This window comes from Solanum dulcamara, chromosome 7, assembly GCF_947179165.1.
Source record: "Solanum dulcamara chromosome 7, daSolDulc1.2, whole genome shotgun sequence".
Taxonomy (NCBI): domain Eukaryota; kingdom Viridiplantae; phylum Streptophyta; class Magnoliopsida; order Solanales; family Solanaceae; genus Solanum; species Solanum dulcamara.
In genome coordinates, this window is record NC_077243.1 from 18,985,972 (window position 1) to 19,058,060 (window position 72,089).

At 31.8% G+C, this 72,089-nt stretch overlaps 6 protein-coding genes and 1 non-coding gene across 8 annotated transcripts; 3 read left to right on the plus strand and 4 right to left on the minus strand.

Annotated features, from left to right (window-relative positions):
• Nucleotides 1–4,124: 4,124 nt before the first annotated feature.
• LOC129898075 (small nucleolar RNA R71) lies at nucleotides 4,125–4,231 on the minus strand. Its single transcript, XR_008768992.1, has one exon. It is a non-coding gene; the product is annotated as a small nucleolar RNA R71 (small nucleolar RNA).
• A 15,869-nt stretch (nucleotides 4,232–20,100) lies between these two features.
• Nucleotides 20,101–25,578, plus strand: LOC129894579 (uncharacterized). The gene is made up of 7 exons (XM_055970277.1): nucleotides 20,101–20,583; nucleotides 21,377–21,518; nucleotides 22,180–22,271; nucleotides 22,452–22,554; nucleotides 23,458–23,609; nucleotides 25,019–25,290; nucleotides 25,428–25,578. Exons 1-7 carry the CDS (start codon nucleotides 20,293–20,295, stop codon nucleotides 25,576–25,578), a joined length of 1,203 nt encoding a protein of 400 aa, XP_055826252.1. The 5' UTR covers nucleotides 20,101–20,292.
• A 218-nt stretch (nucleotides 25,579–25,796) lies between these two features.
• LOC129893809 (uncharacterized) lies at nucleotides 25,797–31,509 on the minus strand. The gene is made up of 6 exons (XM_055969213.1): nucleotides 31,102–31,509; nucleotides 28,301–28,899; nucleotides 28,015–28,207; nucleotides 27,353–27,417; nucleotides 27,015–27,225; nucleotides 25,797–26,301 (listed from the first exon to the last, which is right to left on the minus strand). The coding sequence occupies exons 1-6, from the start codon at nucleotides 31,216–31,218 to the stop codon at nucleotides 25,939–25,941; spliced, it is 1,548 nt and encodes a 515-aa protein (XP_055825188.1). The 5' UTR covers nucleotides 31,219–31,509; the 3' UTR covers nucleotides 25,797–25,938.
• A 3,494-nt stretch (nucleotides 31,510–35,003) lies between these two features.
• On the minus strand, nucleotides 35,004–38,422 carry LOC129893810 (uncharacterized). The gene is made up of 6 exons (XM_055969214.1): nucleotides 38,270–38,422; nucleotides 36,378–36,916; nucleotides 36,092–36,284; nucleotides 35,949–36,013; nucleotides 35,624–35,834; nucleotides 35,004–35,381 (listed from the first exon to the last, which is right to left on the minus strand). The coding sequence occupies exons 1-6, from the start codon at nucleotides 38,420–38,422 to the stop codon at nucleotides 35,019–35,021; spliced, it is 1,524 nt and encodes a 507-aa protein (XP_055825189.1). The 3' UTR covers nucleotides 35,004–35,018.
• A 12,280-nt stretch (nucleotides 38,423–50,702) lies between these two features.
• On the minus strand, nucleotides 50,703–54,238 carry LOC129895637 (uncharacterized). Its single transcript, XM_055971370.1, has 6 exons — nucleotides 53,939–54,238; nucleotides 53,061–53,572; nucleotides 52,662–52,854; nucleotides 52,051–52,115; nucleotides 51,674–51,884; nucleotides 50,703–51,285 (listed from the first exon to the last, which is right to left on the minus strand). Exons 1-6 carry the CDS (start codon nucleotides 54,104–54,106, stop codon nucleotides 50,923–50,925), a joined length of 1,512 nt encoding a protein of 503 aa, XP_055827345.1. The 5' UTR covers nucleotides 54,107–54,238; the 3' UTR covers nucleotides 50,703–50,922.
• Nucleotides 54,239–62,868: 8,630 nt separating this feature from the next.
• On the plus strand, nucleotides 62,869–64,557 carry LOC129895682 (heavy metal-associated isoprenylated plant protein 31). 2 transcript variants are annotated; one of them, XM_055971424.1, is made up of 3 exons: nucleotides 62,869–63,038; nucleotides 63,119–63,200; nucleotides 63,943–64,557. In XM_055971424.1, exons 2-3 carry the CDS (start codon nucleotides 63,122–63,124, stop codon nucleotides 64,272–64,274), a joined length of 411 nt encoding a protein of 136 aa, XP_055827399.1. In that variant the 5' UTR covers nucleotides 62,869–63,038; nucleotides 63,119–63,121; the 3' UTR covers nucleotides 64,275–64,557. The 2 variants fall into 2 exon arrangements, with proteins under 2 accessions (XP_055827399.1, XP_055827398.1); XM_055971423.1 differs by having other exon boundaries at nucleotides 62,870–63,042; nucleotides 63,943–64,556.
• A 3,293-nt stretch (nucleotides 64,558–67,850) lies between these two features.
• Nucleotides 67,851–68,676, plus strand: LOC129895396 (heavy metal-associated isoprenylated plant protein 39). The gene is made up of 3 exons (XM_055971110.1): nucleotides 67,851–67,955; nucleotides 68,147–68,228; nucleotides 68,319–68,676. The coding sequence occupies exons 1-3, from the start codon at nucleotides 67,947–67,949 to the stop codon at nucleotides 68,561–68,563; spliced, it is 336 nt and encodes a 111-aa protein (XP_055827085.1). The 5' UTR covers nucleotides 67,851–67,946; the 3' UTR covers nucleotides 68,564–68,676.
• Nucleotides 68,677–72,089: the final 3,413 nt, after the last annotated feature.

Sequence of the window (72,089 nt, forward strand, 5' to 3'; positions counted from 1 at the left end):
TTTTCAGATTTTTCTTTATAATTATTTTATTTATTGTTAGGTCCCTCTTTCCCACCTATAAATTCCCACCTATAAATACCCACCTTATTTCCTCATTTTATTTATCAAGCTTTCCTAAGCATTTCTTCTCTCTATATACTTCTTCTCAAATATAGTTTTAGTTTTAGTAGTATAAAAATACTACTCTGGTTATTCTTATACTCCGGGTAGTACACAAAACGCTCCGGCGAGAAGAAAAGGCTAGGGATCCAAGAGTATTCCAATTCGGAGTAAACCTTCGGATTTAAGGTATGTAAGGCTTTCATAGCATTGGATTGAGTTCGTCCATGCGCCCAATATTTAAATTTATTATAATTGAGTTATAGTTGAGTTTTATTCAAATCTTGAATTCTAGATGAATTAATTCTTCTTCTATTGAGTTTGATATATTTATGTATTAATATTATTATTATTGTTATCTCTCATATTATTGGAATTATTGTTCATGGCTACTTTCCCATGAATCCTAATTGATTTGATGTTCATGAATATTTTTACATATGTTTTGAGTAAAGATGTTGGCTTTTTATTATTTTTATTGATAAAAAGAGAGTTATATGAATTAATACTATATATGTATTTTATTGAGTTTTGAAAGAGTAAAAGAGTTGAATTTGAATGAATTTGAGAAAATGATATTTTGAGAAAAATGTTTTGATGAGATGTAAATGATGTTTTTGGAAGTATAATGTTTGATGAACATGAAATGAGATGAGTTTGATGATTTAAATTAAAGTCCAATGAGACTAGATGATGAGTTTAATATGAGCACATATTTTGGGAGTAGTATTGAGCACCGAGTTGGGTAAGAGTTTAATTGACTCAAACCCCAGAACTACGTAGCCAGCGTAGGATGGAGGCTATGCCTCTTAAGTCCCAAAAAGAGGACTTTGATGAATGGATCCAAGATGGTGATGTCCATTACCCTGGCAAGGTATTGGATGGATGTGGCAACGACATCGCTTCGTTGTATCATCGCTAGCTCATAAGTGATGGTTGTCGGTTAGAGAAACTCCCAACTGAGTAAGCATTGCTTATTACTATTATTTTTATTATTATATTTTAAACTTGCATTACATATTCATGTTGAGATGATGTTGAGTTCTGAGCTGAGTTTTCTTGAGAGGAGTTTCTTGATATCTGTCCTTACCTTCCTGCCATTTTACATACTCGTACATTCCACGTACTGACGTCATTCGACCTGCATCGTTTTATGATGCAGATACAGGTGTTAGAGATCCTCAACAGGCGCATCGTTGAAGATCATTTCTTTTCAGCTATTTGGTGAGTCCTTCTTGTATTCGAAGGAACTCCTTATCCTTTTATTATTGTTGAGTGTGATGTTTCTTTTGAGGTAGCCATGGACATGTCATTGGCACCATCTAAGAGTATTAGAGGCTTCATAGACAGAGTCTGATGATGTAATCGGAGTAGTTCTCCTTAGAAACTACTTCTTCTAAGAATTATTTATTTTCCTTTGATTATGACAATCCCACATTAGTATTATTAAGTCTTCCGCTGATGAACAAATGAGTAATGAGACCAAGTGGTTCTCTCGGAAGCCAGAGATGGTTTCTGAGTGCCGGCCACGCCTAGGGTACCCTATCGGGGCGTGACATCGATGTTATAGATTACTTCATTCCAGGATAAAATGAATATACTTGTTAATGAAGTAGCGATACCTCACAATTCTGTAACTTCATCGGACTCAAAAGTCAGCAACAAATCACACGAATACTCGATATTTGTTTGTAAGAAAATATATGCAGAGGAAATAGATTTGATGCACAAAACTGAGGGAAACCTCATTATTTATAGCCAACAGTCTAGGTTGAAGATGTGTGAACTCACCTGTTCAGAATATGTTTGGTGTTTATTGAGAGAAAATGTCTATTTAGAAGGAACATGTCATTTTCGAATATTATCACAAATTTTAAATGATTTCAAAAATTAATAAATCCATATTAATATCAAGTTAAAGAAAATTAATTAATGAGAATTATAAATAAATTTTGTCAAAAATATTGTTACATGATGGACAATCAAATGAGATGATTTTATACAAGTTTTAAATGTTTACTTTTCATATGTGTAGGGCGGCAAATTCAAGTGTTGAACATGATTAGTGAAACATGCAACAAGGATGCTTAAAGAGAAAAACACAGGACAAAGAAATAAAATTTGACAAGTTGTTGGCTCAGCGCGCCGATCGCGCGCTCAAGTGTCCAACGGTGCACCCACGTAGAATGAAAACCCTCCCTACTGGTCCTCCACGCGCCGTTCGTGCGCCCAATCACCCAGTGGCACGTCCGCGCGGCGTGGAAGCGTGAAAACACTTTTAAAAGGGTATTATTGGAATTTTGCGAGAAACCCTATGCTATATGATGTTGAAACTTGTCCAGAGTCCGGATATGGAGAAAGAAGCAGAAAAAAGGCTAGGTTACAAGGAGAGGAAAAAAAACATGCGATTCAGGACTCGAATCCAAAACGGGAGTTGGGATTTTGAGTTTGTTTGTCATATTCTCTTATGCATCTTTGTTCTTAGTTAACTTATTCTCTCCCGTGGAGTCGTTTCTTACAGGGTATTTGACAAACATTGTGTATTGATGAAGATGTTGGGATTTTGATTGTCGTTCGTACACTTGAACTTTCTATGGGAGTTGAATTGAATTGCAACATTACTCATTACATTATTTATTTGAAGGAAGAATATCTTAGTTAATATTGTTGCATAGTTTTGTGGATTGAATCAATATATATCTCTTAAGTAATCGAAAGAGCTTATTGATAATTATTGATTTAATCTAAGAAAAAATAGTCGAAAGACGTTACTTCCTTAAGAATAATCCATAACATGTTCATGCTTACTTAGATCACTAGGTTATAATTAGTTTACTCTTTAACTTGAGATTTCCTCGGAAAGGGAATCTGAATCTTGATGATATTCTAATCAACTATCGAATTCGAGAGAATCGATAGAACTTTAGAGGTGATAAATGAACGTGGTCAAATCTCAACTATCATTATGCACTTCTTTCATCTTGTACCCTATCTTTTATTAATAATATTAAACTTTGTAGTTATTTATTGTTTTTTAATTATTACTTAGTCTACAAACGTGGTTTATAACCACAACCAACTCTCTTTTTTTGATCACATGAATAATAATTAGTAAAATTTAATTGAATTATTATTTATACCAATTCCTGTGGAGACGATCTTTATACTATACTATCTTTGACTAATGAAGCGCTAAACTTATATTGTGTTTGTGCTCGTCAAATTTTGGCGTCATTGCCGGAATTGACAACAAGTAGTTTTCAATAGAATTTTGTGTATTAATTCAAGTTTTTATTTTATTTTTTTAGTTAACATCTTAGGTTCCTATTATTGCAGGAAGTAGGTTTTAACCGCAACTTTGGTGTATGACACAATCTTCCTTAAAAGAAGTCATCGAATACAATCCAAAGTTGGAAAGACCTTTACGCTTGCTAAAAAGAGAACTTGCAGAGAGAGTGTCAGGGTAGTCTCAAAGTCATAATACAATGGCTAATAATGTTGGTAACTTCGCCCTGAATGACCCACTCAACCCTGTTAACCTAAATCAGCCACTTGGGGTCGATGATAATGCTGAACATTTGGGGGATGTTAATCGAGGAAATCACCGCCCTCACGCTGAAGTAGAAGATCAAATGAATCAAAATAATGACAGGGCAGAGAGATTTCTAGGAAACTACGGTAAGCCAAATTACAATGGGATGCAGTCTAGTGCGAGATGTCCTTCTGTTGCGGCAAATAATTTTGAGATCAAGCACAGCGTACTCCAAGCAATACAAAACAATTGTGTGTTCAGAGGAAAGCATAATAAGGATCAAACTAGTCATCTGATGGATTTTGATGAAATTATGAACACTTTTCACTACAACGGGGCATCCGACGATGCAATATATTTGAGGACATTCCCATTTTCTCTGAAAGATGATGCAAAAATATTGTTGAGAAGCTTACCATCAAGATCGATTAGAACTTGGAAAGAGATGACAACAAAGTTTCTGGATAAGTTCTTTTCACAGGCTAAAACAGTAAGGATGCAAAAGGAAATTAGTAATTTCACACAATTAGATGTGGAGACTGTATTTGAAGCATGGGAAAGGTTCAAGGAATTGCTGAAAAAATATCCATATAATGGGATAAAACCCTGGTTGCAACTGACTAACTTCTAGGATGGATTGACACCAACATCGTGAAGAATATTGAATAATGCAGTTAGGGGTTCAATTATGAAAAACACACCAGAAAAGGCTATTAAAATTCTGAATGAGTTGGCAGAGGATGCAAATCAGTGGGTTTTAGACACTTCAGAAAGAAGAAGATTGTCGGGGTACACCAAATTGATTCTTACACTACATTACCGGCCCAGATCGCATCTATTATTAAAGATGTAAAATAATTGACCGTAGCACAAGCTAAGATGACACCACTGACTATATGTGATTTTTGTGAAAATGGACATCCGACTCATGAATGTCAGTTAGGGACAGTTGTAGAAGAAGAAGTGAATGCAATTGGTAATTATAACAGTTGAAACTATCAAGGAGGCAACAACTTCAATTATATGGGTCAGAAGCATCCTGGATTTTTGTGGAGTTCATCAAATGGTAGCCTGAATGCATGGAAGAAAAATAACTCTAGAGGTCAAGGTCAAGCACCTCAAGGGTACCAAAATCAGCAAAGACAACAAGGAAACTAATCAAGTCTAGAAGATCTCATGAAGACATTCATCACGAAGGTTGAAGAGAGGTTAATTCAAGGTACTTCTATTGAAAATTTAGAAAAGTAGGTTGGACAGATTGCTAATCAGATATCCGGGAGACCACTATGAACTCTTCTAAGTGACACAATGAGGAACCCTAAGGAGATGAAGGTTGTAACATTGCGTAGTGGGAAGATGTTAAATGATAGTTGCAAAAGTCCTAAAAATAAAGCAACAAAGAGCCAAGACGAGTCACAAGGAAGTAAGAAAGTAGTAGGAGAGTCCAACAAAATTCAGAAAGAAAAGGAGAAGTCAGAACTTGAGGTTGATTCTAAATACATGCCTGCATTGCCTTTTCCCCAGAAGATGAAATGAGAGGAGCTTGATAAGTCTTTTGGTAAGTTCTTAGAGATACTGAAGCAACTTCATGTTAATATTCCTTTCACTAAGGTTATCACTAAGATGCCTGCGTATGCTAAATTTTTAAAAGAAATTTTGTTCAGCAAAAGAAAATTGGAGAAAACATCGATAATCAAGCTTAATGCTCATTGCAGTGCCATTCTTCAAAATAAACTACCTCAAAAATATGGTGATTCAAGTAGTTTCACTATTCCATGTGCAATAGGAATGGTTAGATTTGAAAAATCTTTGTGCTACTCAGGAGCTTCTATAAATCTTATGCCATTGTCAATTTTTAAAAAAATAGAGGAAGATCTTGGAATTATTAAGCTTATTCCTGTGTCCTTACAGTTAGCAGACCAATCCACCATTATTCCTGAAGGGATAGTTGAAGATGTTTTAGTTAGGGTGGACAAGTTTATGTTTCCAGTGGATTTCATCATTGTGGACATGGAAGAAAACAAGGAGGTTCCATTAATTCTTTGGAAACCATTTCTAGCTACTGGCAGAGCAATACTCGATGTATATGAAGGGAAACTGATGCTTAGATTTGGAGAAGAAAAGGTAGCCTTCAATATGAAGAAGATGGATAAGGTAATAATCAAGACTACCAAGTCAGATAAAAAAATCACAGCATGGTTGTGTGTGCTTAGCCAAGCCTGTACAATGGATCCAAGCGTTGTATCTGACATCGACTAAAGAAAAGTCAGGAAAGTTTTCTTTACCTTTACATTTTCTTTATGCCATGGGGACATGTCATAGCTTAAGTGTGCGGGTGTGGGATTTGTAAATATAATTCTTAAAAAAAGGAGTTGTTTTTAGTTTTTTTCTTTTCCTTTTTTAGGATAACTTCTTTATTTGCTTCTATGGGTTTTTGGTCTGATTCTTTTACCATAGTTGTATTTGTTTTGAATCAGACGATTTTTAGGATGCTAGTAGTAGCATAATTATTGAATAAGTGCTAGAGGCAGAAATTGACCGATTCCTATCTAGAGGGTGTGTTGCTAGCTTATTGTGAATATGCACATTTATTGGCATTTGAAGTTGAGGCATAATCAATCCTTGAACATTATATGGTGAGAATATCTTGATGTGTACTTATGTTTGAAAGAATCTAGAACTTGACATGGCATTTCTTTTGAGGCAAAATTCTAGGACTTTTTGAGGAAGGATATGATTGTGGGCTTTCTTTGATTATCCCTTTTTGGATTAAATTCATCGACCCTTGATTATATGTATCCCTAGTCAGTCATTTTGAACCTTACCATAATCCATTTTATTTGATTAACCAATACATCACTCGAACCTAACCCCCATGTGTTATTCTCTCATGTGAAATTATATGCAGAAATGTAAAGAATTGATTATGAAACTGTTGAAGAAAAAAAAAGAAATTGATTTGTGTTTAGAAAATTGATAAAAATTGTTGAATGTGAGTTAGAAAAAGAAGAAAATTACTATAAGAATATTGAAAAGGTTCTCCGACAAAGGTTACAAATAATGAAAAAAAAGAGAGAAGAAGATAGTCAAGAACAAAAAGTGAAAAAAGAGGGGGATGTGCTTAATTATTTTCAGCTTCTACCAACACCCTTACCACAACATTGACTAGTACAAGTCCTACAAGATCCTAACTTGAGAAAGCCTACATTAGTGGAGAATTATTCGATTGCCAAGCCTATGGTATTCTGGAAAAATATGATGTACTTCTTTGTGAGAGTGAGTGAAATGAGATTTTCTATCTATGATGCATAAGTTTGTTTGTGATAAAACTGTATCTTCTTTGTGGTAAAAGAGTTCATGGATTGATTGTTGCTTAAATATCATTGTCAAGAAGTAGTCATTTAAAAATGAATGTTGCATACACCTATAGAGATGATTGAAGTCGATTGTTGTTTCTAGTGACTTGTGCTTCAAAGTCTAGAAGGGATCAAGTTTGTTCTAATTTGCTCGTGACGAGCAAAGACTCAACTGTGGGGGTATTTGATGAGCAATCAAATGAGATGATTTTATGCAAGTTTTAAATGTTTATTTTGAAACTAATGTTTACTTTTCATATGTTTAGGGCGGCAAATTCAAGTGTTGAACATGATTAGTAAAAAATGCAACAAGGATGCTTAAAGAGTAAAAAAAATGACAAAGAAATAATATTTGATAAGTTGTTGGCTCCATGGGAGGTCACGCGCTCAAGTATCCAGCGGCGCACTGGCACCAAACCAAAACCCTCCTTACAAGCCCTTTGCGCATTGGTCGGTCGCACGCCCCCACGCAGCATGAAAACACTTTTAAAAAGGGTATTATTGAAATTTTATTATAAACCCTATGCTATATGTTGTTGGAACTTGCCCAGAGTCTGGATATGGAGAAAGAAGCAGAAAAAAAAGGCTAGGTTACAAGGAGAGAAGAAGAAACACACGGTACAGGACTCAAATCCAAAATGGAGTTGGGATTTTGAGTTTGTTTGCCATGTCTTCTTATGCATCTTTGTTCTTAGTTAACTTATTCTCTCCCATGGGGTCGTTTATTAGAGGGTATTTGACAAACATTGTGTATTGATGAAGATGTTGGGATTTTAATTGTCGTTTGTATGCTTGAACTTGTTATGGAAGTTGAATTGAATTGCAACACTATTCATTACCTTATTTATTTGTAGGAAGAATATCTTAGTTAATATTGTTGCATAGTTTTGTGGATTGAATCAATGTATATCTCTTAAGTAATCGAAATAGCTTGTTGATAATTATTGATTAAATCTAAGGACAAATAGTCGAAAGACATTACTTCCTTAAGAATACTACATAACATGTTCATGCTTACTTAGATCACTAGGTTATAATTAGTTTATTCTTTAACTTGATATTTACTCGAAAGGGAAATATGAATATTGATGATATTATAATCAACTATCGAATTCGAGAGAATCGATAGAACTTTAGAGGTGATAAATGAATGTGGTCAAATCTCAACTATCATTATGCATTTGTTTCGTCTTGTACCCTATCTTTTATTATTATTTTTAAACTTTGTAGTTATTAATTATTTTTAAATTATTATTTAGTCTACAAACATGGTTTATAACCACAACCAACTCTCTTCTTTTGATCACCTGAATAATAGTTAGCAAAATTTAATTGAATTATTATTTGTACCAATCCATGTGGAGACGATCTTTAAACTATACTATCTTTGACTAACGAAGCGCTAAACTTATATTGTGCTTATGATCATCATTACACCCAGTAAAATTATCAAAATACCCCTAAATTAAAGAGCCCTCACACAACGTAGTATCCTTAACTTTTTCAGCCAATCCAAGGCCAAAATATCGATTAGGGGAAAAATCATATGGGAAAATGATATCGGTTGAATTTTAGACCACCTGGATCAAAAGATAATTTTTTGAAATAAAACTGAAATTTTAGAGGAGTACGTGACCAATCTGCATTGCGGACTTGGTCAAGGATAGTTCAATTTTCACCATCGAAGATTTTCGAAAAAAAATTAAATATGAGGAACCAAGTCTGCGTCATGCACTTGTTCCCCACAAGCCAAATTTATCTACCGAAGTTATTTTTAAAGAGGGGTTTTTAGATCTTTTTTCCACCCTCCTATACTTAACCCATAACTAATATAGGTCATTTTTGACCTTAAAAGAGTTTCTAAATATTCCTAAATCCGCTCTACGCATTCTAACTAGAGACCAAGGGCTAAGGAGTGGAGAAAAGGCTAGGGTTCAAGATGTTAAAGTGATTTCTTGCCAGATTAATTGTCATGTACTCATCCCGGGTATGTAAGGCTCAACTAAATTATGGATATTGTTCTTCTATGTGCCCATGATTGTGAGAGGTTGATTTGTGAATAAATTGAGTACCCATGATTGTGTTGCTTGATAATTTCCTTAAAGTTAACATATTTTACTAATATTGCATAATTGATTATTTTTATGAATGATTTTTGACTATTTAATATTGGATGAATATGATTAAAGATTGATTCTAGAGCCTTAAACTTGTGAATGTATGATTATGATTGGGATGCGAGCATTATGATAGTCTTGATGAAACTTGATAGTCTTTGCATCTTCATTATTGAATTCAATTGAATGGTCTCAAATAAATGTTGTCCTAAATTATTCTCCCAACTACTCAAAAATGAATGATTTGAGAATGATTGAAAGATTGATTATCCGAAAAGATTGATTGGATAGAACCGATGAACTAATAAAAGTTCATATGAGACTTGTTGATTGGTTTGATTGGGATTGATTATCTTATGAGCATTAAGTGTTGGGAGGAGTATCGAGCACCGAATTGAGTAAGAGTAAGTAATAACTTGAATTCAATAACTATATAGCCAGCGTAGGAGAGGATTGAACCGTTAAAGTTGGATGTTTCTCTTTATTTTAATGTCTTCAAGATAGGACTTGATTGCTTGATTGGATCCTTGATTGGATGATTTGTTATTTACCTTGGTAAAGTACTGGACGGTTGTGGCAACAGCAACAGGCTTGTTGTACGGTCACTTTCTCATAAATGATTATTGTCGAAAAAGAGAAACTCTCACATAGGTCTTAATAGTACTCTTATTGGATTGGATTGTTTATAATTGGTCTCTGTCTAAACCTTACTCTTGCTTTAGACTTAGGACACCTTGATTGAATTTCTTATCTTTCTGATTGAGATATCTGAACTAGTATTATTCCACCTTATGTATGTTTCATTTTGCCATATTATATACTCGTACATTCTACTTACTGATGTCCATTTGGACCTGCATCATTTTATAATGCAGAGACAGGACTAGATATCATCAATAAAAGAGTCGTTGAGGATCTATTCGTATTTAGCTTATTGGTGAGTCCTCTTTGCTTTCAGAGGATGCCACTCTTTTATCATCTGCTTTAGAGTTTAGACTTTAATTTTATTTGATTTGGGGTAGCTATGAACCTGTCACTAGCACCACGTAGGCAGATGATAGAGGCTTCATAGACTAGATTATTGACTTGTTGATTTGGTATTATCTTTTGGCTAGTTTCATTCATATTAATTTTGTTGTCTGGATTAGATAGATTGCTGGCTTTTGGCTTTATTCTATAAGCTATTTTTTGATGAGTAAGTTTTCCGCTAATAGAGAGTTAATTGAATGATCATGTGAACCGACCAATTGGTTCGCTTGGAGACTAGCAAGAGTCTCTGAGTACCGGACACACCTAGGGTACCCTCTCGAGATGTGACAAATATCATTAATCAATTATTTGTCAAAGAATCTGAGCAGAGCGATAACGACAAAGGTATGAGGGATGACCCTCGCTCTTTTATAGTAGAAGGAGTGTTTCTTATTAAAAACACAAAAGATTTCCTTTTGATTACTAATGAGGGGGAAATGAACTTTATTTTTCCTCCATCTTATTTCCCTTTCATTTTCCAATTTACATTACACCATCCTCTTTTAAGGCTTACCTTTAAAGAAACCCAACAATATTTGGTTAAATATATTTGCCCTTAACGATTCGATTTATTAGTTATCGATTTTGAAATCTGCTAAATTGTTAATCAAATGAATATAATATCAATCGATTTTGCTATCAATTCAGTGGTTATCAATTAATTATCGATCAATTTATTAGCTAAATTAATAACACATTTATTGAGAAATTTGTATATTTATCCATGTATTGTGATATATTAATTCATATATTGTGATAAATTAGTTAGTTAATTATTATTGATGAATATATCACAAATTATAGTAAATTGTCGTTGAAAAAATGAACAAAAATAATAAATATGCAGGCTGAGGCTAGGGCTGGGCGTGTTTTGATTCAAACCAAGAAAAGCGATCAAACTGATTATTTTTTAATTTCGATTTGGGTTTTTTGGTTTAACCAGCCGATTTCAATTTGAAAATTTAAAATTTCAGTTATTCAGTTCGGTTTTTTATTTTTAACTAATTACATTCGATTAACCGAAAATCATTTTTTTATTACACTACACTCTAAATATAGTTGTATACTTGTAAATACAAGAGAGTCCAATGACCATTGTGGCCCAATTTGAGAATTCGGTGTGACCCAGTTCCAATGCCCACAGTGACAGCTCCACATCCCCAATTTCAAATTACTTTAGAAATCAGAATTGAAGACGTCCTCTAAACAAATTGAAAGACCTAGTTCTCATATTTGTTTTTAACTTGTTCTTGTTTTTATTTGTAATTGAAAATGTTTGTATCATTGTTTTATTGTTTATTGAGGAACATGTTTATTAGTAGTGTATTTTTGGAAATGACAAAAAGTTAGCAACAAATCGAAAATCGAGCTGAAATAAATCGAATTGAAATTATAAAAATGATGGTTTGGATCAACATTTTCACATACCATAAACCGAACCAAAATTTGTAAAATCAAACCGAACCGAACCTACTGAACGCTCAGCCCTAGCTGAGGCTAATCATGTTCGAAGTTTTTATGTATATAAAAGTTGTTCTCCTCTTCGATTAGTTTGTTACCTTCCTCGATCTATTGTCATCTTTGTTTTCTTTTTAAAATCACCAATTCTCACATGAACAAGTTTATTTTGCGTTTATTTTTAAATTAGTAGGTCTACATTATCAAATATGTACCAATTGGCCCAATCCATAATAATTTGGATATAGTTAGGCTAAATTTGATGGGTTAGTCTAATAGGGGACACTTCCCATAAGTTCCTCTTGTTTTAGAGCTCGTTCGACATGAGAGATAAATTTATGATTTGAAGTCATGATATAAAATTATATGAGATAAAGTTGAAATTTTGTTTGGACATACAATTTAAATTTGTCTGTTGTATTATTTGCTCATAAACATAAAAAACTCACAAGTTATGGAAACTATTAAAAATAGCCCCCTTTTTATACAATTTTATCATATAAGTAAAAGTTCATAACAAAAGTATAATACACTATCAAAAACTATTTTAAAAAAAATATAATATTTATTGATCGATCTTTAGTTATATAAAAATATAAAATTAAACATGAGTTATAGTGAACAATTAATAAAATTGAGCATGATTACTATCATTACTAACTATATCATCATGTTCATATTCCGTGAATATTTCATCACTTCTTTGGTATTCTCCAAAAAAATATGTAAATATAAAATGGTGGATTTATTTTTACAAATATAAACTTGTGGGCCAATTTGTATATATAAAAAAATATGAAATCATGATATAAAATTTCCAAATTAAATTTTTTGGAGAATTTGAAACTTTATTTTATGAGATGAAATCACATGTCCAAACGCCTATTTTGATCATCTGGGGACTAAATATGACAAAATTCAATACTTGTAGATCGAGAAAACATCGTAAATGGTTCCTAAACTATTGCAGGAGGTCTAAAATAGTCATTAATTATACATTTATTGAATTTAGTCTTTTAACTATTTAAAATATTATCAAGTTTGGTCTTTAACTATATATTTATCATTTTTAGTCCCTTAACTATACACTTACCTGTTTCAGTCTTTTAAGTATTCAAAAACTTATCAGGTTTTGTCTCTATCTATTTTTTATACTGTAGCTTAGGTTTATATTAATGGAATTCATGCCTGTGTGAAATTAAATCTTTAACCTATTTTTCAATTATTTCTCTTTCCCCGCTATTTTTTCTTTAAATTACCCTTATGAACTCTAACCTCAACGATTCAAAATAAAATAAGTGAGAAAAGGAGATATAATTCCTGATTTTATTTAATGGAAGATAAAATGAATCATATTTTAATTGCTAATGCTTCAATATTATATTTCCTTCTTTAGAGGTTAATCAGTAATAGCGTGAATTATTTTAATTTTATTTTTCATACAAAAGAAAAATAAGGGTCAATTTGGAAAGTCACCTGGTAATTGAAATTTGTGTATTTACAAGGGTAGTACTTACTAGGCTAGTAATTACTTTGACCTGTTTGTTTGTCACAATGTAATTACAAGTGTGTTGAATAACCCCAGCAACATTTCCTACAACTTTCATTAAGACCATATCTTAAGATTCGAAAGATACATAGGTCAAATAAATTAATTTTTGCAAGACATGGTGCTGTGACAAAATAGAGTGTTTGTAAAAAACATTATATCTCATGGTAGGATGCTCCAAATTGATGATTCTTAAATGACATGAAAGTATACTTCTAGATCTACAATTCATATGAGACACCAAATCCTAATTAGGAAGTTATCTTGTTCAAAGTAGCTCCAAAAAAGGATATTCCGTTAAAAGAAAGTTCATCTCACCAACCATGGAAAGATCTATATCCATTTGACATCAATAAGGCCTTTGACATCATCAATGAGATCACAATCCTCCATTGAATTTTCAAGATCATCCTTTATAATTATTTTTATTTATTGTTAGGTCCCTCCTCCACACCTATAAATACCAATCATATTTTTTCATTTTATTCATCAAGCAACTTCTCTCTTTATATACTTTTTTACTCATTCTCAAATATAATTTTAGTTTTTAATAGTGTAAAAATATTATTCCGGTGATTCTTATACTCCGGATACTACACAAAATGCTCCGGTGAGGAGAAAAGGCTAGGGGTTCAAGAGTGGTCATTGAGTTCTTCAATTCGGAGTAAAGCTTACTCCAAATTTCAGGTATGTAAGGCTATTCATAGCATTGAATTAAGTTCGTCCATGCGCCCAATATTTAAATTCATTGTAATTGAGTTATAGTTGAGTTTTACCCAAATCTTGAATTCTAAATGAATTAATTCTTCTTCTATTGAGTTAGATATATTTATGCATTGAGATTATTATTATTATTATCTCTCATATTATTGAAATTAATGTTCGTAGCTACTTTTTTATGAACCCTAATTGATTTGATGTTCATGAATATTTTTACACGTATTTTGAGTAAAGATGTTGGCTTTTAATATTTATTGACAAAATGAGTGATTTTGAATTAATACTATATATGTATTTTATTGAGTTTTAAAAGAGTAAAAAAATTGAGTTTAAATTAATTTGAGTAAATGATGTTTCGAGCAAGATGTTTTGATGAGATATAAATAATGTTTTGAAGTGTAATGATTGATGAAGAGGTAATGATAGTGTTAGAGGCTTCATAGAAAGAGTTTGATGATGTAATTGGAGTAGTTCTCCTTTGAAACTACTTCTTCTAAGAATTATTTCTTTCATTTGATGTTGATGATGGCGAGCCCATATAAGTATTCTTATTTTCACTTAAGTCTTCCGCTGATGAACGAATGAGTGATGAGACCAAGTGGCTCTCTCGGAGGCCAGAGATGGTTTCTGAGTGCTGGCCACGCCTAGGGTACCTTCTCGGAGCGTGACATCAAACTTGTCAAAATTGGAGTTCGTGGCACTTGATATTTCTGGCAAAAATTATTTGTCATAGGCACTTGATGCTGAAATTCACCTTAGCGCTAAGAATCTTGGTGATTCTATAATTAAGGGAAATGAAGCATCAAGTCAGGATAAAGCGAAGGTTATGATTTTTCTTCGTCATCATCTGGATGAAAGCCTAAAAATTGAATATTTGACAGTGAAAGATCCACTTGAATTGTGAAAAGGTATAAAAGGAAGGTATGACCACCTTAGGGCAATGGTATTGCCAAGGGCTCGTTATGAGTGAATGTACTTACGGTTTCAAGATTTTAAAACTGTAATTGAGTATAATTCTATTATATTTAGAATAACTTTTCAATTAAAATTATGTGGGGAAACTATAAATGATGAGGATGTGTTGAAAAAGACACTAACTACTTTTCATGCCTATAATGTGATATTACAGCAGCAATACCTTAAAAAGGTTTTCAAAAATACTCTAAATTAATCTCATGTCTTCTGGTGGCTGAGCAACAGAATGCTCTTTTAATTAAAAATCATAAAGCTCGTCCCACTAGAAGTGCTCCATTATCAAAAGCAAATATGGTAGAAGCACATGGCCAGTCTGAAAAAAAGATAAAATAAAAATTGAGGCCACAATAATATGTGTGGACGTGACAATAGTATATAAGATGATATAATAATCATTGTGGTGGTGGTCAACATAAAAGGTATAAAAAAATATGAGTTCTCAAAGCGATCCTTCAAGAAGTAACTGTCATCGTTGTGGCATGAAAGTCCATTGAACAAATGAATGTCGGACGCTTGAGCAATTTGTGAGACTTTATCAAAATTTCTTCAAAAAAAAGGCAAATAGAGGTGGTGCCTCTACTTCTAATGCTCGGATAGAGTCACACTTGACGCTTGAAAATAATGTTGAGGCAGGGCATTCTCATAATGATAATATTGAAGCAAATTTGGCTTTGAAGGGTGACAATTTTAATGACCTCAATGATATTACTCATTTGGAGGTTGAAGACTTCTTTAGGGATTTTAGTTGATGTTTAATTTTATTGTATGATTTTTATTTTATCTCTTATAATGTATTTTTACTTTATAAAGATAAATAAATTTCCCAGTCTTCAATTGGATTCAAGATGAGTAATAGAGATATGTGTCTTTTGGATAATGCCACAACTCATACGATATTAAAAGAAAAGAAATATTTCTTTCATTTGATTATGAAAAGGCCTATGTCAATACAATATCCGCTAGTACAAAATTGATTGAGGGCTCTGCAAGAGCGACTTTATTACTACCTGGAGGAACGATATTGGTAATTGATAATGCATTGTACTGTAGTAAGTCACAAAGAAACTTGTTAAGTTTCAAGGTTATTCGCCAAAATGGCTATCATATTGGGACTTGGAATGAAGGATAGGTTGAATACCTCTATTATATTACTACAATAAATGCGGAGAAGAAAATTGAGTACGAAAAATTATTATACTATACAAATATTGTTACTGTTGAATCACATATCATAGTAAACAAAAGGTTTACTAATATAATGCGCAGAATTATTGAGAGTTCACATGAACACACTTTGAAAAATCAGAAAATTCGTCAATCTAAGGAATTCTTTTGTGTTGCTTGTTCTCAAGGAAAACTGATTATTAAACCATCAACAATTAAGGTTGGGATTGAATCCCCTATATTTCTGAAACGTATACAAGGTGATATATATGGGTCAATTCACCCTTCATGTGGACCATTTAAATATTATATGATCTTGATAGATGCATCTACAAGATGGTCACGTGTGTGCTTATTATCAACTCGCAGCATGGATTTTGTGAGATTGTTGGCTCAAATTATAAGGTTAAGAACACAATTTTCAGATTATGCAATACATCCAATTTGTCTTGATAATGCTGGTGAATTTACATCTCAATCCTTTAATGATTATTGTATGTTGGTTGGAATAAAAGTTGAGTATTCGGTCGCTCATATTCATACTCAAAATGGTCTAGCAGAATCATTGATTAAACGCCTCCAATTAATAGCCAGACCATTGCTAATGAGGACAAAACTTCCTCTTTCGATATGAGAGCATGCTATTTTGTATACAGCAGCACTTGTGCGCATAAGACCAACAAATTTCATGAATTTTTCTCATTACAATTGGCTTTAGGAAGGGAGCCAAATATATCCCATCTTAGAATTTTTGGATGTGCGGTATATATCCCAATTTCTCCACCGCACCTTATAAAGATGGGTTCCCAAAGAAGGTTGAAAATATATATTGGGTATGAATATTCTTCTATTATAAAATATTTGAAACATATGACTAGAGATTTATTTACGACAAATTTAGGTGATTGTCATTTTGATGAATTAGCATACCTAACATTAGGGGGAGAACTTAAGCAATTGAAAAATGAGGTAGATTGGAATTTATTGTCACTATCTCATTTAGATTCTCGAACAAGTCAATATTAGCAACAAGTTCAAAAGGTGATTTATTTGCAAAATATTGCAAATCAACTGCCGGATGCATTTACTAACCTTTCACGGATTACTAAATCGCATATCTCAGCTGTTAATGCTCAAGTTCGAGTTGATATCCCGATAAGATAAATTGTTTAGGCAAATGAGTCTAGGTCACGCTTAAAATGCGAAAGACCAATTGATTCCAAAGATAACAATCACCGAAAAAGAAAAGAAATAAATGATCATAATTTGGAGGCAATTGCTCAAGAAGAGCCTAGAGACACAACAAATGGTGATACCACCGAGGAGGTCCAAGTACCTGAAAATAATGAGAATGAAGAAATCCCAATAAGTTATGTATCGACAGAAAAAGGTGGAATCAAAATGATATTGTGGTCTATAATAATTTTGCTTATAATGTTTTCATTGAAATAATGCAACAAGATAAGGATTTTGAACCAAAATCTATCGATGAATGAAAACAGAGAAATGTTTGGCCAATATGGAAGGATGCAATTCAAGTAGAGTTGACTTCACTTGAAAAACGTGAAGTTTTTGGATCAATAATCCGAACACCTGAAGGTGTCAAGCCAGTAGGGTACAAATGGATTTTTGTGCGTAAACGAAATGAAAAAGGTGAAGTCGTAAGATATAAAGCACGACTTAGACTAAGTTTTTTTGCAAAAGCCTGACATTGACTATATGGAAACATATTCTCCTGTGGTGGATGTAATTACCTTAGGTATCTAATGAATTTAGCAGTTCATGAAAAACTTGAAGTGCACCTAATGTATGTGGTCACTGCTCATTTACATGACTCATTGGATCACGATATTTTTATGAAAATTCCCGAAGGATTCAAAGTGCCTGAAGCATTCAAGGATTCTCGAGAAAATTGCTCAATAAAGCTTCAGAAATCCTTATAAGGGTTGAAATAATCAGGGCGCATGCAGTATAATCGTCTTAGCGAATATTTGCTACAAGAAGAATTTAGAAATAATCCAATTTGCCCTTGCGTCTTTAAAAAAAGGTTTGGATCTGAATTTGTCATAATAACAGTATATGTTGATGATTTGAATATTATTAGAACTCCGGCAGAACTTTCAAAGGTAGTAAAATGTGTGAAAAAGGAGTTTGAAATGAACGACTTCAGAAAGACAAAATTTTGTCTTGGTCTACAAATTGAACATTTTGCAAATGGAATATTTTTTCATCAGTCAACATATACTGAAAGTATTTTAAAGAGGTTTTATATGGATAAAACACATCCATTGAGTACCCCAATGATTATGAGATCTCTTGATATTAATAAAGATCTGTTTCGACCTCATGAAAATGATGAAGAGCTTATTGGTGCCGAAATACCATATCTTAGTGCAATTGGTGCATTAATGTATCTTGCCAACAATTCTAAATCAGATATAGCTTTCTCTGTAAGCTTGTTAACAAAATTTAGTTCTTCTCCAACACGAACACACTGGAATGGAATTAAGTATATATTCAGATACCTCCGAGGGACCATTAATATGAGATTATTTTACTCAAATAAATCCATGTCACAATTGATTGATTACGCATATGTAGGATATTTGTCTGATCCCCATAAAGGTCGATCGCAGACAGGCTATTTGTTTATATTGGTGGTACAACTATATCATGGCATTCAACAAAGCAAACTATGATTGCCACTTTCTCAAATCATGCAGAGATAATAGCCATTCATGAAGCAAGTCGAGAATGCGTTTGGTTAAGATCAATAACTCAACACATTCAAGAAACATGTGGCTTTTTTTGAAAAGAGACGTTCCAACAATATTGTATGAAGACAATGTTGTATGTATAACTCAATTGAAAGGAGGATACATCAAAGGAGACAGAACAAAACATATTTCATCAAAATTTTTTTTTACTCATGATTTTCAAAAGAAGGGTGAAATAGATATCCAACAAGTTCGTTCAAGTGACAATTTAGCAGATATGTTTACCAAGGCATTGCCGACTTCAACCTTTGAGAAAATGAGATATAAAATTAGAATGTGTCGTCTTCGTGATATTAAGTGATGTTCTCATCAGGGGGAGTAAATACGCGCTCCACTCTTTTTTTCTTAACCAAGATTTTTATCCCAATTGATTTTTTCTGGTAAGATTTTTAATGAGGTAGCAAATAATGTGTATTAGAAATAAAGATATATACTTGTTCTTTCATTAAAACCTTTATTTTACATGAACATCTAAGGGGAGTGTTGCAAAATAATATATGTCCATGTTATTCTCCACCACAATTTATTTATACTATATCTTATCTTCCACCATAATTTGTTTTCACTATATCTTATCCTCCACCATAATTTGTTTTCACTATATCTTATTCTCCATCATAATTTGTTTTCTCTATTATGTGTTTCCACCATATTTTGTTTCTTCTTCTAGGCCTATAAATAGACATTCTTGTAAGCATGGATGAACACATTAAAGAGAAGAAAACAATAAGATTACTTACTTGCTCTCTCTTCCCTCTTCTTAAGTTGGTTTGCCATTTTATTTATAACATAATAACTTTATTTATAATGAATTTTAGCATATTCAAGTCATTAGTTGCAATAATAGGGTTCATTATATCTTCTGTTGAATAATATCACGAATTAGATCTTCTTTGCCCATGAAATTTATTTTGAATCATTGAGGTTAATGTTTTTTTTATAAAAGTAATTTGAAGAAAAAGTAGTGGGAAGAAAAAACTAAAAAAAAATGGGTTAAAGATTTAATATCACGGAAGCATGAATTTCGTTAATATAAAACTAAGTTATTTGTATAAAAATTAAATAGAGATCAAACATGATAAATTTTTAAATATTTAAAGAACCAAACCGTAAGTGCATAATTAAGAGACTAAAAACGGTAAGTATATAATTAAAAAATTAAATTTGATAACTTTTTAAATAGTTAAATAACTAAATTCAATAAATATATAATTAAAAAATTATTTCAGACTTACTTCAATAGTTGAGGGACCAAATGACATTTTCTTCTAGACCATCCAACAATTTTAATCGTATTAGTTTGCCCCGAATCCGAGAACCCATGAAGCTTGGGGCGGTACGAAATCGGGGCGTCATGTCGGATTTGGGTATCCAAAATCTCACAAAACCCTCTTCTTCAACTTGCAGCCTTACCTAAAAGCTTTCTCCTTCACAGTCTTCAAACTTGGAGCTGCTGTTATTTACTTTCAACATTAACCTTTAATTGACAAAGCAGAGGAATAATAGTGTTAGAGAAATGGTGAGCAAAAGGCAGAAATTAGCTCGAAAACGATACAAGGAAGCTAATCCTGAACTATTCCCAAAGGCAGAACCAACTCCGCCCAAAGACCCGAGCAAGAGAAAGAAGAAGAAGAGCACATTCAAGAAGAAAAAAGGAGAATCCAAAGATCCTAACAAGAAACGTTCATTTACGAAGCACCCTTTTAGAGTCGCTGGAATGAAGCCTGGTGAAAGCTGCTTTATATGTAAAGAACAAGACCATATTGCCAGGGATTGCCCTAAGAAAGCGGAATGGGAAAAGAATAAGGTATGCTTTTTCCCTGGGCAATAGTTTTGTTTTCTTCACTGTTGTGTATATTTGTATTGATTCTGCTGGAGTTTATGATAGTTAGAGCCTATTTTGGGATACCATTTTTGTGTTGGAATGGTGCTTGAAATGCTAACAACAATTTCAAAGTAGTCCAGAAAAAAGAAATAACTGAAGTACAAGAAACAAGAGATAGTAACAGAACATAAACTACAACAGACAATACCATGGGGGATGCTCTTTGATTAATTTACGAAAAATGAAAATTTAACTGAATCTTTTGTTTCATTCCGTCTCCTTATTTTGACATTTCATTTAAATGAATAATAATGCTTGATATTTTGGTTCTCGAGTGGTGTAGTCGTTTCAGAGTTTGGCTGCTAAAAGTGTCGGATTTACACCAAATGGATGAAACCTGTGGGCATTTACTTACTTTACTTAGAAAATTAAAATATATATTCCATATCGTTACTCCCAGTTAACTTCTAAATAACCTTTTACAACTTATAATTGTCACCAAACACCACCCTCAGATGTCAGTCCAGCCTCCACCAGCTTTTATTCGCAATTAAACATTGGGAAATGAATTAGCAAATGATTTTCTTGGCAAAATGTTTCCTTTTCTGGTAAAAACATTTGAATCATACCAACCTTGGCTTTTGGACAGAATCTGTTTAGTCTTGACGTATAGTTTCACTGCCCAATGTTATCCAAGATGATGCTTTGCTACATCAGAAGAATATTATTGCCTTGTACTGATTTTTGCTGCTTTGTTTAATGTGCATTTATGAAGATATGTTTGCTTTGTCGTCGACGCGGTCACAGCCTGAAGAATTGCCCCAACAAGAATGATGAAGTGGTGGATAGGAAGTTATGTTACAATTGTGGGGAAACAAGTCATTCTTTGGCTAACTGCCCGTATCCGCTACAAGATGGTATTTTGCCTTTGACCTTATCTAATAGTATCTCTTTTCTTCATACCATGGACAATGTATTTTCTTTTACTCCTTTTTTTTTGGGGGGGGGGGGGATGGGGGAGTGCATACATTTCTTCAGATTTCAAACTTCTTGTCCTTCTCATTGTGATGTCAATACTGGTCCACTATTGTTCATGTACTCTGTGTATCAACATAGTAATATACAGTATGGAAGTGTTAAGCATTGAATAATTAAGGCTAAACTACTAAATAAGTTCCTGAACCAACTGACAGGGTCAAGGTATTGGTGAACTGTTATATTGTTGTCTTGACCAATCGAACTCCATTAATCCATACTTACAAAATAGAAGTTGACCTAAATTGCGTTAATGCCGAGTTAAAAAATTAGTTTCAGCACTTCAGTTTCAAAAAAAAAAATTAATTTCAGAATTTCCATGGTGGAGACAAAAAGAGTATATGCAACCGACAAAATAGAAGTGCTTCAAGAATTAGCATATGCAAAATTGTCGCTATATCTGTGCTATTCAGATTGAGTTGCCCTTGCTTTCCAAGGGTCCATCAAAGTCTATCTAACAATAATATCTCTTCTATTAGAAAGATTTTTCTTGTTTCTTTTCCTTAATTTCAGTAAAATCATGTTGCTTTCTTAATTATGCAGGTGGAACAAAGTTTGCCAGTTGCTTTATTTGTAAAGAACAAGGTCACTTGAGTAAGGACTGCCCTAAAAATACTCATGGCATATACCCAAAGGTACATATATTTGATTGGCTTCAGAATTCATTTTCAATCACTTCACAGCTACCTTCTGATTCTGGTTCGATACCTTCATGTTTACTCTATCAAAATGAGCTCATTTCTTAGAAGGAAACTTAAAAACGTTAATTCCACAGGAGGTTAAAAGTTCAAGTTTGTGATGACATTTTTTTGCAGGGTGGTTGCTGCAAAATTTGTGGTGGTGTTACACATTTGGCAAGAGACTGTCCTAATAAAACTGGCAAAGCTTCTGATTCGGCCATTGGTAGATTTAAAATTTGTACGTACTTTAAATTATTATTCCATTGCCTTGCTCTTTGACACTTCTAATTTTGCCTTCACTTTTGAAAATATATATATATCAAGGTTTTCTACTGCTTGCAACCTTTTGTATGCTATCATTTTTTCGTGTCATGCTATCATTGTACATGTTTAAGTAACTCTCTAACGGCTTAACATATATGCAATCATTATACTTGTTCACATTCTGTAACTTCTTTCTCATTCAGTTTGGCTCATGTCCTGCATACTTAATCATTTTGCCATCAACAGTTGCAGATTTAGGAAGGCTGCATATGAACTTGACCAACTGACCACTTGCTCTCTTCTACTTTTTTTTGTGCATGACCTAATCTTGTTTATTCTCAACGGTATAAAGATAGTCCAATAACTTTGTCGAATTTTTTTTCCTTTCCCTGCTCAGTGGAACAAGTTTTTGGCCATGGCACAACGAAGCCAATTTCTTTTGGTGCAGAAGAGAATTAATCCATCCACAGTTGTCTGTTAATCATATTTGTTTTATATAATTAAAGGCCTCATAAGTCATATCACAGTCACTCTAGTTCCTTTTCAATATAAAGTCTGTACCTTCTCGTGTCCTCTCTCACACACTCCTTCGGTTCCATGTTCATGAATTTTGTTTTAAATGTAGCAAGGGAACAGCCCATTTTGTTGGTGGGGTGGGGGTGGGGGTGGGGATCGTTTAGAAGAGAAATGTTATGTTGGCTGCCATGTGAATAACTTTGGTGGACGGTTGTGTTCTCCTTAATTGATTCCAAACATGCCCCGACATATTTTTTTCACTATATGCTGTTGGCTTGGTGGTAGCAGATGCTGCTTGCTAGTGTTAGTTTGGTTTCAACTGTTCCACTTTTTTTTGTTACCTTTCCCTTGTTTCTGGCAGCTCAATTTGAAGACCGGCCAAGGGGACAAGTTACCAAACTTAGCAGTGGGGATGATCTTGAGGATGACTTCAACTTCATGGCAGAGGATGTTAATGAAGACGGTGATGCTAAATTAAAGAAGAAGAAAGAAACTAAAGTTGTTAATTTTGTAGGATGAGTGAATCTCCAGAAGAAGCGGTGATCCTGGAAAGTGCAATCTATTGAATAGATATTGGTTTCTTGAAACTGCTCCATATTTCTTGTCCAACAACTGCAATTCGCTTTTTCAGTTTTGATTTGCAATATTCTTTTCTCCTCTAGTTAGTGAGGATCTTGGACACAAATACGCCAGAAAATTGTAACACTTCATGACAAATTGTTCTATTTCTGCTGACCTGGTCCTTCTCACAAATAGATGTTGTACTTTGCTGTAAAAATTTTCTAATTAATAGCAGTATAGCTTATATTTGAGTTAGTACTTAGCATTCAACTTTATAATAATGTTACATAGGATAATCGAGCCAAAAAATGACTATTTGGGAAGTTTGTCAAGAAAAGGTCTATCATATTTTGTTTCCAACGCTACTACATTAATTAATATTACTCCACGTCCATTTCATAAAAAGGAGGGAAAAAATAGGAAAGAATAAGAAATCGTTTGGTACGTGAGATAAGAATAATAGTTTTCGAATAAAATTATCTCACGGGATATCCCAACCCATGAAAATATTATTGCTTATCTCATCCCGCCTGGCAATCGTCCCGCCTACCAAACGATTGCCATGGAAGATGACAGTTGACAAAGAATGGTCATGGAGAGGGTGACTTAAATGATTAATAAGCCTCAAAATACTCACAACCCCTTATGTAACTGTTCCTCTTTATACTCCGAATCTGTCTCTTGTAATTATAATAAATAATAAATCAGCTCGTTTGTGTTTCTCTTACAGATTGAAGGATCTCTACCATTTTTTCCTCTATCCCCCACCCCTTTTTCTATCCATTTTGCAGGCAGAGATCCTTATCTATTTCATAATTTTATTCTACGACACCATGGTATACATTCTCTCACTTCTTTTGTGTTTCATTTTTCTTTTCAATCACCATTTTGTCATGTTATACATGATGGATGATCTATTCTCTTCTTTTTTTTTCAAAACAATCATCTTGGAGATTGTGTAATGCTTACTCTCAAACTCTTAACTTAAATATTACTCAAACCATCAGCAGCCCCTTAAAGTTGACATCAAATTTTATTTAGACACCACCTTAAGTAGACTTTGTTCAGATCCAACTTAAGTGCATATCGACAAACATGTGGAATAATAGACCAATCTGTGTGTTACATAGATTTTTTATTAATAAGGGGTGTCATTTTTAATATTTATATCCAATATTTTCATTTTGGTTATTATCTTTACATACATATTTAGAAAATAAATTGGCGAAGCAGTGTCACGTGACACCTCTTGTCACAAAGTGCCTAAGCCCCTGCATGTTGAATATGGAGGCATTCATAATACTTGTTACTGCTGATGTTATTTTAGGATTTATCAATTATTGTTCAGATGACAAATATATATAAATGTGCAGGCAAATGCTGTGTCTGGAACGGCAGTACAAGATGAATGTAAGCTAAAGTTCTTGGAATTAAAAACAAAGAGAAACTACAGATTCATTATCTTCAAGATTGATGGTCAGGAAGTGGTGGTAGAGAAACTTGGCAGCCCTGAAGAAAGCTACGATGATTTCGCCAGCTCTCTCCCTCCTGATGAATGTCGCTATGCTGTCTTTGATTTCGACTTCATAACTAACGAAAATTGCCAGAAAAGCAAGATTTTCTTTATTGCTTGGTACTTTAACTACCCTAACTTGCTCCCCCCCCCCCCCACGTTTTTAACCCTCTTGGTCTCTTGACAATTCTCACAACTATTTTGTCCAGTTTTGCTGCAATGACCTCATTCTAATAATACTATGTGATGAGTTTTAGGTCACCAGAATCATCAAGGGTGAGGATGAAGATGGTATACGCGAGCTCAAAGGACAGATTCAAGAGAGAACTGGATGGAATTCAAGTTGAATTGCAAGCAACAGAACCTAGTGAAATGAGCTTTGATCTTATAAAGTCGCGAGCCTACTGAGTCGTCTCATCTTAAACATCTACAGCCTTAGCTCTATGCACTTTGAATTTCCAGTTTCTTTGTTGTGTTAACATCATCCCCTGATCTTTATATTTCTCATGTAACACTATGTATGTGACTTACTCTGTAGTCTTGTATGCTGCAACCACTAAACAGCATTCTGTACCAAATGCTGACTTTTCTCCTAAATAAAACATCTGATTGTGCTCTTGTGTGTCTCAGATAATGCCATGAATATATTACAAACATATATTATCCCAACACCAAGATTTATCGTTCGCGCTCCATTATAATGTTAAGCTCTATCGAAAAAATAAACCTCACTACGTGTAAGCAATGTGTTAAAAAAAACTAAAATCTTCATTGTTGTTTGCTGATATTCTTCCAGTATTGTTGTTCCCATGATTCTACTTGTTTTATTGAATTTTCTTTTCTATCAAGAATAGAGTGCAGACCTGCTGGACCAAAGGGAGGTGGCATGTTGCAAGGTATCGCGTCCGAGGGGCCTTCAACCATAGATTCTAACATGAACTTCTTTGTCAATCCTTCAGCTGGGCATGCCATTGCCTCTGAACAAAGCTCAACTGCTTTTTCAGGTACAGCGGGCTTGTATTTCAACAGCTTTGCATACTCACTCAAGAGATGAAACATGTAGTCGTACACATAATCCATTTTGAGTTGTTCTTGAATGAAATCGCTTGCTGCCCTACCGATCACCTGTGCCTATTTTATTCACAATAAGAATGTCAAAACACGGAAAACATAGTGGCAGAAAAATTAACACTGATTCATCAAGCGTAAATGTGAGAATTGGTGGTAGAAGTAAATGTAAGTCATTTAGTGGGTGCAGAGTTAACATGCTGCATGAACATTTGATTTCTCAGCTATCCAGAACCGGATTCAAGATTTAGATTTTATGATTTCGATATTTTTATTCTCACCACTGACTCCGTTGCACTTTTGCAATTATGCGTTCAAGCTTAATACTCGTTGAATTTTTAATGATTTCTCACATATATATTTGTGCTCCAGTTGTACCAGTTAGAACTACATTGCATCCGCCTTTGAGCAAGGTAGACCCTTCACATCCTCCCAAGGAAATAGTTTAATGGACACTCAGCTTGAACGATAGGACGGTATGAACTATGATGTATTCGTGACATATAAAAGTTAGGTCAATTTGTTTTTTCAGCTAAGCAATGGCTTGATAAAACTTAAGCCACAAATACTTTCCTCGTTTATTAAGCAAAATCTGGGTATGGAGGATACAAGTAACAGTAAAATGGTCAGATGCATCAACTATTTCTAGTGACTAGTTTATCGGACAATGCCAATAAGAATCATGAACACATGATTTTATACAATCGCAGTTTCAGCCTTTCAGGTGAATTGGCAGTCAAACATGAAAAGAGAGTTGGGGTCAGATTATAGATTACCTTTTGTTCTTGAGTATTGCCCCAGTCAACAGCATGCTTGATTGATCGGCATTTTTCATTGTCTTTTACAGGCCAGTAATGTTGCAGAGGCATCAAACCTCTGGTATAGAAATCATAGTAGTGGGGTTTTACAAGTAATGTAACAGAATCACAGGCCAGAATATATTTTTCACTCACGGACCATGTAGCTCCTTCTACATAAATCTTGTATCTAACATAATTGCCCAGGGAACAAAAGAGAAAAATAGGACAACATTAGGAAGATATAATTAACAAACACGTACATGTCAATGAAAAATCAAGTTATACCGGTAAGAAAAACAGCTTTATTTTCGTACCTGTGGATGCACTGACTGGCTAAGTCTGATTGCTTGTACCCTTGCTTCTGTTCCTGAAGCCAGTCCTACATATATTTATAGATTCATCACTTAAATTTCTTTTACATTCTACATTTCCTACTGTCACTAATCATGCAATTAGCCTCACTAGAGCAGGGAATCTGCACTGAATATGACGGACATGTTCCACATACATTCACCGCACCAATAATATTACTATTAAGAAGTACCAGAAGATACTTTCTGCTAATGCTAAATTGAACCTCTTTTTAAGGTTCTTCTTTATCCCAAATGTGAAAAAGGTGCGGCTTTTTCCCTGAGCTCTAAGAAATCAATTTCCAAATAGGGGCGAGTAAAGAAAACATGCAGAAAATGTAGAGAAGTTTCCACTTCTGATCTACTGACATTTCTCACAACACTTGGGGAATTTAGGACAGTAAGTAAAGAAATTCCTCACCAAGGCTCAACCTCCAAATATGACGGGAGTACTTGACCAAAGTCGAGAGTGCTCATCTCTCACCTATTTCATATTTGACATCATAGCAGAAGCTATTATGAGCCTTCATGTGTAATACTACTCCTGGCATATAGGGTCCTGAGGGAATTGTATTTTCTGACAAGCGAACAACGAGCATGATTACATATATCGCAGAACAAGATACCTGAGCATATACGCGTGCACTCCAGTCCTGCTTTTCTGAAACATTGCACTTGAGCAGATCCATCCTGGTGTCAGCAACAACAGGATTGCCTTTCCAGTATGCATATGGTTCCCGGTCGGTCCATTTTATCATCTCATTCCCTTTCTTTAAGTCCTTCGACAAAGTCTCCCATGGCTTTATATTAATCTCTGGCCTAAACAATATTTTTTTGGAACAAAAAGACAAGATTCACTAAAACTGTTAAGATTATCAAATCAATATGCATGCAAAAAAGTAAGGTTTGTACCATCCCCAGAATGACCAGTCTGGGAAAACAATATCCAAACTCGTATCATTCCCACAGTATCGGAACAGAGGTGGAGGAGCAGGGGCCTTAGGGTGTCGATAGTATTCAGTCTTAATAACTGGCCAGTCAACACAGTCGAACATCAGGTCCAAATCAGGCACTTTACCAGGGTACCTCCGTAACATTTGTAAAATGCCCCATAATGTAAATGTGTCTCTGCTTTGAAATGCCTTATGATAAGTTTCAACATATGCTCTTCCATTCACTATCACCAACCGAAAATTTGCCGTCCTTTTGGCTCGCATCACCATTTCTTTGGTGATTCCTGTTTCTCTCCAAGGCCATAGGTCGTCGTAGATCCAACGGAAGTAATCAGGACACGTAGGCGGAGGAGATGATGTATAGGCTTGACTTTGATCCGTGAAGTTTGATGGGTAGTAAGAAACAGGACAAGTCCTTGTGAGGTTCCCAAGTGTACAATTTAGTTGGATTTCCAGTTTCTTTTGGGGCTGTTTTGAGACTGCTGGGGTTATATCAGTGTGATTGTGGTGCGTTATGGGGTTTAATATTGTCTTTCGTGGAGAATATCCTGTGATGGACTGTCAATTCGAAAGAACAAGATATGAATTGAAGCAAAGGAAATAACAACTAATAATAAAATCGAAAAACATGATAGTATCAGAGTAATAATAACAATACTAATAAGTAAAATTAGACAATTCTCGATTACCTACTAATTTTCTACCCTAATTATTGATCTTCATATCTTATCTCAGATTACATCCTTGATAACGTGTTAGTGTGTGTTATTGTACCGATATTAAAGGAAGCTAAAATAAAATACACACAAATATTATAATATACTTCAAGATTATAAATTAAAAAATCTTACGAGCAACACCAATAATATATTCAACATAAGCCTACTACAAATAAGATCGGGAGAGGATAATGTATAGCAACTTTACCCCTACTATTCAAAAGTTTCGAAAGTACATAGGTTATTTTCGGTAAATCTTTGCTCAATAATAAAATCAGGTATGAAAAGGAAAATGTGAAAAATCATGCTAAAACATAATGGAGAAGAGAATAATGACAACAACATGTATTCCTTTTATGTTTCAATTTATTTGTACTACTTTTCTTTTTATTCTGTTTTAAAAAGAATGTCTGTCTTTTTTAGCAAATTTTCAATTTCAATTTTCTACCTGACATGTTTAAAACCAATTAAAGTTAAAAAACTAGTTTAATTTGATACATTTGACATATGATTAATTTAAAATAACAAAACTCAAATTTTTATTTTATTTTATTTAAATTTCGTGTCAAGTCAAAATTAAACAAATAAATTTAAATGATAGGAATAAGTAAGTATAATAATAATAATTATTTTTTTTAAAAAAAAATATGCTAGACTACTTATTAACTTTCTATCATAATCTTTAACTTCGACAATTTCCTATTTAAAGTCAAATTCTTGATAAACTGCAAATGTATCATTTCCTCGGCAAGCTTAAAATTGTTTGTATCATAACTCTTGAGTCAAATCAAATAAGTATAAAATAAATTGGAACCATTGGAGTAGAAATAAATAATTAGTGGAAATTCACCTAATACTACCATTAAAATAAGTAAAAGGACGGAAAGTAGTGGAGGGCGGGAGAAGATGGAAAAAACTGAAGTAGAACAGGTACATTTATAAACCAACATAGGTTATATCGGTGCAGCAGTGATAAAACTACTTCATACTTAAAAGAAAAATTTTAAACTCAAGACTGAGATATAAAGAAAATTCTATTAGAAGTACAAACTCCAAATGGAACAAAAAAACAGGTGCATTTGTATAACATCGGCAACAGAACCGAGAATTCGTAATGCTAGCACATAATAATGCCACGTAAACTTACACAACAGACACATGGCGTACTTGGTCTCAGGTAAACTGTTTTGTTGTCTGTGTCTCATATGATGTTTTAATTTAATACTTCTTTTTAAAATAAAAGGCTAAACGATGGCGTAAAAGATGGGTAAAATTACAAACCCGCCGCATATTCGCCCAACAGTTTTTATTGCACCTTTGTACGCCCACTTAAGAGGCGTTCCGACATAATGGATTTCTTAAATTAAAAAAATAACATTTAAAAATTAAAATTGTATTTACATATAAATATAAATTGAATTAAATTTCAAATTTTTTATGAGTAATTTGAACGAAATTATATGAAGATAGGTTTTTCAAATTTCAAAAAGTTATAATAATTTGTCTAAATAATTTTTTTTTAAAAAATCCGAAAAAGTGAAAACTAGCCAGAGCAAACAAACAAAAATCTATAGCCAAACAAACAAAATCTAAATATAATAAAAGTTCAAAAGTATCTCGTGTTGGTGTTAAGTGAATCCTCTTGATGAGTGTCCTGAGTGTTGAATTCGGATTTTGGACCCTAAATCACTAAATCAATCTCATCATCTTGTTTAGAATTTTCTTATAGATATTTTAATTGAATCAGCGAGAAAATAAAAAATAATAACGTTTTCATTTGAAAAAATTAAGAAATATCCCACTGGTTTTATTTTCCGCTATGCATTTTCTTTGCCGTGATCAGCTGATTCGATGAACAATGAGTGAAAAAATCATATTTTATAATACAAATTTCTCATTTATTTGTCAGGAGAAAGAACTATCGTTTTTAATAGTTACGAGTAAAAGAAGTAAGAACATCATTCTTATTTTTCCTCCTGGTGAAATAGAGTTAAGTAATTAAGGAGAGCAGATTAAAAAATAAAGAAAAAAACGAACTTACATTAGTGTCGAAGGGAGAGTGGAAGAAGCTCGTGGATAGTATAGCTCCGATGAAGAGGAGAAGGGAGACGAAGATTGTTAGTGAAGATCTCAGTGTAGTAGTTGTCTTGGTCGCCATTAATTATCTTTACCGAAAGACCCAATATGCTTAATAAAACTTGTCAACATAAACATACAGATTTGTTGCATGCACCGCTTATACACCTCAAGCTGCCAATTTTTTCTTCCATATTAAATGTCAATCGTCAATACATAAACTAAACTTTTACTTTTATTTTTAGAAGAGGTACAAACACTTTAGGATATCCCACCTAAAACGGCATTTGAATTCGGTAATTACATACATACCCCTATACCCTTATTGGCTTAGAAATTAAAAGGGAGAACAAGTGGCTAAGGATATTTGGAGAAATTTGATGATGTCATTTATTTTGACTTTTCCTACCCTGACTAGTCGGTAACATTTAAAATAAAGTCCCTTTTTTTGTGTGTGAATTTGAGAGTTTATACATGAGTGTAAGATATGAAGAGAGCAATTAATTAATATAGAATATGAATGAGGGAATTGTGGAGGGGAAGAGGAGGAGATGAATAATTATAGGAAGAAAGTGCAAAGTGGAGACAGAAACAACGACAACATACCTAATAAAATCACAAAGTAAAATTTAAGGAGTATAAAATATACGTAAATTTTATTAATATCTCGTAAAGATATAAGGAGTATTTCCCGCAAAGTGAAAACAGAATGGAAGAACTAATAATGTGAAGTTTGAGGTATGAAGATCTGGTGGGGGCAAGCTGTTTGTGCGATAATTAATAGAGTAGGCTGCAAAAATCAGGTGACCTTTAAAGGAACAAAGTTGGGAATTAATAGAAACAGAGTCGAAGAGTTTTTTCGGAAAAAAAGTTTTGAGATATTTAGACAATTAATATATGGAAGAATAGTGTGGAAGTTGACAGGGGTAGCACGAATATATATCCTGGTGGTGAGAGGGGTTATTTGTGCACTAACAATTTTATTTTTTATTCGATATTCAATATTCATATTAAAATTTGATTAATTTAAATTCATGTTACATATGACTCCATTCGAAGAAAAAGTATTACCTATTAAAAAAAAATCATACTCAAATCCAAAATTTCTTATTAAAAAGATAATAGGTTTATCTACAGCACCACGTTCTTTTATAAATGTGCACTAATTCAGGGGACACTTGCTCTTTTTTTGTTTCTTTAAGCGTGCAGCATGGGTGGGAATAATAGTAGTGTTTGAGGAGCAATTTCTGGAATTGCTTAGTTAGCTGGTAACAAACATAGTCCTCTAGGTGGCAAATTTTCAATGGAAGTTTAAGTTTTTCGAAGTCATTGCAATTTTAAGGCTGTGGGGTCAACTAACATGTGAATTATACTCACAGGGTTAGTGGAGTTTCACGTCATTAAGCAACTATTTTTGATTATTTATTTTTCAAAATTGGTAGCGGGGACAGGATTGAGAATCGAATTTTGATTAATATCATAAATATTAATTAAGTATCAAATTAGATGATGCTATATAAATTAATACGGATGAATATTTTTCAAAGCAATCCTTAAGAGTATTTTAGAGCTCTTAACAAGTTTTCCGGCGACCACTTCCTTTCATTTAGGGTGTGTTTGATACGAAAAGAAAACGTTTTTCTATTTTTTCAGGTTTGGTTGAATTAAATGTTTTGAAAAATATTTTTTAAATTAATTTATTTTTTAAAAATTTAAGAAAAATGATCTTCCTCTAAATATTAAGAAAAATATTTTTTAAAACTCTTCTCCAATCTCAAAATATATTTTTTCTTACTCCACCCGCACCCGATCCTACCCATCCAAAAAAATTAAATTTTTTAAAAGATTTCTTTTTCTAAAATTTTGAATTTTTTTTACCCCTAACCCCGGCACCTATCTCCAAACTAGCCCCCAACCCCGACCCCCATAACATCCCCTCCTCCCCCACCCCCACAAAAAAAAAATTGAGTTTGTTTTTGAAAAATATTTTGAATTTTGAAAATTTCATTTTTTTTTATCCCAAAAAAATTTAAAAATTTATTTTTGAAAAAATATTTCAAATTTTAAAAATTTTATTTTGTTAACCTCTACTCCGATCCCCATACCAGCCCCCACCCCCACAAAAAAAATAAAAGTTTATTTTAAAAAATATTTAAAATTTTAAAATTTTCATTTTTCTTACCTCACCTCTACCCCGATCACCCTATTACCCCCCCCCCCCAACACCAACACCACAAAACAAAAAATTAAAAAAATTGTTTTTAAGAAAAAAATCAAATTTCGATTTGAAAGTTAGGATCGAGAGTTGGATTCCAGTTCGAATGTCAATTTTTGGATTGGGAGTCGGGGTCAGCTCCCAGATCCAAGATTGGGGTCGGATTGCAGATCAATTATGAGGTTGGATCTAGAATCGGTCTTCTGGGCCAAATTTTGATTCGGATGTAGGGGTCAGATCCGGAATCGATTAATGGAATTGACTTTCATGTCAAAAACTATTTTTTCTAAAAAATATTTTGTTACTCTCTAGCCAATAAAAGCTATTTTCTGAAAAATATTTTTCGTTCACCAATTAAATAATAAAAAATATTTTTTTGGAAAAGATTTTTCACTAACCAATCAAACATCAAAAAATAAGTTAGAAACCAACTTGTTTTTGAAGAAAACATTTTTAATGAAAAACTTTTTCCTTCGTTCGAAACACACCCTTAATCAAGTTTCAGGATTTCTGTCGAACATTATCCCGCAATTTACTGAAATGCAATTGTTACGCTACCTCTCGTAAACAGTGTGTAAACGTATTATTTTGAGGATTTGTTCTATTGTATGTCTCAACAATTAAATATTTCCCTTAATCCAAATATTAATAGATTTTTTTGTTTTAAATTTTATGGACTACTAAAAATAAAGTAATTACTTATTTTTTATTTTCTTTCCAACTCCACGACTCTATTTTACATATTTAAAAATAATTTAGATAAATACTCTTTATATAAATTAGAGTGGGAGTCAAAATTTGAAGTTTATGAATTCTAAATTATAGTTTCTTAAATTATTGATAAATAAATTAATACTTTGTAAAAATTATAAAATAATTTTTTAAGATAAATATAAAATTTGAACCAAAGCTATTGAATTTGGTCGAACCAACAAACTGTATTCTACTTCCACCCCAGTCTGTATTATAGCATTTAAATATCTTTATTAAGTGGAATTCAAAAAGTTTAGTAGTCAAATAGTATATAAATTGAAGCATATTATGGTCTAACACGCGTTGCAAAATTCTACTTCAACCAAGTTTATTGGGGCAATGATTAAGTACACTTAAAGTCAAATAAGTGACATAATGTTCCACTAAGATACGCTGTTCTAATTATTTAGATTCACTTTGAAAATTAACTTCCGCCGACGCCTAATAAAGTTGGTAAATAGGAATTAGAAATCAATCAACTCCAAAGTATCAATAAATAAACAAGTTCAGCTAACTTAAAACTTGTGAATTACTCCGTCCGTTTCTTCAAATATTTCCTAATTTGATTTCTCTTTTACTTGTCAAATCAAAAAAAGACAATTTTTTATTTCTATTATACTTTCAATTTATTAACATTGAGTTAATGTCTTTGAAAAATGTAGTAAATAAATATGTTTAAAATTCTATTAATTAATAGGGGTAAAATAGTATACTCACTATACAAATTATTATTTTCTTAATAAATGTGTCAAGTCAAAATTTGACAATTAAAAAAGAACAATTAGGCAATTACTCTATCTACCACATAGCTGATGGTCAAACTTGAGAGGGGAAACCAAAATTTATAGTTTATTGGTTCAAAAAGTTGCAAAATAAACATTCATAAATGTATAATATAATAAAAACTAAAATCTTCATTGTTGTTTGCTTTTGTTCTTCCAGTATTGTTTTTCCCATGATTCAACTTGTTTTATTGAATTTTGTTTTGTATGAAGAATAGAGTAAAGATCTGCAGGAGTAAAGGGAGGTGGCATGTTACAAGGTATCGCGTCTGATGGACCTTTAACCATAGATTCTAACATGAACTTGTTTATCACTCCTTCAGCTGGGCATGCCATTACCTCTGAACAAAGTTCAATTGCTTTTTTAGGTACAATGGGCTTGTATTTCAACAGCTTTGCGTATTCACTTAAGAGATGGAACATGTAGTCATATACATAATCCATTTTGACTTCTTCTTCAAGGAAATCGTTTGCTCCCTTACCAATCGCCTGAGCCTAATTTGTTCACCAAAAAAAAGGTAGTCAAATTAACACAGTAGCAGAAAAATGTAACTTACTTAGCTAAAGCTGGATCCAAAATTTTGCTATTATGAGTTCAAAACTTTGTATTTGCTGAAATTCTAATGATTTCTCACATATACAATTATGCTCCGTCTAGAAAATAGTGAGTTCAGTTGAAACTACATTGCATCTGCCTCTCAGGTGAAAATAGAGTTGAGGGTGAGATCATAGATTACCTCTTGTTCATGAGTATTGCCCCAGTCAACAGCATGCTTGATAGATCGGCATTTGTCATTATTATTTACAGGCCAGTAGTGTTTCAGAGGCATCAAACCTCTGCTATAGAAATCGTAGTAGTATGGTTTTATAAGTAATGTAAGAGAATCACAGGCCAGAATGTATTTTTCACTCACGGACCATGTCTGTCCTTCAACATAAATCTTGTATCTGATATAATTGGACAAAGAAAATTATGACAACATTTAGGATCAGATGATATATATAATTAACAAACGATTAGAAAATCGCTAATCATGAAAAACAACTACTTCATTTTCATACCTGTGTTTGCACTGACTAGCTAAATTTGATTGCTTGAACCCTTGCTTCTGTTCTTTAATCCAGTCCTACATATGTTAAATTTATTTTACATTCTACCTTCCATATTGTATTTGAATTTCCTGACGATGAACATACATGATTACCTGTTTATATATACGTGCATTCCAGTCCTGCTTTTCGGAAACATTGCACTTGAGCATATCCCTCCTTGTTTCAGCAACATAAGGATTGCCTTTCCAGTATGCATATGGTTCCCTGTTGCTCCATTTTATCTTCTCATTCGCTTTCTTTAACTCCTTTGACAATGTCTCCCAAGGCCCTATATTAATTTCTGCCCTAAACTCGTTTATCGAACAAAAAGAAATCAGGTTCAGTTATGATCAATATCAATATTTGCAAGCAAAAAGTAATTAGGACTAATAACTATACCATCCCCAGAATGACCAATCTGGGAAAACAATATCCAAACTCGCGTCATTTCCACAGTATCGAAACAGAGGTGGAGGAGCAGGGGCATTAGGGCGTCGATAGAATTCAGTCTCAATAACTGTACGGTCACCACAATTGAACATCAGGTCCAAATCAGGTACTTTACCAGGGTACCTCCTTAACATTTGTAAAATGCCCCACAATGTAAATGTGTCTCTACTTTGAAATGACTCTCGGTACGTTTCAACATATGCTCTTCCATCCACGATCACCAATCGAAATTCTGCATTACTTGTGCCTCCCATGACCATTTCTTCTGTGATTCCTGTTTCTCTCCAAGGCCATAGATCATCGTAGATCCAGCGAAAGTAATTTGGACATGTAGATGATGAATTGGATTGATTTTGATTTGTGAACTTTAACGGGTAGTAAGAAGCAGGACAAGTGATTGTGAGGTTCCCATGTGTACAATTTAATTGGATTTGTAGTTTCTTTTGGGGCTGTACTGAGACTGCTGGGTTTGTATCAGTTAGAATGGACTGTCAATTCAACAAGAACAAAAATCAATCCAAATGTAGCATATTAATTAATTAGTCCAACTTAACAAAGAATAAAGGAAACCATAGAATTTAACAAAGATGTAAGAATTGAAGGACCCCAAATATAAAATGACCATCATCCATATGCTGTTATTCCATTGCATGTGGAAAAATTAATGGGTTATACGCCTTTTCGGGTTTTATTGTTTGGATCGGAGGGGTCATAATCCAACCACACAACATTAAGAAGATGTTTCATTCGATGATGCTCACCACTTGAACCACCCTCTCTCGTCTAATCGATACCACTAGATCATAAGGTCGTAAACAGGTTGCTTGCCATTACAAACAAAGTTTAATTGGAATTAGAGGTGGCATAGGGAGAGAATTGTACTAAGTAGGCCAATTTGGTGCTCTAGACATTACCAACCCAGTTACTGCAAATTCCTAGTAAAAATATCAATAAGATCAGCTGGTTTGGTTATAACCCTTGAATAACCTTATTTTGTACCAAATGGTCCCAAAATTTCAAAAGCATTATAGTCATAAAAATATTATAATATGTTTAAAACCACAACTTTTAATATTTTTTTTTATCTCTTTTAAATTTTATGTCCGGTCATGAATTTTGAAACGTTTTGATCCACGAGTCAAAATAATTTTTTTATTTGATGTGTTACACATAGGCATAAAAAATAGTTAGGTACTAAAAACATTATAAAATTACAAATAAAGTATTTAAAGCTTAATAAGAATTTGGACTAATGGAATTTTGACCCGCATTTTAGCCCAAGTAACATTTGAACGGGTCAATAACTTCTCCATTTATTAACTCAGCTCATTTTGATCCGTTTAAATTCAATCCAACCCATCATTTGCCACCTCTACAGCATACACTTGGTGTACTTGCAACAAGAAACTTTTTTTTGTATTGTCTCATACACCACGCGTTTCAAAAATAATTGTCATGTTTCACTTTTCTAGAGTTAATTTAACTAATTTTTTAATGTAAAATTAGATCAGATCAACATATTTTACAAAACAATTGAATATTCAAAATCAATTAAAAAAATACCACTATAAGTTACAACTTTTTATCATATCAATTTGATGGTTAGAATTGGTAAGGTTATTGGAAATTAAAGAAGCTATTCAACTAATTCAAAAAGCTACTAGCTCGCTTGCTCCAAATTAAATCGTTTCTAAATATAAACAAGTATTATTCAAACAAATTAAAAGAAATTGTGCCACACCAAACCATGAGATTGCACGGTATCGAAAATACATTTAACCAAGACTCAATTATCATAAATAAACGATCAATTAATAAAGATATCGAAAAATGAAACTTACATTAATGTCGAAGGAAGAATGGAGGAAGAGCGTGGAGAGGATAACTCCGATGAAAAGGAAAACGAAGACGAGGATTATCAGTGAAGATTTAACAGTACTAGTAGTAGTCGTCTTGGTCGCCATTAATGGATAAAAATTGTCTTTATCAAACATAAACATATAAGTTTTTGTTGCACGCTATAAACTAGTTCATCTCAATGTATAAATGGAAAAATATATATAGCTCTTAATTTTTATTTCTCTTCTATATTTCCTGGATTATTGTAATATGTACAATGTATATTTATGTACTAGTAACAAATTGTTCCTCCTAGGCATGGGCCCAATTAAAATAAAAGTATAATACATTAATATATCTTTTAATCTGATCTTATCTGATATTTATGTCTTCTGATTTTGCGTACGCGCAATTAAACTTGTATAAAGTTGAACAAGTTTATACATAGGACACCACGTAAGATACCAAATAGAACACATATTACTACTTGTTCAATTCTATACAAGTTCGAGTGTCTTTTTGTGCAAATTCAAAATTGGAGAACATAAAAGTCATATGAGGCTAAATTAAAGAATATGTTTATATATTATGCCTAAAATATAATAAGCTAAATATTTAGATATTCGAATTATCCTCTTTTTTTTCTTTATTTTTTTTACTCAAATATCTTTTACTCATGTAGTTGAATTTTCACATTTCCAAAAATAACTCCATGTGGGTCTCATAAAATTAGCTTATTCAATTTTGTAATTTTTTTGGACAATATGATGATCAAATTATATTCATATTGTCAATAAAATGAAAACTAACGAAAGGGTGATTTTTTTTTTGAAAATTTACATGTCATATTTTTATGATTCATTTTTTAGACACAATATCTTTAATTTATTTTATAAAATTTATTTGACTCATTTTTAACTTTTTAGTGGATGAAATAAAAAATTTATCCCACCAATTAGAAGTTATTCTCTGAAATTAAATATAGTACTAATTATATCTCTCTCTTGTAATTAAAGGATTGTAATAACTAGTAAAAAGTTTAATGTATTACCAAATATGCATAAAATTTAATTGTATATAGATATATATAGTTATCTAATAAATATGTAATAATAAAACTATATCAACGTAACTTGAATTGTTATAGAAATTTACTTAGTTTATAGTTTGTTTAAACGACTTATACCAAGAGCAATTAAGGAATACTTACATTGATAAATTGAATTACATGCAAACTAATCAGAATGTACGAATAAGATTTATTATCTTCTTAAGTATCATGTATAGGGTCCACTTCTTATTTTGGTTCACTTATAATCAAGAAAAAAAAACCTCAGTTGAGAATTAGTATTAACTTTGATTCACTTTTCTGTTAGCTTTTATTCTGTTGAAAATATGAGCATAGTTTGATAATCATATTGTTCAAAAAAATTCAAAACATAGTTTAGTGAGATATTTCGACAAATTGAATGGCTTGGAAAAATGCGGACTAACGAAAATATATATGGTCCAAATAATAAAATAAAATGGATAAATAATGACATCAAGAATTTTTCGTGGAAACCCTTTTAAATAAGAAAAAAATTCACAGGCCAAGAGGAACAACTAATATCACTATAGTAAGGAATTTTATACTGGATAGTACAGAGTGCAATGCTAAAAAATGACTACCACACACTCAGAAGGAATAATACTCTTTTGATTTACCACCTTACTAATATCGTTCACATTTTATTTTTCTTCACACACAATTTTCTTATAGTCTATGGAATCCTCACAACTCTCTAAATAATTTTTCTCTCTGTAAATTTGTGTGTTTTCCTAATGAGTTGCTAAGCTCTTTATATAGAGAAGATATTGTCCATTTGATGTCTTTGATGACATCAATGGCAAATGATAGTTCAAAGGTAGGTGTTCATAAATGTACACTTTCAACAAAAGGTAAGGCAACTTTTGACAACAATTGCAGACGCAATTGTTGATTAAAAATTCATGGGATGGACCCCACAATTTTTTTCCTCCAGTCCTATACACTAGAAGGAGGTATCTTCATCTTCTCAAAGAGAGCTCATGCCAATAAGTTCTTTGTACAATTTGAACTCGTCTCTTGTTACCACTTTGGTCAGCATATCTGTAGGATTCTCATTTGTAGAAATCTTTTCAACCTGCATAGATTCGTCTTCTATCTTTTCCCTAATCAAGTGATATCTCACGTCTATGTGTTTCGTCCTTGAATGGTACATAGAGTCTTGCTCAAGTCAATTGCACCTTGACCATCACAATAGACGACATACTCCTTCTCATGCAAGTTAAGCTCTTGAAGAAATTATTTGAGCAATATCATCTCCTTGCCAACTTTAGTAGCTGCAATATACTCAGCTTTAGTTGTAGACAGTGCAACACACGTCTGCAACTTCGACTGCCATGATTTAGCTCCCCCTGGAAAAGTAAACAAATATCCAGTAGTGGATTTTCTATTATAAAGATCACCTGCCATATCAATATCAGTATAACCCTTCAAGGTTGGATTTGATCCTCCAAAACACAAGCATTTATCTGAGCTTCCTCTTAGATACCTAGGTATCCACTTTACAACTTTCCAATGCTGTTTTCCTGGATCATCGAGAAATCTGCTGACAATACCAACTGCGTGAGCAATATCAGGTCTTGTACATACCATTGCATACATTAAAATTCTGACGATGGAGGAATATGGAACTTTGGCCATGCTCTCTTTTTTCTCCTGAGCTATAGGGCACATCTTCTTGCTCAACTTCATATGACCAGCAAGAGGTGTGCTAACAGAATTAGCATTCTTCATATTGAAGCGCTCTAGTACACGTTCAACGTACTTTTTTGTGACAGATAAATCTTCCTTTCATCCCTAAGATGAGTAATTCTTATGCCCAAAATTTGCTTTACATGATCCAAGTCTTTCATAGCAAAAGACTTACTCAACTCTTTCTTCAATTCGTCAATCTTGAAAGTATTCCTACCCACAATCAACATATCATCCACATCTAGCAAGAGGATGATAAAATCATCGTTAGAAAATTTTTGTACAAATAACCAATGATCTGAAGAAGTCTTCTTGTAGCCTTGCTTCCCTATAACATATTCAAACTTCTTGTACCACACTGCCTAGGAGCTTGCTTTATCCCGTAGAGACTCTTTTTGAGTTTCCACATAAAATGTTCTTTACCATTTGTTGACACCCAATTTTGACCCTCCATAACGCAAATTAGCTATCGAGTTTCTTTGAATTTCAAATATTTTTGAAATAATTAACTTTTATAAAAAAAGATATTTTCATTTTATTCTTAACTATTTTTATTTTTTTATATAAATTTTAGTATAATATACATATTTCTATAAACTATATCTTTGATTACTATTTATGTAGTTATTTAAAAATCATCTCAAATAGATTTTATTTTTAACTAAATATAATGTTAATTAGGTTAGTTTAATTATAGTTTGCACTTGTGAAAATTTTAGTTTTTTCTAAAAAAATAAAATTAAAAAAAAAATAAAAAATCCCAATCTCCCACGTCGAAAATTGTATGAAAATTTGAAATTTTTGAAGCCTATATAAATGCTCATATTCTTATTAAGATGGAGAAGAGGAGAAGGTTTTTTAGCTACCTCAAAGTTAGGAATTTTCTTAACTTCGTTAGGATTTTGGACTCTTGTCCCCAGCCTAAAAGTTGTAAATTTTTTTAGCTTTCGATATATATTTTTCTTTAAGAAAAATAGAAGATTGAAGTCAAAATTTAGACTAAAAACAGTGTTCTTATAACATCGAACCCACAAAGGTCCGAGTCTAAATTTTTAATTTTTGTTTTATTTTTGTTTGTTGTAGATTGAAGTCCCATCAAACTTTTGGGCGGTGGTGAAGTCGTCTTAAGTCTCGCTGCTCGAAAAGAGATTGAAGTTCCATCAAGATTTTGGGCGGTGGTGAAGTCGTCTTCCGCTTGTCGTCTTCAGTCTCGCTGCTCGAAAAGAGGTAAAGTCTTTTCTTAGGTTTGTTTTATTTAATAATTTTATGTTTTATATTTAGTTAATTCGTAGCCTTTTTTTATTTTTTTTAGTTAGCATGTATTAAGAATAATTAGATTAATGATAGAAATTTTTTTATAGTTAGCATGTGTTAAAATTAATTAGCTATCATGTGTTAGGATTATTTCATGAAAGATCTTAGTTTTGTTAATTATTTTTCCAAATAGTTTCCTTTGACAATATATATTTTCATGTTTTTAATTTCTTCTTTTAACATGATTTAGATAACAAAAGTATGCTTAAAGTTATTATTCAATTCGAAGTTTCATGGCCTAATTAATTTAATTCTTTATTTAAAATTTGAGCTAGTATAGCGTATATATTAAATCTGTATTCTTTAGTTACTTGAATGTATTTCTTCTTTCCTTTCCTTTGTCCATATATATGCATGTTGTTAGTCACTTTTAGGATACTTATCAATTTGATAACTTAAAATATCATGATATGTTTCTTGGTTTAGCTTAAAATAAGTAAATGCTTTTGTAATTTTATTTTGGTGCATGTGATATCAATTCAAGTTCATCTTTGGACCCCATCGTTGCATATCGTTGAGTTTTGAGTCTTCCATCATCTTGTTTGAATTGTTGAAAAGTTGATAAATAGAAAAGAAGGTAATATTCATGATTTATATATTGATATTAGGTTGTATACATGGAATACAGGTGGAAAATAGTGTCGTATACACTGATATACAATATTTATATAGTCTGATATGCAAGAATACAATGTTGTATACACTGATATACAATATATATATCACCTAATTATTTTTAAGGTAAATTAGGATACCTAAATAATTGACAATTTTAATGCTAAAAAATGATCTCCGATTAGTGGTCTACTTAGCTTATGAGATTCTAGATAAGGGTTCTAGTTATCCTAAAGGGAAGGGGTTAGGCATCGTTCAAGATTCGTTAAAAACGATTACCGGCCAAACTTAGGTTTAGATTAAAACTATAAAAAGTTGTTCAAAAATTTTGAAAATGAAGCTTAGTAATTACATGGAAAAAGATTTTTGAACTTGAAATTATTAGGCAAATATTGCTTATTGCATGAAATAAGTGCGTGTTTAAATGCGGTATTTTTTACTAATAATTTAGCCTTAAATAAAAATATAGGTTTCTTTTATTATGATGACTCATTTTAATTAAAAGTTCACAAATCTAAATATCTATATATATTGTATATCAGTGTGTATACAACTGCGATATACAGTGAGATTGTGCTTAAGGCCCAAAACGCAGATGGCCCAATACCTTAGTCCAGGAGTACAGAAATTAAGTGTTGGGCAATATTTTCATTTGTTATTTATTGTTTATTTATATTAATTTAGGTTGTAATAATTTATTCACATATGTTATTTATGCTTTCTTAGATATTAATTTTAATTTGTTTTAATTTAATTAGATTCCCTTAAATATAAATTAATTCATGTTAATTTAATCTTTAGATGATTTTCTACCTTTACTTAGGCATTTGGTAAACTTTACTTCTTTTTTTATATACATGTATATTATTTTCAATGTTTAAGTTGATCATTTTTTTCAAAAAAATATTTTAAAATCTTCGTTTCTTTTTAAATTAATATTTTTAAAAGTTAGTCAAATAATTTTCAAATCGTCGGATAACCCCTGGCTGTGCACGAGAGGTGGGAGCCTCGTGTAGGGTCTGTTCCCATTAAAAAAAAAGAAGAACTCCGTACCTTTTTATCTGAATTTTTAAGACTTAAATCTGTTAGAGTATTTTAAATTAAGTTTTCTTAATTTCTTTAAAAAATTAAGTGGCGACTCCTCTTTTCTAAAATTAATTTTCTCTCTATAAAGTTGAAATTAATTTTAAACCATCTTTTTCAGACATACACCATTTATATTGAATCTCTCAGGTTGTTCCATATAAATCTCTTCTTCTAGGTCACTGTGAAAAAAATCATCTTCACATCCATCTGCTCAATCTCTAAACTAAGACTAACAACCAAATGTAGATTTGTACGAATGGATGACATTTTCATTACAGGAGAAAATATTTCATCAAAGTCAATACCCTTCCTTTGACCAAATCCTTTAATAACCAATCTGGCTTTGTACCTGAGCTTCAAGCCGTGTTCTTCAACTTTAACTTTGAACACCCACTTGTTCTTCAAATCTGTCATGCCCTTAGATAATTTTACCAACTCATAAGTGTGGTTCTCATGCAAAGATTTCATCTCATCTTGCATGGCTTCAATCCATTTATCCTTGTGCTTATCTTCCATGGCCTTCTCATAACACCCAGGTTCACCCCCATCAGTGAGTATCACATACTCATTAGGGTGAATAATGAGATGAGGGAATATGTTGTCTTGTGGAACTCTTAAGAAGAATATTTGATTCGTCCACAACTTCATGAACATGAGCATTATCAATAACAACATCATCATTATCATAAGCATCAATATGCTGATCAGGGACTTGATTCTGAGCATCACTATGATCATCAAGCCTACCAACATCATGCACACTTGTATAAGGAACTTGATCAAGATGGACTATGCCATTAGAACTTGAAGATTTTAGTTTCTCTGCTTTGTCAATATCTTTAATAGTTTGATTTTCCATAAAAACGATATCGCTGCTTCTCACAAGCTTCTTCTCAATTGGATCATATAGCCTATAACCAAATTCATCAAGGTTATATCCAACAAAGATGAACTGCCTTGTCTTGGCATCTAACTTTGACCTCTCATCTTTCGGCACATGTATAAAATATTTGCAACCAAATACTCTCAAATGGTCATAAGAAATATCTTTCCCATACCAAACTCTATTTGCAACATCACTTTACAAAAAAACAACAGGAGATAAGTTAATAACATGTGCATCGGTCAATAAGGCTTCACCCCAAAAAGCGTTAGGCAACTTTGTTTCAGAAACAAAATATCTAACTCTTTCCATCAAGGTCTTGTTCATTCTCTCAGACAACCCATTAAGCTGATGATCTTAGGAGGAGTCTTCTAGTGTTTAATACCTTGATGCTTGTAGTATTCGTCAAATGGTCCACAATATTCATCACCATTATCAGTACGAATACATTTCAATTTTTCTTTCAACTGAATCCTGGAACTGCTTAAAGACACCTAACAATTGGTCTTTAGTGTTCAGGATATAGACCCAAAGCTTTCTTGAGTAGTCAACAATGAAAGTGTCAAAGTAGAGTGCACTACCCAGAGTCCTTGTCTTCATTGTACTGCATAAATCAGAGTGCACTAGCTCAAGAAACTCTGCCTTTCTTGAAGGAGGGTTAGACTTAAAAAGGAAACTCTATTTTATTTTCTAGCCAAACAGTGCTCACACTTTTCTAATTTAACACTTTGAAATTTTTACAACAATTTTTTCTTGGCTAGAACATTAAGTCCTTTCTCACTGATATGGCTAAGCCTCTTGTGTTAAAATATTAAAAAGCTATCGCTCTCAACTGTTTTCACCATATTGGCACAAGTAGAAGTTGTAGTCCAGTATAGACCACAACGTTTGTTACCACAAGCCACAACCAAGGAACCCTTAATGAGTTTCCACTTTCCACGGCCTTTGGTACTAACATATCCTCATCATCTAGAAAACCAATAGAAATCAGGTGTAGACGAACATCGGGTACATGTTTTATATTGTTCAAAACTAGTTTAGTTCCAACACTAGTTTTCAAATAAATTGTACTAACACCAACCACCATAGATACAGTCCCATTAACCATACTCAAGGTTCCAAAGTCACCAGGAGTATAGAAAGAGAAAAAATCCTTCATTGATGTCACGTGAGATGCGCACCAATGTCCACAACCCAGCTTGACTTATTACAAGCAATATTTATTAGATTCGCATCAAGAACTGTAACAAAATCTTTGATGGAGATGGTGTTTAGGCAATTTTCATTGCCATCTTCTTTATTATTCTCTCTGTCTTTATTCTCCCTCTTCAATTTCTGGCAGAACTTCTTTATGTGCCTTTCATGCCACAATGATAGGACTCAATATCCTTAAATCTGCCTTTGGATTTGCTCCTTCTATGTTCTCTATTATGAGAACTACGATTTTTATTTCTCCTTCTAGAGCTAGTTACCAAGACATCTGACGAAGAAAAATCTTGAGATTTTTTTGTCATCTCTTCGTTCAAGACATTATTCTTGACGGAATCCATAGAGATCACACCATCCAAAGCAAAATTTGACAATGAAGTTCTAAATATTTTTCAAGAGTCTGGCAGGGAACTAAGTAGAAGCAAACCTTGAATTTTTTCGTCAAATTTAATGCCCATGACAGATAACTGGTTCATGATTCCCTAAAAATTATTTAGGTGATCTGTCATCGGAGAACCATCATGATATTTTAAACTTAACATTTGCTTTATTAAGAACATCTTGTTGTTCCTAGTCTTCCGAGCATACAAGCTTTCAAGATGCTTTCATAGGGTAAAAGCATGCGTCTCCCCAGAATATGATTCAACACATTATCGTCAACACATTGCCTATTAAGCTGAACTAACTATTCATATTTAAAAAGACATAGAGGATAATCATCTTCATATTTCACTGGGCATGTCAAGGGTAACATACTTCAACCAAAGATGCCGGAGGAAGAAAGGGTGGCCCAAGGAAGAAGTCTGTAACCAAATCAATCAAAGTTGGTCTTCAATTTCCTGTTGGTCGTATTGCTCGTTTCTTGAAGAAGGGTCGTTATGCCCGGCGTGTAGGATCCAGTGCTCCAATTTATCTCGCTGTTGTTCTTGAATACGTTGCTGTCGAGGTGTTGGAGTTGGCTGAAAATGCGGCAAGAGATAACAAAAAGACTAGAATCATTCCTAAGTGAAGGTCTTAAGAGTTAAGACTTAGGGTTAGGGATTTGAGCTAGACATTTTACTAATATGTTTACAATGGGCCTTTCCTTTACTCCTTTATTGGTCATTTACTCATTTAATTTTGGTATTCGGTATTTATCGAACACCGAACGGTATAATAATAAATACCGAATACCAAAATTGAAATACCGAATTTTATATTTCAATACCGAATACCGAATTGAATTACCGAATACTAAAATACCGAAATAAACGATTCGGTTCGGTAATTCAATTTCGATATTTTATGTCCAACCCTAAAGGTAGGTGCGACTTTTGACAATAATTGCAGCAACAATTGTTGATTAAAAATTCATGGGATGGACCCCGTACATTGAAGAAATTTACTCTAGCTTCATGTTCTTTATCATGATGTAGACTTTTTTTTGTAATTAAGTTATTATTATATCACCAAAAGATAAATTTTATAGAGGAAAATTTAACAAAATATAATTATCCAATTTAATCTTTTGACCTTGTTGGTGTAAAAAATTCTCATGATCAAACGAGTCAGATTTGAAATCAATCCACCTAAGATTATTTTAGAGATCTTTACAAGTGTTCCAACGACCACTTACTTTGTTCCTCTTCTTCATTTATTCAAGTTTATGCTCCGTACGTTATGTTATATCACAAATTTATAATACTTCCGTCTCATAGTAGATGAGAACTTTGCATTTTACATGATAATTAAAAAATTATTAATAGATTGTTTAACTTTACTATTTTTCTCTTTGCTCATATTAATTAGCCTTTTGAAAAAAAAAGAAATTTTTGGATCTTCAAAATTTGTTTAAACTTCCAAAGCATATTAATTGTAGAGGTAAAATGGAAAAAATTTAATTAAATTTATCTTGATTTAGTATGTTTGCCCCTTGATTATCACTCTATTTTGCTATTGGTGTTGTTTTTGTCTCGTAGAATTTGCATGATATGATTTGTATATATACTGTTGCTCTCTCTTTTTTTGGGACTGATACTTTTAAGCCGAGGGTCTTTCTGAAACAACCTCTCTATCTCCATGAGGTAGTAGTAAGGTCTGCGTACACTCTACCCTTCTCAGACCTCACTTGTGGGACTTCACTGGGTATGTTGTTGTTATTTTTATAGATTTAGTAAGTGATCAAGTAATATCGATAAACATTTTTAGTAGGATGTCATCTAATAGACTAATATGGGAAGGAGGTAATAGTAGCAAAATATTAAATTAGGAATTTATGTTTTCTATGGAAACACATTCCCACAGCTAATTTATGTAGCAATATTAATCGTTACACTACCTTACGTAAATCGTGTAGTATACTTACTATTTTAGGGACCTGTTCTGTTGTATGTATTTCATTGATCTTACTAATCAAATACTTCCCCCAATTCAAATATTAGTACTCCTTCTAATTCATAATATATGGTGTTTTTAGTTCTTGTATTTAAGGTCCATTTGGCCATATGAGATAAAATCATAATTTGAAATTATGATATGAAATCATATGAGATAAATTGAAATTTTGTTTTGACATGCAATTTAGATATTTAAGTTGTATTTTTGCTCATAAACATAAAAATTCCATAAGTTGAAAACTATCAAAATATGCCACAATTTTTATACAATCTTATCAAATAAGCAAGAGATCATAAAAAAAAATATAGTACACTATCTGATAAAATCAACACCCGTTGAACTAAGAAGCCATTGAAGAGTAAGAAGAACCTTGAAGAAGAAGATATTTTGGGAATGAATTCAACTGTTTCATTCAGTGTAGAGTGGTCCTATTTATACATCAACTAGAACCATCTAAGCTAACTAACTAATCAGAATTACAGCTGGATCAGTTAACTTAATTCTAACAGATTTAGTTAACTAACTCAGGAACTAACTACAGTACTAGTGATACGAATTGTGGTATTAACTACTTGCCTAACTAACATCTGAATACTGTCACAGAGCTATTCTAAAAAAAAAATACAAATTTATCGATAGAACTTTAGTTCAATAAAAAAGTGAAACTGAACATGAGTTGTAGTATACTACTTTTTGATAAAATTGAACATAATCAGTATCATTAGTAATTCTATCATCATGTTCATATTCTGTGAATATTTTATCACTCATTTAGTATTCTCACAATATATATATAATGACATTCTTTTTTTACTAAATATAAACTTGTGGGTCAATTTTTGTATCTAAAAAACTTGAAATCATGATATGAAATTTCCAAATCAAACTTTTTTGGAGAATTTGAGATTTCAGTTCATAATCATGAATTACATGTCCGAACGTTGATTTCATCTCATGATTTCAAATAACAAGATGAAATCGCATGTTCAAACGTACACTTAGTTATAAATGATTTTATATATAATCAAGAAATTAATTATTTTTTCAAATTTACTTATTTAGATAAGCAGGTTTCACATAACCAATAAAGCATACTTCCTCTAGTAGGGCGTTCAAAATCGAACCGAAGTCGATAATTCAAATTGATTTTTTAAATTTATTTATCGATAATACGTTATTGATTTGGTAGTTTCGGTAACAATTTTGATTTAATTTTTTTATCATTGGATTATCATTTCTTAGCGGTTTGAGATATTTTTCTTAGCGGGTTAACCGATAACCCAAGAGTAAATTAATAAATTATATTTAATACCATTCGATATATAAAGTCTTTGACCTAGAGTTTAGTTTCATAGTTTTATTTCTGGTTGTCCATACTCTCAATTATTGTACAACGTATCAGTGTTTATTTTTGAGCAAGATGCAATATGTCAAGTCATGTTCATGACTCAATTTTTGTCACCTTGCATGTTTCTAGGTGGTTTTCAATGATTTTTTGTGTAAATCTTAACGGTTAAATCGATAACCGAATTGATAACAATCAATAACCGATAAACCGATAACGGATAAGTCAATATCTTAGTGGTTCTATAACGGTTTAGAATGTCTACAAATCAATAACCGGTAAGTCAAACCGATACTTCAAAACCGAACCTAACCGACCAATACACAATTCTACCCTTTAGTACATATTAGGAGAATTGTTGAGACTTTTTTCATAGTTTAAAATAAGTGGATTTTTCAAAGTTCAATAGAATTGTTGGGCTTTTTACTGTATTTATAAATTCAATAAGGTTCTTAACTACTTTGCATTTTCTGTTAGAATAATTTAAAAATAATTGAAAGGATAATAGTGGAAAATAACCTTTAATTTATTTCCTTTTAAGTATTTTCCTTAAGAAGTATATCAAACTCCAACAATTCACTTATAATATAAATTAGAGAGAGTATTAAGTCATGTACTATTTAATTAAAGGATAATTTAGTGAAAACACCTCTCATATTTTAGGGGTGAGTATATTATTTAAGTGGTATACCCAAAGCTAAAAACACTATAAAATATGGGCAGAAGGAATTACTGATTTTCTCAGAAAGGCAAAAATAGGACGAGAAATCAACACCAATAGAGTTGTGATCATCAATTACTCCATCTACCAAATAGTACATGCTCAATTTTCATCGCAATAGAGTTGGCTTACTATTTGTAGTTTATTAGTTCTAAATTTGTCACTAATAGTTCATTTTAGTTATCGAGTTCGGAATTAAATACAAGTACAACGTCTAAACGTTGTACCTCTGCTCGCGCTCATGGCATGTATAGAAAATTTCTCCCGTGACATAACAATCACCTAAAAAATATTGGTACAAGTCAAAATTTAACTCTAACCTAATCTCTACGTTTTCTGTTTTTGCTCCTTCCAATACTCTTTCTCCAATGTAAGGACCTCTTCTATTGAACTTTGTTTTCTTTTATGATATGAATCAAGAGTCAATTGATTAAAAGGTAAAGGCATTTTGCATGGACTTTCATCAATTGGCCAATTCACCATGGATTCCATCATTAACTTCTGCTCAGTACCTTCAGCTGGACATGCCATTATCTCTGAGCAGAGTTCAGTTGCATTTTTAGGCACACTAGGCTTGTATTTAAGCAGCTTAGCATATTCATTTAACAAATGAAACATGTAATCATACACATACTCCATCTTCAAATCTTCTTGAATAAAATTGCTTGCACTTCTACCAATTCTTTGTACCTGACAAAAGTCAATCAGATAAAAAAAATCAAGTATACAGTCAGACCTCTTTATAACAATCATCCTCTATAACTATATTTCATTATAGAAGTCCCATCTTTCTTAGAATTGATTTTTCACGTTATGTTATACTTTACGTCCTCTATATCAGCATTTTGCTATAGCAGCAAATGACGTCGTTATAGAGAGATTTGATTATATTATTGATACCACTTAGTTGTTATAAGGTAATAGTTTGCGACTCCCTCTATTCCAATTAATATGACTCACTTTATTTTTTCAGTTAGTCCCAACAAGAATGACACATTTTTATATAAAAGTCTTTCTTTCTTTCTATAACTTCGTGTCAAATCAAACTAGATTACATGAATTGAGACGGAGGGAGTACCTTTTTCTTGTATTTATTGCCCCAGTCAACTGCAAATTTGATGGATCCACACTTGTCATTTTCATTTATGGGCCAGTAGTGGACTAGTGGCATCAAACTTCTTGAGAAGAAATCGTAGTAGTGAGGTGTTACTAGCAAAGAAACTGAGTCACAGGCAAGAATATATTTCTCACTAACAGACCAAGCAGATCCTTCAATGTATATTTTGTATCTGCATACATTTGTAAGAATCTACCTTGGGTCACACAAGTAAAAAATTGAAGTAAAGTAATCAATAATCATAAAAGAAAATAGGGGAGAAACCTTCAATTGGCAGATTGATATTAAATTTACTGCTAATAGAAATAGATGACAATGAAATTTGGTTTTGGATATACCTATGATGACATTGATTTCCTAAGTCAGAATTCTTGAATCCTTGCTTTATCTCTTCTCTCCAATCCTGTAAACAGCACCAAATGTGTCCGTTAATTTTGAAACCTTCGCGAGACAAGAATTCATCCTTAGTTCTAATTGAACAGACTGTGGTAATATTATGATGAGTCTCTTTAGCACTGGACTTTAACTCCTAATATCATTCTACACCAACAAAATTTTCTTCAACAGAATTAAGTGAGACTTCTCCTTTTTTCTTCCCACACAAAACAATCTTTCAGTACCCTGGACCCTTATTGGTTCACATGCTAGTTAAACAGGGATTATAATGACGAAAGAAGTCATTCCATGGAAAATGTACTCTGACAACCAAACACCCTCAATTTAACGGTCCTTATTGTCCCACTCGGCAAGTTGCTATTGTGAACAACAAATTAAAGGATGTGAATCCAAAAGGCGCCTAAGGTTCTTTCTAGGAAGATTCCTTCCTTTTGTCCTATTGAAAGGACATCTAGTTTCGAAGTTAGGTAAGCTAACTTGATGACACGCTTATAAAGTTTTCAGTTAAATGACAGTATCGACGATAGAGGGGGCATGGAGTGTCGAAGTTCACCTGGACATAAATGCGAGCATTCCATTCCTGATTTTCGGTCACGTTGCACTTAACGAGTTGCATTCTCTTCTCAGCGACTTCCGGATTGCCTTTCCAGTAAGCATAAGGCTCCCTATTCTGCCATCTCTGCATCTTATTCCCTTTGTCAAGATCCTTCAACAAGTCTTGCCATGGCTTTATATTGATTTCAGCCCTACCAAATTAATATCAAACTAACAACTTATGCATGCATTATGAAAATGTCTCATAAATCAACATTTTGAACCTATGTTGCTCGAACTCATCAAAAATACCGTATAGTTAACACGACTGCATCAGCATTTTCGTAGGGTCCGAGCAACATAGTTCTGAACAACCAAACTCTACACAAAAGTTAAAGAGTGAAATTTGTAGCCTTACCATCCCCAAAAAGACCAATCAGGAAAAACAATATCCAATGTCTCACTATCCCCACAATATCGAAACAAAGGCGGTGGAGCAATAGCATTTTCCCCAGCAAAATCACTTGATCTGACGACAGGCCAATCGACACAATCGAACATCATATCAAGATCAGGAATTTTTCCAGGGTACCTTCTTAACAATTGAAGAATTCCCCACAGTGTAAAAACATCTCTAGTTTGAAACCCCTTTTCATATGTTTCTACATAAGCCCTTCCATTTAAAATTACAAGTCTAAAATTGGCTGTCCTGTTAGCCCTCTCCACCATTTCTTCAGTTATTCCTGTTTTCCTCCATGGTTTTAAATCTTCATGTATCCAATGAAAGTAATGTGGACATTTTGGAGAAGACGATGAAAGGTTGTCGTTAATGATTTTGTAATTTGGTGGGTAGTAATTTACTGGACATGTTCTTGTGTTGTTACCAGATGAACAATTAAGTGGAAATTCCCCTCTCCTACTTTGCAATACCTAGAACATATCGAAACACCACAACAAAAATTCAAAAAATAATTAAAAAAGATTAGCCCCTATTGGGAAACAGGATCTACAATTAAAGTTACAAGCTACAACAACGACAACATACCTCGTGAAGACAGAGAAGCTATTTCAATTATAGTTACAAGCTAGTACAATTTTAATGTTGATTTTGGAGTTCTACCAACTCATTAAGGGGCAATTAAGAGGTGAAATTTGGGAATTTGTAATTTCTCAATAACACATAACTATTACAACAACAACAACGTACTCATGTAACTCGTGGAAGTAGAAAAATTATTTCTGAAACAGGCTGAGCTAAGACAAGAACAATTACATATGTAAATTTAAGGAACTTACGTTTGAGGTTGTGTCGAGCAGGTTTGTCCACAAGTATGAACCAAGTAGGAGGAGTAAGATGAGAAAAAGAAGAGAGTATTTAGCAAAGGGCTTGTTAATGTAAAATGGAAGCCAAAATGACTCTGTAGATCTTCTGTGATTCCCAACCTTTTGATATCCAATTTCCATGAGTTTCCTTCTGCCTCCTCAAATTCCCTGATATTAAATCAAGATTTTAGATCAAACACACAATAACAACAATAATAATTGCTACGCCTTGTTTAAAACAAGTAGGGGTCGGATATCTAAATTTCATTTCTTGTAACCATATTCCGTTTAAATGGAAAAAGCAAAATATTTGTTAAAAGTACAAAATTAGTCAGATAACATGTAAATTCCACCTCGAGGAAAGTTTTTTTCTCGTGAACTAGCGTAATGGCAGTAAAAAAGGAAACAAAATTAGAGATTGTCATCTTTTTAATTTTTTTTTCTTCACAAGTCACCTTAAAGTGACAGATTAGATATTGATCACCAACTTATATACTATACTATAGTAATGCCTTGTCAGTGGTCTTTTTCACCTGTAGTTTTCTAAAAAAAATCATTATTTTTGAAGAATTTGACATACATGACATTTTTTAAAAGTACCAGCAACATAAGTTACAAATATATCTTATTGTTTAAATTTAAATATCAAACTGAGTTTGAATGGAAAGAAGAAACATGAAAGGAAGAATTTCTGCACCTGTTTTCTTTCTTTATTGTTGTGTAAAAGAGAGCTTGAATACTTGGAGCCATGCAATTGAAAGTGTGAAAAAAAATAACAGTATTTTGTTAAAACTAATTTTTTTTGTTGTTGTAGAGAAGTAAATTACAAGTGTGAGTGACCGAGTCAATTGACTGGGCTCCCTCTTAGACCAGAGATTTCAGTGGGTTTTTACCTTAATTTATGGGGAAGCCCATCTTTCTAGGGACTTCAGCATCCAAACGTTATTCTTTTACATTTCTTTTCTTCTTTTAATGTTTTTAATTAATCCGCATCTCCCAATAATTATGAAGCTATAACACCCCACTCGTTCGTAATGTTTAAATGAACATGTACTTTTGTAATAAAATTAAGAGTATCTAATATGTTAAGAATGATGTGTCATTAGGTATTCAAATGTCTTAATGGTTGTACGTTAATTTTTGAAGTCGTGAAAGTTGTTGAAATAAAGTCGCAAAATTTATCATAAATTATTTTCATATATTCTCTGAAAATTAGATCAGATATCTTGAAACTTTTCAATCTATGAAGAGTTAGAGAACTCAATAGCTATCAAATCAATAACCTATGAGTTTAGTTTTCAATGCATTAAACTGTTCACCAAAATAACTTCATAATGGAGAGATATTTGCGTTTTCGTGAGGCTGTGCAAGCTGCAGGCAGCAGTGAGCTGAACCCTACATCGGTAAAGGCTTATAAATATTTGATCTTCCTCATTTGATCTCACTTTCATGTCGTCCTTGGACCATAAAAGTAGAGCATATATATGTTGATGTTGATAATTCTACCTAGTCCTTAAGGGACGTTGTAATCTTCGACGAATCTGATTTGTTGTATAGTTTACCCCGTCAATTTTGTAGTTTAGCTCCGATGGTATTGTGGCAACAGGGGTTCTGCTGTGTGATGAGGTTCTGAGTTGTATGCCAATATTGAGAACAAGGTAAGACTTTCATTTTATTGATTTTATCTTCGATAAGCCATATATAGTATTTTAGGATAAAAATCAGTATCTTTTATCGAATTGTTGTATTATTTCATACTCTTGATTGTTGATTGAACTTGCGCCATACTGTAGTATTACGGGGATATGGGCAAAAGTCATAGATCGTTTGTATCGATGGAAAAAGATATGTTAAGGCTATCCTTTCTTCTTGGGATGTTTCCTTAGAGCCTAAGTACGATACTGGTAGCATATTATTGTTGAGCTAATCGTACTTGTAGTTGTTATGTTGGCTGCTTGAGTAGGTGTATATATATATATATATCCCTCAATGGGACACTTGGTAACCTCAAGTTAGATTTGACCTAAAATTATCCGTATAGGTCGTTTACAACTTGCCCACTTACTTTCGGGCTACTCGCTTGTCTGTTATTGCATTCGAGACTGTTGTGGATAATTCAAACTTAGAGAATTGTGTGCTTAAATACAGATACAAGAGACTTTTGTGCTTAGATACAGGTATACAAATCGTGTGTGCTCAAATACAAATACATCGTGCCTTATGTCATTGATTACTCAAAGCCTCTGGATTGTTCAGTTATATACATAAAGACCATGTGTTCCTTAGTTGTGCATAGCCGACGGACTACGTATAGTCTATTTACTTATGGACTATTCAGTATACAATATCATTGAGACAGAATTCTTTGCACAAAGGGTATTACAGAGCCAATCCTCCCAACTGTTCAGTTATCCAATTATACATATCACTCTAGAAGGCGAGGGACATATCTGGATCACCCCAGATGGTGAGACATGGATCCAAATTGCCCGAAAAGACCAGATACGAAGCCTCTGGGATAAATAGATATATAAATAGCCTATAAACACAAACGATAGCTAGTCTTTGAACTACACAATGATGTAGATTGCCCACAGGCCCAGAGGGTTTCCATTTGGGTATGTATATAGATTGATTGAAACATGCCAAGCATATAACGGTCCGAATTGATAGAGTTGCTTGTTATTTGGATTTGCCGAGCTTGTCGGGGACAATTAGGTCCTTATTTGATTATTGTTGTGTGAGTGGTGCCAATTGCTATTAGATTATATTATGAATATCCTTGACTTTTCTTCCTTATTACACTCGTTATTAATTACATGATATCAGTTAGTCAATTCTATTTAGTTGGTGAATAACGTGTTATAAGGTTAAGTTAGGAATAAGTTAGTTGTTTAAATTAGCCTCTGACTTCCTTATGAGTATTTACAATGTCTTTGGTATTAGCCTCAGTATTTAGTTGATTCAGGAGCAGGTAGGTGCACTCAGATTATCATTAGCCTCCTTATCTGTTTTGTTTTTTTTATTTATTTATATTCTATACATTATAATACCTGTTAAGTTATTATTTTTTCTGGCATACTCAGTACATTATTTTGTACTAATGGGTGGAGTCTGGGAGTGCTATACTCATGCCTGCATAATCTGACAAACAATAGACAGGCCTTCTTAATAGTGAACATGAGTTAACATCATATTGGTCAGCTCTATTTCTTTGGAAATTTTCAAATATAAAAATTTGTGAGACTTTTGTTGTAGATAGTTGATTAGTAGGTCCGAGCCCAGTCACGATCAAATATATCACTCTTAGAGCTTGATGACTTGGAATTGTATAGTAGTATGATGTTGATCATGTTGGTCTTGTTACTTTTGTAGTATTTGTGTGACGGCCTTATTGGCCTTTGTATATACAATCTTTTTACGATTCTAGCTATCAAGAGGGCGTCGACAACCCACATATGAAGTTACTTATATTTTCTTGTAAACCCTAGGGTACTGAGGTGCTTGTTGCATGATTTTCTAATTGCGGCCTTGCCGACCATGGCTTAAAATAAGTGTAGATACTATTTGTGCGTTTGTTGGATATAACAGGGTATGCTAGTAGGGTACGTGTGCGACTGGTTCACCTCAAGGTCAAGTGTGGCATCAGAGGCATGACAAAAATTATCCATTCCCTCTATATTAGTTGTCTATTAGATTGTATTTATTTTATTTTGTCGAATACAATATTTGTCCTCTCTTTCTCAAATCTTGTTCGCTTCTATTTTCTCTCTCCTAATGTCACTTGTCTCTCTTCTCTATTAAAATGTTGTTATGAATTGTTAATATCCAAATTATAGCTATAGAGCTCTAAATATGCCCAAATGATAGTCATTCTTATAATCTTTTTCAATGTTATTTTATCTCTACTCCGCTTGAGTTGAACAAATAAAAGTTACCTTATCCTTCCATCTCTCTTGAAGAGATAATAGACATTAAATCGGAATGATGTTGAGATCTCCTACCTTGATATCTGCAACTTTTCAAACTGTAACAAAAATGAATTTTCTTAAATTGTTGGTGAATATACCATATTGAGAAACAAAATAAATAAATAAATAAGTATTTAGACTAAAATGCGGATATATCACTCTTTTTAAGGAGATTCAAATTTAATGTGGTATAATCTTTATTGATTTAGTAATATAACTCTTGTTGTATAACTCTAAATTAGTTTTAAAATTTAAAGTTTAACTCTTTTATGTAGTGAGTAAATCGGAGGCTTAGAATATATATTTTTTGTCAACTATCTCTTTCACTATATATCAACCTCATATTATAAAGATAATACAATTAATGTTTTATTCATCTACAACATAATACATCTCATGCACTTCTCATCTATATAACACATGGAAGAAAATGTTATTTATATATGTGTAGGATTTCTTTCACATAGTAAATGTCGAGATAGTGTACAATGACTTGAGGTATAGTGGGATAAGTAGTACGAAATAATGAAGAGAACATATCATAATAGTTATATGAATTACAAAGAATAATGACATTAATTTCTCACTTTGTGCCCACTAGTATATTATACATTTTAATATTTTAATTTTAATATTGAAATGCACATATACATCAACCCTTACTTTGAAGTTTTACTCTTCAATCTTCTTATTAGTACTATTCTCCGTATTTCAATTCGGACATAGAATTTTTAACTTTTTTGTTGAAATAAAATTTGCGTAATTAGAAATTAATTTTTTAAAAAAACTATAAGTCACATTTTTGAACAATTAAAAATATTTACAAATATTTTAATAAATTATAATAAAAATATATATTGTTTAACTATTTTAAAAAATAACTAAGACAAATAAATTAAAATTAAAAAATACCAATATATCCAAGATTAAATATGGTAAGGCTAGTATAGGATTCTTTTGCTTAATGAAGTTGGCATTTGTAACCAGTACCAACATGTTTGTGGTACACAGTGGTGAAATTGTTTAATCTTTAATTAAAGATCTCGTGTTCAAGTCTTGAATATAGAGAAAATTTTATTGGAAAAATCATCTTTAAATGGGCCATATAATTCGCTATTCAAATTTAATCAAAGCTCTCCATATAAACACTTGGGAAAAAAAAAATTGGCATTTGACATCTACAATCTTGTATTATGTAATACTAATAATTACTTGGACGTTGTGACAATAGATTCGAAATTTTGAAATGGTAATGAGAAAATGTGCTGCATATATATTAATTGTGCTTGAAATGCTATTGGCAGCACCATCATTATATTTTACTGAACTCCATCATCATTTTGGTACCAATCATGCTACCCAAATAGAACTTTTATGAGCATTCTCATCTTTGTCAAGATGAAAATAGTTCACTAAAATAGTAACAGAGACTCAGAGAATGTGATTTTCTTTTTGGAAAATCTCTGTCTTCTTTACGTCATTTTCTAATTTTTTTGCAGCCTTTTGTAAGAATATTCTCCAAACATATTAAGTTTTATCTTGCTCTACATTAAATTTTTTTCATAAATTACTATTTAAAATAGCGTGACGGAGATTTAAAATTCTGAATCCACCTTTGAGTACAACAAATTAAATAGAAAAAATTACTTGAGTGGGTACTTTTTAAAAATTAAATACTGATTTTAGCAATATTTTTTATTTATTATCATTTATAGCAATACATAGCAATACTATGATAAATCTGCACTTGTATTAAAAGTGAATTATGCATACAATATAAATGTATTATAAGTGTTTTAAAATTATATATTATGTTTGTGTAGTAAGAAACTGACACAATATATTATAAGTATATTAAAATACGTGATAAATATATTATTCATTTATAAAACTTGTATTATATATGTTTTATAAATAGTTCTCTGCAATATGTATTAAAACTGTATTATAAATGTATTATAAGTATTTAGTGGGAAAAAAATTTATTGTTATAAATGATAAATATTTTCTTACTATAGTATATTTATATAAGTTTTCCGATTAAAAATCATATAATATAGACTAGATAATGTGAAAATAGTTTATATTGTAGCATATATATGAGTTAAATCCTATGATTAATTTCATTATCACTTTTTTTTATTATCCGACCCTGAGTCATGGCTTGGCCTTTAAAGGTTGTCTATTAATCCGACAATTATACCTCATCATAATTCATCATCGATAGATACAGAGAGTAGTGAATAGGAGAGTGATTAAAATGGGGAAAAATTATGCGAATTAGTAAATATATGATTGTTAATTAGTTAATATATCTATAATTTAGTTAATTTATAATTCATCGCTAATATTTATTGTTAATTACGGTTCGAGTTTGTATAATTCGAAATTTTTCTAATATAATTTATAAAACTTTATATAATTTGTGTAACTGTTTAAAGTTAAGATGTTTGTGCTTGTATAAATTCGTTATTTTGAGTTTACATAAAAATAGTTCAATTATTCATGAATTATATAGATCCGTAAATTCTACAAACGAGACAGCTTTAAAACTATAGTTATAACTTGTAAATATGCAAATTATAGCTGAAAAATCTAATTAAGTTTATTATAGTGATTATTTGTAAAATTTCTTTTTAAAATTATTTTTTTACATAATATATATATATATATATATATATATATATATATATATATATATATATTAGATTTTGAACATTATTTAACCTCTTTATGTGTTTTCTTTTTATATTTTAAATCGATTTAATAAAAATTCTGATTTGGGCATGGAGAGCATGAGGATATCTGGACAAGGCTTGCATGAAAGCATGCAACAACATTGTTTTGGCACACTAGGTAGAGATGGTCCAGTTGTCAAGATAATTGGCTACATATGATGATATTATAGTATCTTTGTCTTAACTTTTTATAGAAAATAAAATAAATAAAGGTGAAGCAGATTCAGTTTCTTTCTGTACTGTTTTAAAGAGAAAGGTATTTTGGGTTATTGGGCCATTTGGGAGGGGGGGTGGGGGGAGGGGAGAGGAAAGATGATCATCACGCCAACGTCCCAGTAGTCCACGCCTGAAATCTCTCTCCTAAACGCTAAGCTTTCAATTTTCAAAACCCAATGCTATGTTTTGATGAAGGGAGCAGTAATTAGTGCCTCTGTAAAAAATTTGGGGTTGTTGGGTAACCGATACAGTTGGATAGGTATTAATAATAGGAAAAATTATTTGGTGGACATTTTTTAATAATTAATTATTAATTTTAATGATATTTTTTATTTATTATTATTTAGAGCAATACATAATAATATTATAATATATTTGTCATGTATTAAAATTGGATTGTGCATACAATATAAATGTATTATAAATATTTTAAAATACATTATGCTTGTTTGGTAAGAAATTGACACGATATATTATAACTGTATTAAAGTATGTGATAAATATATTATCCATGAATAAAATTTGTATTGTATGAGTTTTAGAAAATTTGTTGGTAATATGTATTGAAATTGTATTATAAGTGTCCAGTGAAAAAATATTATTCCTATAAATGATAAATATTTTCTTAATATAGTATATTTATGTAAGTTTCCCATAATATATATGGACTAGTTATGAAAAAAATTATGTATTATTTTATGTTATACATTATTAGTTATTTCATCTTTTATTTTAAATAAAATAATACATAGATTTTCTCAGAACTTATGTATTAGTTTCCATGAGTAAGAAATCGATGTATTTAAACGGATCGCTTATCCAAACATCAAATTAAATTTATACATGAATAACTTAGTTTTTATCTATCCACTAAATATCGTATAAGTTATACATAAATAACTTATTTTTTATTCAGTTACCAAACAACCAATTGTGATAAAAATCAATTAAAACTAAGCACTAAAGTGATTTTAATATGGACAATTTGATAAACATAACAACTTCTTCTCTTATTTCTTAAATTTTGTGTCCAATTAAAGTAATATATCACATAAATTAAGACGGAAATATAATAAACGGAAAAGGGTCAAAATTACCCCTGAACTTTGAAAAATAATTTATTCATGCCCTTCGTTATACTTTAGGGCCAATTATACCCTTATTATTATACTTTGGGCCAAATATGTCCTTGAGTATAACATAGTGCCACGTGTCGGGCTCTCAGTGGACAACTTATTTTCCCTTTTAAATGTATTTTTTTATTTGTTTTTAAATCTGTTTTTTATTTGTTTTTAAATATGTTTTTAAAATTTATTTTTTAAAATCTATTTTTTAAAATATGTTAATTTTAAAAAAACAGATTTTTTTTAAAAAGATAAAAAAAAAGATTTAAAAAAAAGAAAGATTTTAAAAACAAATAAAAAAACATATTTTAAAAAATAGATTTTAAAAAATAAATTTTAAAAACAGATTTAAAATCTTTTTATTTTAAAATCTGTTTTTTAATCTTTTTTAAAAAAAATCTGTTTTTTATCTTTTTTATTTTAAAATCTGTTTTTTTATCTTTTTTAAAAAAATCTTTTTTAAAAAAATCTGTTTTTTATCTTTTTTAAAAAAATCTATTTTTTAAAATTAACATATTTTAAAAAATAGATTTTAAAAAATAAATTTTAAAAACAGATTTAAAAACAAATAAAAAACATATTTAAAAATAAATAAAAAAACATATTTAAAAGGAAAAATAAGTTGGCCACTGAGAGGCCGACACGTGGCACTCTGTTATACTCAAGGACATATTTGGCCCAAAATATAACAATAAGGATATAATTGACCCTAAAATATAATAAAGGAATGAATAAATTATTTTTCAAAGTTCAGGAGTAATTTTGATTCTTTTCCATATAATAAATATAACGTGTAGTTCATCAAACTATTTCTAAGACGACACTTATTTTAATAAGGAAATGGAGAGAGTAGTATATAAAAGATGAAGACCTAGCTAGTCCTAGTTGAAACAAATTTAAGGAGAGGCAGAGTTCCGTTGACTGACTATAATTAAGGTCTATCTACTTCGTATAGAAGAACAGAGCTGCCTCTCTTTCTCAAAAGTGTTAGAATTGAACAACAACTAATTTGTTCCATCAACATGTCTGTAAGTCACTCTTTTTCTTCTATCTTCTGTGCATATATAATATTTTTGGAATGAGAATGTGTGTGCTATGGTGCAGATCATGGTGGATGTAAGAGTTCCAAACTTGGATTGTGAAGGATGTGCTGCCAAGCTAAGAAAAGCTCTTTTTAAGCTTAAAGGTCAGTCACATTGCTCACTAACATTACCAGAAACGAGTTTTCATTCTGTATTTATAACTAGAACAACAACATATCTAGTATAATTATACGAGTGAATTACGAGCAGAGTTGTGTGTACTCAGTTTTACCCTTTATCTTTTAGAAGGTAGAGAAGTTTGTTTTCAATGATTTTTGGGAGCAAAAAATGATATGATGGAATAGATTGTATTAACTATTAAATGGAAGTAGCACCGTCACGGAGTCTTGAAGGTTACCTTGACCCCTGTTCATAGTGTTACGAACAGAGAACCAATGGGGCAGAGCTAGAAGTCTGGGTATGGGTTTTGACTGAATCTATAAACTTTTGTTCAAATAGTTAATTTGTATTAATATTAAACATTGTACAAGTATTGAGTTTTAGAACCTAATTAATGACATTTATCATTATAAAATTCAGAACTAATAAAGTTGAATTTTGCCTTTGAGCATCATTAATATAGACCCTGCACCAATGGTCAAGTACCAATTGGTTTGAGAATGGACTTTAAGTTGAAAACATGATTTGAACAAATCCCATTAGAAACAAAAATGCACTAGGTGACCTAATTAAACTATTTATATGATAGTCACGTTGGTATGAGTAAACATATTTTCAATGAAATGATAAAAAAGATTAGAGAATACATTTGAAATTTGTAAATTGAAGATACAACTTTTACACAAATTAAACAACATTATAATCTAGACCTTACTATTTCATCAGGAGTAGAAACAATAGACATTGATATGGAGACGCAGAAAGTTACAGTAAGAGGGTACGGATTAGAGGAGAAGAAGGTGCTAAAGGCAATAAAACGAACAGGAAAAGCAGCAGAACCATGGCCATATCCAGTTGGATACTCACATTTTGCTTCATTTTATCAGTACCCTAATCACATCAAAAGCCATTACTACGACACATCAAGAAACGTTGCAGCCCCAAGTGTGCACACATTTTTTCAGACTCCGGCTGTTTATTCAGTTGCCGTAGCATCAGATGAAGCAGTTGCTTCTCTTTTCAGTGATGACAATCCACATGCCTGCACCATCATGTGAGATTTGATTAATTCTTCATCATATGCCCAAGGGAATATAATTTGGAGCAGCTACATCCATCTCCTTAATTTTGTATTTTATTTTAATTTCTTTTTGTAACATGTACACTTATGAGCTTATCAGTGACCATGAACCTTAGTAACCTAACGGTTGTCCAGTATGAAAGGTTACTTCACTAATCTTCTTCATCGCTACTCCTAGTAGAAGTGATAGAATTATTCCAAGTATTTCAGCTGGAACAACTATGTACATTTCTTTTTTCTATTCACTCATATTATTCTACTATTACGTTTTTTTAGATTTGTGCATCCTATCCAACAAGAATTTTTTTTCTTACAAATGATGGCTATCAAGAACGTTGAAGGCTACTTTTGTAATTTGGTAGTGGTTATCTTTGTATTTGGGCTATTCTCGCAATGTAGGCTACAATTGTAATTTAGCCAATTAAGTTCCTTAGGGTTAAGGTTTGGGGTAATTAGGTTACTTGTTTGCCAACTATCCACCTTATTGTAAATAGTCCTTAGCCTTTCATTTTGATGGTGATGTCATTAATGAACACAATTATGCAAGGAGAAGTGATTTCAAGCCTAATTTGAATGAAGTGTGGAGTAATTGCATGAGTCAGACCTAAGTGTAGACACCTAGTCATAGCAATAAGCCATTTACCCATGCAATCTTGTTCGTCAAATCATCCAACTACTTGGATGTTGAAAGATGTTTGATTTCTCTACCTCTCTTTGGCAACTGCATAATGTTGGGAAAAATATTACAAATATGAATATCGGATTGGAATTAAAAATACTAAGAAATTATCATAAACATTCTATTGTGGCAAGTCATTATTTTGAAAGAGAAATTTTGTCCCGACTTGATGTGCGCAAATTGTTAAGGTCATCAGTCATTCCTCAAAGTTTCACGACTTCTTCAAATTTATGCACTAATGGATGAAAATTCGGAATTATACAAATAGAATTATCTAGAAATTCACAATAAGAAGAATTTTGCATTAAATGTTATTTATTTTTTGATATTAATTAAAAAGAAATAATATCAACAATTCTTCGCTAATGCAAAGATAAAGAATAGAAATATTTTTTGGGCAAATGAAAAGAACATGTACGTCAATATTATCTTTCGATTTGTTTTGACACAGTGAAATGAGGCAACAATAACAAATATTTATAAAGTGAAGTACTCTTGAACTAAATGGACATAAGCTGAGATCCCCACAACACATATCATATCCTTGATTTTATGTAAAATCCGTGATATTAACAAAATGTTTTTTATGATCATGCATATACCTTGAGTCTCATGAGTGCTCTAACCACAGACCACTCAAGTCTTTCATAAAAGGCGACCACATCTTTACACTAGCATAAATGATTTCATCAAATCTATCTCAAGCAAAACCACCTTAAAGCTATGAAATCATTAATAACAAAATAAGTTCAACCATACAAAAGACTAGTCTTTTGCGTCATAGGATTAGGGAATGCAGAGTATATTGAGGGCTTATATGGCTTTGTTTGATCATAAATGGTCTCCACTAAACTACCTCAATCCTTAGGCTTTAGTCCCATTTCCCTCAACGTGTGAAGGATCATTTTCCTTGCCACATCCTTGATTAAAGGATCTGTCAAATTTCTTTCAGACCTTACATATTTTAAGATTATAACGTTATGTTTCAATAACAATTTAAACGCACCATATATGATGCGTATATGTCTTCTTCTTTTTTCATTGTATAAAACACTTCTGGCAATCCCAACTGTCGCCTGTGTGTCACAATATCTTAAGCTTAGGGGTGATTTTTTCCTCTAAAAACTAAACCAATTAAAATTTTATTTGTTTGCATTAAATAAAGGTATTAATCTTAGTTATTTATACTTTAGTTATTAAGTATATTTGTTCTTTCGGGCTGAATTTTATTGATTCAAATCTGGTCCATTAAGTGCGCTTTTTATGTTACAACCACTTAATGAATCTAAATAATTTTTAATGATTAAGATGACAGTTCATCAATTTTATCCATTCACCGCTATCGCCGTCATCTACCATTATGAAGGACGGTCCATGTCGTCTATTATTATCAATTACTATCATTCATAACTCTACTATTGACAATCACTACAATTAGTTGTCACCGTGAGTAACCATCATTTACAATTATCACTATCAATCATCATAACTACGACAATCAGATCATTTATCATCACATTAACTATTACTATCATCTGCTATATCCGGTCATCATCACCACTAACAATTACTCACAATATATATATTAATAAACTAAAAATCAAATTAAACCAAACAAAAAAAAAGTCTTGATTTTTTCTTTGATTTGATTTGATTCGTTATTTTTTAATTTTTCATGCACACTCCAATTTATCTGACTTTATTTGATTAAACACTATCACATAAATCAAAACATAGAAAATGGAGGCCATATTTAGATTCCTCAATCCGAAACTGTTGAAATAAGGTCTTGGAAATATGTAACGATGACCACCTCTTTCTCTAGGCTACTCGTTTTCAACTTTAATTTTCACCCACTGAAATTCAATATATAGATAATTCTCCCGAATTCTTACCCTTAGAAAAATCGAAATCTTAAGAATAATTAATTCAACCTTACTTTCTTTTGCTATTAATACATAAAAACATGTAAACAATTTTGATGGATCGTCTATGTAATGTAAGTAATTAATTCTATTTGCTTGAATTGTTTTTGGAATAAAACATTTAAATCTGAGGGATCATATATGAGAAAAAGGGACAAATTGAAGGACCAAATAGCTAAAAGTATAAGCAATCTGCCTAGATTTCCACTGAAAATGCGTCATCGGCAGCATCTTTCTGGTCAGCATAAGACCTCCACAGCCACATTTTGACACCCAAAATGATTAGTCATTTGAAATATGAATTGAATGATTATTTTTTAAAAAATATTTATATTTATAATTATTTTATTATTTGGTTGGGAACAAGTTATCACGGGATTAATTATTTTAGAATAAGCTATCCCATCATTTATATGAGATAACTTATCTCATCACTATTATATAAATGGTGGGATAAGTTATCCAAACTTGACAATCAAATAAGACACCAAAATTTTATCTCTGGATTATTTTTTTATCTCAAAAATATTTATTTTTACCTTTCACACCAAACAATTCCTAAGGATATATAAAAGTTAAAATTGCATATATTTTTTCAAGTTTTGAGTGAAAAATTAACACAATGTATAATTAAATAACTTTACTTAAGTTAAGAATTTATTGAAAATATTTTTTTTATCTTAATAAGATATGGATAAGATTTGTATTTAGACACTACTCATCACTTATCGAGTTACACCGGATATGATATTATTGTAATGTGTAACCAATTGAATTTAGAAAGAAAAAAAAACTTTGAATAAAAGCCAAACAAAAGATCATGTTCAAACGGACCCTAATTCGTGATGTTTGAGTGAGCAAATTGAGTAAATTAAGATCTAATGTAAGAATTAGGTACAAATATATGTATTAGTTTATTAAATTAATAAAAATTGGGGGTGGACATTTCTTTTTTTTTTTGTCCTCTATTTAATAACGGCGTATTTTCGAAGAAGCTTCATTTTCGTTAAACAAAGTATCCAAAGCACTCCTTCGAGTTCTCCAAATGGCTCAGGTACTCTAAAAACATATTCTATATTTCTATTCTCTTTAATTTTGTTCTTTTTTAAAAAACTTAATTCCCTTTTATAGATTTCTCTACTCAATAGATCTTTCTTCTTCTTTTTCTTCAATCTGAGAATTAGAAGATGAATCGAACTCTCATAAATAAAAAAAAGTAATATTTGTGTTTTTTTCATCCATCAGATGAAAGTGGTAATGAAGGTGCTGACCATGACTGATGAAAAGACAAAGCAGAAAGCCATAGAAGCTGCAGCTGATATTTTAGGTAATTAATTAATTTACTGACTGTTTAGTTCTTGAAGATCCATTTTTAATTAATTATCAGAAAAATTGAATTATTTTTTAAATCAAACAGGTGTAGATTCAATAGCAGCAGATCTAAAGGAACAGAAATTAACAGTGATAGGAGAAATGGATACAGTTGCAGTGGTGAAGAAATTGAAAAAAGCTGTTGGTAAAGTTGATATATTATCAGTGGGACCAGCTAAAGAAGAGAAGAAAGAGGGAAAAAAGGAAGAGAAAAAAGAGGAAAAGAAAGAAGAAAAAAAGGAAGAAAAGAAAGAGGAAAAGAAAGAAGAGAAAAAAGAAGAGCCAAAGTGAAAGACAATTAATCTCCGTTTGGGGTCTTCAAATTGCAAAATAAAATGTTTAGAGAAACTTTTGTCTTCATTCCTGCTCTAATATAAGTAATTAATTACTCCCTTTCTTTTCAACCTTTCTGTTTTCCATTTTATTTTGTTTTGAATTTTTTGTTGGTGGTATAATAACATTGGAAATATAAAATTGTTCTAAAAGAGAGTGATGTCCTTTCAGAATGTCCCTTTCTTTTTTTATTTTTTTTTCTTTTTTTCTCCGCTTCTTTTTCTTTCTTTTACTTTTTTCACGCGTTGTCCTCTTACTCAATTATTATTTTTTGCTTATAAATAATGCAACGCAAAATAAAATGAAATACAAGAATTGTTTTCAATTCTCTCATTATTTTATTATCTCTTTTTCTTAATTAATACGAGTCTACATCGCTTTGAGTTATGGTAGATAATAGTTTTGCATATAATGTTGCACTTAACCTCGTACAAAATAGTAAAAGTCTTGAGCATAAATCCGTCGAAGAATGTCGATGTAGATATGATTGGCCAGAATGGCAAAAGACAATTCAATCAGAATTAGACTCACTTGCTAAACGTGAGGTTTTTGGACCTGTAATCCAAACTCCCGAAGGTGTAAAATCAGTTGGCTATAAATAGATTTTTGTGCGAAAATGGCCTGAGACACTCTTGGTTATACCAAGATATTCAGTAGTCATTTCATATAGTGTCTCAACATGATATTCATATCTGCGGATATCCTTAAAACTTAACAAGTTTCATGGTAATTTAGAAGAGAATAATGCATCTTTTATAACAATCTTTGTCACCTTAGATAGAAATATAGTAGCTCTTCCGGAACCTTCAATCATTTTTGAATTACCAGAAATTGTAGTAACATTTGCTTTTTTTCTAAGTAAGTTGGAAAAATATTTTCCGTCTTTAAAAATGGCATGAGTTGTTCCACTATCGATTATACAACTATCATCGTGATTGATCATTGATACAAACAAAATTTGAGGCATATCCATATTTTTCTTCAAAAAAAACTAAAGTAAATATTATAATTAATACATGGCTCATTATACAACTTTTATTTATTTACATAGATTATGGTTGTTCGATCACTTGAAGTGGAAAAAGATCAATTTCAACCTCCAGAAGAGGATAAAGAACTTCTTGGTCCTGAAGTACCATATCTCAGTGTTATTGATGCACTTATATACCTTGCTTACGCAACCAGACCTGCTATAACATTCTCTGTTAATTTGCTGGCAAGGTATAGTTATCCCCAACGCGAAGGCATTGGAATAGTATCAAACATATTTTGCGATACCTAAAAGGTATCATTGATATAGGTTTGTTTTATACTAACAAAGGTTGTGCAGACTTTATTGGTTATGCAGATGCAAGTTATTTATTAGACCCACATAAAACTCGATCTCAAACAGGCTATCTATTTACATACGGAGGAACTGCTATATCATGGCGATCTACAAAAATAGTCTATTATTTCTACTTCTTCAAATCATGCTGAAATAATAGCAATTCATAAATCAAGTAGAGAATGTGTGTGGTTGAGATCGATGATACAGTTCATCAAAGAAAGATGTGGATTGGAAAGTGATGTCAAAGTACCCACAATTATATTCGAAGACAATGTCGCGTGCATAGCTCAATTGAAAGGTGAATTCATAAAAAGAGACAGAAGGAAACATATTTCACCAAAATTATTCTTCACACATGACCTCTAGAAGAATGGTGATATGATAATCTTGCAGATTTATTCACAAAAGCATTAATAACATCAACTTTTGAAAAGCTAAGGTATAAGGTTGGAATGCGCCGTCTCCAAAATATTAAATGAAGTTTTCATCAACGGAAATAAAATACGCGTTGTACTCGTTTTTCCTTAACCAAGGTTTTTTCTCCCACTGAGTTTTTCTGATAAGGTTTTTAATAAGACAGCAATCAAGGCGTATTACCAGATTTGTATACTCTCTTTTTTTCATTAGGTTTTTTTTCACTAAATTTTTTCTAGTAAGATTTTAATGAGGCACCACATCTATGAGGGTGTAGAATAACTATATATATTTGTTCTTTCACTAAAATTTTTATTTATGGACATTCAAGGGGGAATGTTGTAAAAGAAAGTGGATGTCCCTTTCAAAATGTCTCTTTCTTCTTTTACTTTTCCTTTTTCTCTTCTCTTCTTTTTCTTTCCTTTTCCTCCCTTCACGTGTTGTCCCCTCCCTCAATTATTATCTTCCACCTATAAATAAGTCAGCGAAGAATGAAATGAAATACAAGAAATTCTCTCATTCTCTTACTATCTCTTTTTCTTAATAAATGGCTAAGTTAATTATATAACAAAATCCATTTTATTTTTTCTCTCACTTTATAGGAGAAAATGGGAAAATTAGCGGGTATTTGATGTATGTAATTATATGGACTGTATTTTTATATACACTTCTATCAAATTCAAATTTAAAATTTAAATTTTATGAATATAACCTTTTAAAACTCTTAGGATCTGTTTGGAAAGCCATCTGATAATTGAAATTGGTGTAATTACTAGGATAATAATTATCAGCCTCGTAATTACACAATTTAGTAATTATAATGACATGTTTGTTTGCTATAGTGTAATTACAAATGTACTGTTTGCTTGCATAACTGTAATTTCAAGATTATATTCATTTTAAAAATTAAAGTTAATTATCTAAACTTAAATTTTATATTAGACAAATAAAGGTCTTTATAAATGATATTAAATTAAATATTTGAGATATATGTAGTCTTTTGAAAATATATTAATTAATAATACATTCTTACTAATATTATAAAAATAATTGATTTATATTTTTAAATTAGTATATGTTAATAAAATTATTATAAAAATTTTAAATACAATATTTCTTTGAACATTATGAAAGACATAGTTGACAAAAATATTAATATTAAACAATTGACAAAAAGATAATCTATCATGTCTAACTAAAAAATAAATGGCTTGCAATGTGAAATATCAAGTCAATAATACTAAAATAAATAAAACTGAAAATCTGGCATAAGTTCTAAATTTTAAAATAATTTTTTTAACATAATACTACTTTTATGTCAAATTTCAAAGTACATAAATATGATTTAAAAGAAAAAAAAAACGTAAGTCTACAACTTTGTTCAACAATCACTTCTACCTTTAACTTAAAAATTAGAATACTAACAAAATTATGTTAATGAAAAAATAAACATATAATTAAAAAAGGTAACACGAAAAATTGCATGAAATCACGTGAAGTAAAAATTGAGAATGAAAAAGAAAATAAATATAAATAATAAAAAAATAAAAAAAATATTTTTAGAAAATACTAAATAATAAGATTTTTTAAAATAGTAATAAAAAGTAAATTAAAATTTAAGAAATATAAATAGAAATATAAGGAAGAAATTAAAAAGTAATCAGCTTGTAATTACACCATGTAATTACAGCAATTCAGAGTCTTTCCTGAGAATTGGAGAGTGTAACTACTCCTTGTCAA

What these genes read in the sequence shown, in the direction of transcription:
- LOC129894579 (XM_055970277.1), top strand. Translation starts at nt 20,293, where the DNA reads ATGGTGAGCAAAAGGCAGAAATTAGCTCGAAAACGATACAAGGAAGCT. An exon ending in CGGAATGGGAAAAGAATAAG is followed by an intron (nt 20,584 to 21,376) that starts GTATGCTTTTTC and finishes GCATTTATGAAG; the next exon opens with ATATGTTTGCTTTGTCGTCG. An exon ending in AAGATTTTCTTTATTGCTTG is followed by an intron (nt 25,291 to 25,427) that starts GTACTTTAACTA and finishes GATGAGTTTTAG; the next exon opens with GTCACCAGAATCATCAAGGG.
- LOC129893810 (XM_055969214.1), bottom strand. Translation starts at nt 38,422, where the DNA reads ATGTTTGATAAAGACAATTTTTATCCATTAATGGCGACCAAGACGACT. An exon ending in GATTGGTCATTCTGGGGATG is followed by an intron (nt 36,285 to 36,377) that starts GTATAGTTATTA and finishes AAACGAGTTTAG; the next exon opens with GGCAGAAATTAATATAGGGC. An exon ending in GCAATACTCATGAACAAGAG is followed by an intron (nt 35,382 to 35,623) that starts GTAATCTATGAT and finishes TGAACAAATTAG; the next exon opens with GCTCAGGCGATTGGTAAGGG.
- LOC129895396 (XM_055971110.1), top strand. An exon ending in AGCTGCAGCTGATATTTTAG is followed by an intron (nt 68,229 to 68,318) that starts GTAATTAATTAA and finishes TAAATCAAACAG; the next exon opens with GTGTAGATTCAATAGCAGCA.
- LOC129895637 (XM_055971370.1), bottom strand. Translation starts at nt 54,106, where the DNA reads ATGGAAATTGGATATCAAAAGGTTGGGAATCACAGAAGATCTACAGAG. An exon ending in GATTGGTCTTTTTGGGGATG is followed by an intron (nt 52,855 to 53,060) that starts GTAAGGCTACAA and finishes TTAATTTGGTAG; the next exon opens with GGCTGAAATCAATATAAAGC. An exon ending in ATGCTCGCATTTATGTCCAG is followed by an intron (nt 52,116 to 52,661) that starts GTGAACTTCGAC and finishes TGCTGTTTACAG; the next exon opens with GATTGGAGAGAAGAGATAAA.
- LOC129893809 (XM_055969213.1), bottom strand. Translation starts at nt 31,218, where the DNA reads ATGGCGACCAAGACAACTACTACACTGAGATCTTCACTAACAATCTTC. An exon ending in GACTGGTCATTCTGGGGATG is followed by an intron (nt 28,208 to 28,300) that starts GTACAAACCTTA and finishes AATATTGTTTAG; the next exon opens with GCCAGAGATTAATATAAAGC. An exon ending in GTGCACGCGTATATGCTCAG is followed by an intron (nt 27,418 to 28,014) that starts GTATCTTGTTCT and finishes AAATATATGTAG; the next exon opens with GACTGGCTTCAGGAACAGAA.
- LOC129895682 (XM_055971423.1), top strand. An exon ending in AGCTCTTTTTAAGCTTAAAG is followed by an intron (nt 63,201 to 63,942) that starts GTCAGTCACATT and finishes CTATTTCATCAG; the next exon opens with GAGTAGAAACAATAGACATT.